The following is a 71,502-nucleotide window of genomic DNA, read 5'->3' on the forward strand; positions in this document are numbered from 1 at the left end:
AGTGCATTTCTTGACAAAAGCAGGTAGCAAGTATAAACTTGCCCGTTGGTATAGAAAATATTTGAAAATTTACCAAATATAAAACCAATCGAACGGCTGAGATTATTCCGCACACACATCATCCACCGTTGACTCAGTCTCACTATTTTTTTTGAAACCATAAATCCTTATAGGGTTTTCGAATAACTTGTCCGCCCTCTTTAACATTTGAATTCCTAACAGACCGTTTTTTTCCTCATTATTTCTTCCAACAAAAACACACCCACTTCTCTCTTTCTCTCTCTAGAATTTCTCTCACTAAATTTCATCACTTAATTTCTAGATCTTCAAATTCGTTCCTGAATTTGTTTTGTTTTTTTTATCGTGTTTGGGATCGATCTGCAAATGTGTTTTGTTCTCATTATTCCATTGGTTTGGTTGAATATTTTGAAGTTGTGTTCGGTAAGTGCAGATTTTCGTATAATGGGTGATTTTTTATTTTTTATTTTGGTTTTTGGGTTTGATTGAATTGAATTTGTCTTTTTCATGGTTGGATTTGTTAATTTACGATTTCTTGGTACTTCGGTAGTTGGGAAGTTTGAATTTTGTTGTTGTTAAAAGATGGTATCTTGAACCCTAATTTGATCAGATTCTTTTGTTTGATCAGTTTATTAGTTTCTTTTTGTTTATCTTGCTTTGGTTGTGTATATTTTACCTAAATTTGTCTGTTTAATTCTTACTGAACCCTTAATCCAGTGATTGGTGGTATCAATGAAAACCTATGTTGGTCGGACGAGTCAAATCACTGTTATACCACTGTGATTTTGCTGATTTTGGTTGTGTATATTTTCCTTAAATTTGTCTGTTTAATTCTTACTAAACCCTCAATCCAGTGATTGGTGGTATCAATGGAAACCTATGTTGGTCGGACTCTTCAAAAATGCTGACGGGTGTGTGTTGGATCCTTCAAGAGTAGTGCATTTTTGGAGGGTCGACATGGGTGGGGGAACATTTTTGGAGAGTCTTGAGCTACATAGATGAAAACTGACTGTAGTTATTAAGGGTTCTTATTTCTTTAATATATCTCAGGCTTTTTAGCACCATTATGTTGTGATTTGCTCTGACCTTATCCTCTCATTTTGTTGTAAGATCAGGTAGGAGAGCCCACATCTTAGGGTGGCATATAATGAATTGGGGAAGACATTCTGGAGAAAATTATCGACCTTTGGGTGTTGGGTTCTGCAGATTTGTCTTTGTGTCAAACAACCATGGAAAGTGATAGAATCAGCACTCCTTCAGATGGCACTAGCAGTAGTTACCAGAGAGTTCGTCCTTTGCATGGGTAATTTTCAAAGCACTGGACTATTGCTTCTTTCGTGTCATATTTTAAGTGCCATTATGTGATTTTGTGCATTTTTGTTTATTGAATTTTTTTCATGCTGTGTTACAGAAACTCTTCAGTCTTTTAGTGGACAGGACATTAAAAGGCTATTAAGATGAAGTTTGAGTTCAGATATAGTCTTTTAATGGACAGAACATTAAAAGGCTATTTAGATGAATTTTAAGTTCAAATGTAGTCTACTCTGGTAAATCTCACTCAAATAGTCTGTGGAATGTTGAACTACTCACTCATCTGGTGCTAATGTTAACAGGAGAACTAGTGGTCCTACGAGACGTTCCACAAAGGGGCAGTGGACTCCTGAAGAAGTAAGTGGGCACTTCCTCGGCCGAGAACAAGTCGAAATTTTATGCATTCAAGTTGCTATTGTTTTAAACATATTTTCGATTCCTTTTTACTTACACACAAACTTTTCTTTTTCTCTGTTGGGAGAGGGTGGTAATCCATTTCTAGAATGGGAACTTTTTCTCAGGTTTGGAATGGTGGTACCTAATTAAAATTTCTTGTCCGTGTCTATGAGGTGTAGGTCCAAGTACAAGTAAAAAAGGGAGTGTAGCATCAAATTATGATGAATCCTCATAAATCAGAATATATTAGAGGATTCATATCGCTGCTTTCAACAAGTTTGGCATTGTGGTATAGTTGATTCGTCCATGCATTTAATAAAAAAGAATCCTACTCTGAGAGGCACTGGTGATGACTACTAGCTGCTACATATTTTGAAACTTTGAATAGATTTAGGGTATTCGTTTCATATTCACAAAAGTATCTGAATTTGTATGATTCCTCTTTCTGGGAATTGTTTCCTCAAAAAGTTAGCCCGGGAATATCCGTTGTTAATAAGTAACATAAATTAATCAATGTAGATAAAAAAATATACTGATATGTATAGTGTGTGATAAAAAAATAGGTATCCTATAGTCTGTATAGTTATCATATTATGTAGGAGCTCAAAAGAGATTATCAACATTGTGTCTTTCAGTTTGTCCAAAAAACTAGTAAGTATAAACATACAAACTTGTGTTTATGTGTTGCAGCTACCGAGCTCTCAAAACATCTTTCATTCTTTTACTTGTATCACATAGGAAGCAGGCAGGCATAGTGATATATTTGGGGATAAGTGTTTTTGTCCACTTACCCATCAACTGTTTATAGCCTCCTTTACTTGTATAAATTTAGCACAAGAATATCTGGTTCCCCCCTTTTCTCCAAGAGGTATATAGCAAATTTCTTTGGATCAATACATATCAATGATACCCAATTTGAATCTGGTGACCTGTGTAATGGTAAAGAATTTAATTTGATGGATATGTCACTATGTAGGAAGAACATCAGAAGTGTTCTATGTGCAAGATGGCTATTGCTAGGGAGTCTATTTAAAGTTTTATTTGCATCAGTTGTTGACTTCAATGTCCTTCTGCAATCCCTGTGTTTTGATTTTCATTTTATACATTTTTACATGTGGTGGAGTTTCATCAATTTCAGTATACACATTTCAACTTTTTTGTTTTATATTGCTAACCACATAAATCCTTTTTTCCTTTCAGGATGATACTCTATGCAAAGCTGTCCAACGTTTTAAGGGGAAAAACTGGAAAAAGATAGGTAAACACACTGCCTCATCCTGTTATTTATTAACCTAATGTGCTTGACATTCGTGGAGCATACTGCTGATCTTTCACCTTTTACACAAGATGCTGTTGGCAATGTTATCTCACCACTTAAACAGGACTATCTCCGCAGTTGGATTGATAAAATATGTTATTTCTAAGTAGATCACACTTGAGGAGACAGTAAACCTAATCTGATGCTTATACAATAACTTGAGTTTTTTGTTGGATGAAGTGATCAACTGGTCATTTTATGGACACATGAAGTAAAAGTTATTTGTCAGTTCCTGTGAACAGAACTGTTTCTCTAATCATCTTACACTCAAACTCTTTTGGTGACGTGTGCATTGGTGCTTCTATTTGTCTTGACCTACTATAATGTGCTAAGCCATAGTTTCAGGACAAAAGACCTCATCTACTTTTATGCTTAGAGCCAACATATACTTTGAACGAAAAAGTTAATCTTAGTTCAAGAAACAAAGGTCCAAACTAGGACACAGTTACTGGTTGTTGAAGATGGAATGAGTAAAAATAATGTAAAAGTCTCTGAAACGTTGGCCCAAAAGCATCTTCTTATCTCAAATTTGGTCAAGCCTGCAGAAATCAACATTTACTTTGGGTTGGAAGTTAATCAAAGCTCTAGAATAAGACCTAGAGGTCCTCCTAGGGAGACAGTTCTGTTTTAGGAATTAGGATATGGTGTGTTTATACTTGTCGAGTTCTTTGAGATTCACCGCAGAAATGTGCTCGAAGGAGCTTTTAAAGAGAATAAGGATTTCATATTGCAAGGGGTAAAGCTTCTCTTTAGACAGACTCCCCCCCCCGGATGGAGGTCTCTCAGTGTTTTCCATTTGACAGTAAGTACTCACTTTTTTGCGCATCTTAATAGCAGCAGCACTAAGTCAGAAAGACATTTGCTCTGGATGAGCTAAACCTTGTCTGTTTGGAGCAACTCTAGCTTGGATTCACCGGCTATTATCTTCTGCATCAACTGTTCATTGCTCACTTGTTAGTCATATATTTTCTGACACCACCATAAATCGTTTGCATTGGGTTAGAGATGTTCTAGTTAAATGACTTTTCCTTCCCAGTGTGTTTAACCTTTCTCCACTATCATTTTCCTTAGAAATATTTTCTGGATTATGATTTTTGAGGCATCCGTCTTTCCATGTTATGATATATATGCTGCCTTTGAATTGTTTTACCTACAACTGCATTTGAAGTTCTACGACACATGCAGTCATTATAGCAGAAATTATTTCTATAATGTCAGCTTATTGCTACTTCTGCATTTGGGAATGTACTGATTTGAGAAGTTTACTCTGTGCAGCGGAATGTTTTAAGGACCGGACTGATGTACAGTGCTTGCACAGGTGGCAGAAGGTTCTTAATCCTGAACTTGTCAAAGGTCCATGGTCTAAAGAGGTAAATACATATGCTTGAATAATACATGGTTATGTGGAACACTCAGCATCCATGTATTTTATATTGCTACTAACTGTTTTACTTCTTGACTTCCAGGAGGATGAAGTCATAGGTGAATTAGTTAAGAAATATGGCCCCAAAAAGTGGTCCACCATTGCTCAACATTTACCAGGACGTATTGGAAAACAATGTAGGGAAAGGTATAAGCAAGTTGATTCTTTTGTTTTCCTAAATGGTATACATGTAATGTATTGCTTTCTTTTTTTTTACTTAAATATGGTTTCAGTTTTCTCCAGATTTCTTTTGTGAATAAAGTTTCGAGAGCTTGTGAGTTTTCAACTTTCTAATTTTTCTCATTCAGTTTAAATGAGAACTCTACACTCCAGATGAGCATTGATTTTCTTTTATACCTACTTAATTGCTGTTTTCCATCTAAACCCTTTTCACTAAGTGCTAGATGCTGTTCATTAACTAATGTTTGGACAAATCCCACTAAAATTTAAGAAATGTATGTCAATGGAATCCTTGCCAGTGGAAGAAGTTTTGTGGTGTCATTTATGTTGAATTTTCTTTTATTTACCATAATTGAAATTAAGTGACAATTTCTCCAAGAATGAAACTCATATTTCCACTTTTATTTGTGAATATGTTACAATAATTTTTAAGAGTGATCTTTTCAGGTGGCACAATCATCTAAATCCTGGAATAAACAAGGAAGCTTGGACTCAAGAGGAGGAGATGACTCTCGTTCATGCCCATCAAATTTATGGGAACAAGTGGGCGGAGTTGACGAAATTTTTACCCGGAAGGTACTTTGAAGCTGTCAGCCACTCTCTTTTATAGAACAAGAGTTCTTTTTGGTTTATTTTTCCCTTTGAGTTGTTACACTGAGAATTCCTTCACTATTTTATATGACATGTAAAGATTTTTTCTATGATTTTTCAGGACAGATAATGCCATTAAAAATCACTGGAATAGTTCTGTCAAAAAGAAGTTGGACACGTTTTTGACATCAGCACCACTTGCTCAGTTCCCTGCTCTGCCTAATGTCAACCATCAGAACCAATCAATCCGTTCTTCGATAAAGTTTCAACAGAGCAGTGAAGATGATAGTGTTCGTAAAGAAGGAACAGAAATGGAGGAAGTTTCAGAATGCAGTCAAGGTTCAAATCTTGCTGGCTGTTCCCAATCTACAAGTGATATGGGCAACACATTTGCACATACAAGAGAGGAGGGTAAATTGCTGGAGGATTCAAATTACAGGAAGGACCCAAGCGCCAGTTCAGCACCGTGTTCTGAATACTATACCCCAGCCTTTGAAGATATTACTTTTTCAATGGAAGAAGTGCCCAGTGAACTTGCCGAATCCAAGCTCCTGGAGCATAACTTCTCACATGACTGGGCAACATCAATGGGAAAAGATTGGCAGTTTAATGCAGATGACATACCTAATGTTTCTCCTCTGGAGTTGATGCAGGATTCTTCAGGTCTCTTCATGCAGTGTCTAACTGGTACTGAGAATCATGACATGGTATCCTTTCCACAGCAAAATGGAATGAAGTTCGAAACGACTAATGATGGGAGCATGGTTGTGGGATTACATCAGCCGAATGAAATGTTTACTTCTGTGGAGGGTTTCAGGATGGTATACCCTGAGGCAGAAATTCCTCAATGCTTTCCTTCGGAAACTGGTATGAATGGTGTAGATGAAACTGCTGGTTCTTTGATTTATCAGATCTCTGAGGGTGGAAATATGTCCATAGAAAATTGCAATCCTCTCTGTTCAGATGTTATGGGAACTTCATCCTGTCAACCATGTTCTGTTCCTTCACAGTTTTCTTCAGAGCAAAGCTCATTCATGTTTGGTATTGCCTCAAATCAGTTTCATAATCCTTCGCATCCAGATCATGAGTCCCAGACAAGTAAATGTGATGGTTTTCCATATCCTATTGAATCTGAGAATCCTTGTGACAACATAATGGATGATCCTCTCCTAAAAGACCAACTGGATCAAACAAAAGATTCTGTACAGCTAGTTTCTGTGAATGATTTTGGCTCAACTTCTTCAAATACTATTCAAACATGTCCGATGGTAAATGGAAATTCAGCTGTAAAAGAAGAGAAGAAGGATGGGGGAGCCTTATGCTATGAGCCGCCTCGTTTTCCGAGCTTGGATGTTCCATTTTTCAGTTGTGATCTTATACAAACTGGTACAGATACACAGCAAGAGTTCAGTCCTCTTGGCATACGTCAGTTGATGATGACTTCTGTGAACTGTCTTACTCCATTTAGGTTGTGGGATTCACCAAAAAGAGATGGTAGTCCAGATGCCGTCTTGAGAAGTGCTGCCAAAACTTTCACAAGTACACCATCTATATTAAAGAAGCGACACCGTGATTTGGTGTCACCAATGTCAGAAAAGAGATGTGGAAAGAAGCTTGAAAGTGATCTCCGTCGAGAATCATTTTCTAATCTGGCTAAGGATTTTTCTCGACTAGATGTTATGTTTGATGACTGTGCAAATGAAAAAGCAATGTCTTCCCTAACTAAGGATCAAACTGTGGAACTTCAAGCTTCATCTGAAGATAAAGAAAACATAAATCCAACTGAAGATGGACGAAAGGAGGAGGACAAGGGATGCAATGGACATTCGAGCTGTGGAACTTCTGGGAGACAGTTAGATGGAGGTGAAGTCCACTATAAAGATCAAGGAACAAGGGAGGGCAAAAGGATTGGAGCCAATGATGCAATTGGAAAGGTGAATCAAGTCATTTTGTTTCCTTTTGGCACCACTTTGTGTTTTCTGAGAGTGGTGGTGGTATCAATATTAGCATTACCATTTAATACTCCCTCCGTCCCATTTTATGTGAGGTAGTTTGACTCGGCAGGGAGTTTAAGAAAGAAAGGAGGAAGACTTTTAAAACTTGTGGTCCAAAATGAATGATAGAAATTTGTGTGACTATAAATCATTTCATTAAGGGTAAAATAGACATTTAAAGTTAAATTGCTACTTAATATAAAAATGTGTCATTCTTCTTGGAACTGACTGAACAGAAAGTAAGTCACGTAAATTGGGATAGAGGGAGTATTAAATATGTGGACTTAAAATTCAATGAAAAATTTTCACAATCAAAAAACTGGAGCTCGATGTTACGAAATTCCTTCCTTTCCATTCAAGATCTTCACTATCTGTATTTCCTTTTTTCCATTGTTTTCTAATGTGCTGGTGCTCTACAGTCTTGCATGATACTGTACCATATTTTATAGTCAATCTAATTTTGGGTTGATGTTTAAAATTCTTGCACAGTTTTAATGTGGTTATGACAGCTGCCTATGCTGATTTACATATGCTTGCAAGACCCATTCAACTTATTCGACAGAGAATCCTTTTATTGGAAATAACTTTTATGCTCTGCTTGTTTCAGATAAAACAGCCTTCTGGAGTTCTAGTTGAACTGAATGCAAGTGATCTGCTCTTTTCTCCTGATCGTTTTGGAGCCAACTCTGACAGAGCTACAAATCTAAGCAATAAAGCTCTAGGAAATCAGTATGCTAGACGGCTCGAAGCTGCATCAAACCAAGGTTCTGTTTCATCTTCATTTGAGACTTCATGTTTCTCTGTTATTTGCTCTCCTCGTATACGTGGAAAGAAGGATGGAAGTAGTTTTGTTATCACTACATCAATGCAATCTGCTCCCACATCAACTGCCTTGGAGAACTCAGCTGAGACTTCAGGAAATGGAGTTGGAGCTGAGACTGTAAGCATGTAAGATAGTTGCTGTTCTTTTTATGTTCTTTTGTTTTGTTTTCCAATAACCTTTCCACAGCATTTCTGTCCTGCAAAATTAACGGCGCATTGACCCTGTTTCTCCGCAGATCTGGAGAAACACCTTATAAAAGGAGTATTGAATCTCCTTCAGCTTGGAAATCTCCATGGATCTTCACCCCTTTCCTGTCAAGCCCGAGACTTGATAATGAGCTTACTTTTGAGGTAAATAGGATTTTGGAGATTACACTATGCATTCTACGATGAGACTAATATCTTTATGTTTACTCTTTTATTCTGTTCAAATTCCGGGCTCTTATTTATGTACTTCGAAACTTCGTAGGATCTTGCACTGTTTATGAGCCCAGGTGACAGAAGCTATGATGCTATTGGATTGATGAAGCAATTGAGTGAGCACACTGCAGGAGCATTTGCAGATGCCCAGGAGGTCTTGGGAGGTGATACTCCAGAGTCAATCCTACGGGGGAGGAACTCCAAAAACCAGAAGGCAGATGAAAATCATTCTCTTTTGTCAGCAAATGCTATGGTATGTCCAATCCCAACGTCAAGATGATTGCAAAAGAATCTTGTCCCCAGTTATGATATTTTTTAAATATCCTATGCTAATTTATATATGTGTTTTCACATGTCATCACTATGCAGTTTCATATGAAAATATACTAACTATGCAGTTTTTCAGAAATTCTAACATCTTTGCCTCTCAATCTTTTTATATTCCTTTTGGAAATGAACTTGAGAGGAACATACTGTTGTTCTTCCTTTTTAGTTTGTTCCGAAAAGAATGACACCTATTCTATAATCTTCTTAACTTTAAACTTCCCATTTTATTCTCAACGACATTCATTTCCATAAGAATGTCTTATGATTATGACCACAAGTCCTAAGGAAATGTTAGGCGTGTGCCAAAAGTCTAGTTTTTTCTTTCTCAGAAGTCTAGTTAATTGTAGACTGAAATTTTTTCACTTTCCTATTATCTGTTTATTTGCAGAGTGAGAGGCGTACACTCGACTTCAGTGAATGTGGATCACCTGGAAAGGGAAAAGAAACTGAAAAATGTTGCTCAAGCAACAACAGCTTTTCAAGTCCTTCTTCCTACCTCTTGAAAGGCTGCAGGTAGCAGCAGCAAGTCCTTTCAGGATGGGTGGAAATTCTTGCTGTAACATATATAAGATTTGATATACTTGTGTGTATTTATTTATTTATTATTTTTGCCTTATACAAATACTTGTCCAATTGTTTGTCAAAAGATATGGATTAGATATTATCATTTCATTAAACATTATTCTGCTTAATCCCATTTGCTAAATAAGAAGTCTATTTTTGTACAAAACCCCCTCTTGAAACTTTTATTTTGCAGGAAGCAATGATACTGCAGCTAGGGGATTGCGTAGCAATAGACTGAAATTGCTTGTACTGACATGTTCCATTTTAGTAATAAGTTTTAAAAATATATGGTTTGGATCATATGGTTGTGTTACATGCCACTATGGTTGACCTTCCTTGAACTCGTCACAGAGTTTTTAACTTAGTTACTTAGGTTCTGGAATTCCATCTCTAGTTGGGTTTTTCATTGAAAAAATGTGGTGTAGGTTCATCTATGCTCCACTTTGTATTAAGCAACCCTTTGCACTGAAACTTGTCCTTTTGCACATACCGTCTAATTATTCTTGATAAATCAAGGGGCAGATGAATAGCAAAATATGCCGCAACACTGTAGAAGCAGCACAAATCTATTTGTTATTAGTAAAACTATCCTTGTGATTTCTTAAGGGATGTGTAAAAGGTAAAAGTAGTAGTCAAATACCCTTCGTGGTGGCCCAATGATTTGGTTTGGGACTTTAATATTGGAGGCTTAAGTTCGAAACCCTTTACCAGCACAAGCAGATGGAGTAATTAGATAAAATCTCTGATTTTGTGCGAAATATACTTATGGTCTTTTTCACTGATTTTTGTTACTGCAAGTATTGTAAAGGTAGAGCTCAACAAATCTAAAAGAAAGGGGAAAATGCATAAGTACCCCCAGCCTATGCCCGAAATTCCAGAGACACACCTAACCTTTACTAAGGTCCTATTACCCCCCCGAACTTAATTTATCTATAATATTCTACCCCTTTTCGGCCTACGTGGCACTATCCTCGAAAAAAATATCAACATGCGCTGGGCCCACAAGACAATGCCACGTAGGCCAAAAAGGGGTAGAATATTACATATAAAATAAGTTCGGGGGGTAATAGGACCTTAGTAAAGGTTAGGTGTGTCTCTGATTTCGGGTATAGACTAGGGGGGTACTTATGCATTTTCCCAAAAGAAAAAACAATCCTTTTTTATGTATAACTACTTTTGGTTCATATGTTTTCCTGTGTTGGTTTTATTTTACTAAAGTTTTTAAATTAGTCTTGATAAATTTTTAACCAGCTACCTATTTTCAGTAATTATGTAATAAAAATTAGTATGATTTTGTAGGGAGATACCTTGCCAAGTTAATTTTAAGAAATGATTTTGTTACTGCGAGTATTATAACTGTAGAACTCAACAAAGTTTAAAAATAATTGCATTTCACTTCGTTTGCCGTATCAATTCTTTTGGTTCTTTTGTTTTCCATTATGTTATTTTCCAACAATTCTTCACTTTTTAAAAAATCAACAATTGATACTAATTTTATATGAAATGGTAAAAGTTATTAATTCTGGACAGTGAATTGAGGTCTTACTCTTAAGGCTTTAGATCTTTGGAAACAGTAAAATAGACATAAGAGTCATGACTATAATGACCTCAAGGGAGTCGTCGTTTGATATGGAGGATGAGATACATAGAGTTATCCCATCGGATTAGTTATCATCCATAGGTCAGCTTCACTGCATAGATATTCAATGTTCCACCTTCACTTCATAGCACGAAATCGAAAAATGTAATAAAAACCCCAACTGAGATGGCACTCAACAATTAACAGTAATTTCCCTAAGAACCAACACCCATCAAAGATTCCAGTGCTGAAGCACTCTCATAAGATGATAAAGAAATGAGATTTGTCTTTATTAAGATATATATTATTATGAATTGCTAGTAACAATTGAAGGTATGCCACTATTTAGCAATTAAGACTAAAGAGGTAACTAAAATAGGTTTTGCTACATTAAGCAAAATCTGTTTATTCTACTCATTACAGATACAGGTTTATTGTAACCTCCAACTTAGGAGGAAACTAGTTATTACAAGGAGGGGGAATTGCAATCGAGTTTTAACTTGAGCAGGAAATACTCAGCCAACTAAAACGATAGCAGCTAACAACCTTGCAGAGAACATGACGGAAAACAGAAGTAGCCAGTAATGAACTCAACGAGCCCGAGTCACAGCAGCATGGATGGCATCTGTCAGGTGTGGAACTGTCCTGGAGCTTAGACCTGCCATGCTAATGCGTCTGCAAAAATAGACACGTGATTCATGTCAAAGGTGAATCTGATAGTCAAGCTTCATAGAGGGGTTACCACAATTATATACAAACTAGTAAGAATCACGCTCTAGAAATGTTCATTAATACCATCATATTTTTCTTAGTGTTCCTGAAAGCTAAGGTAGAAAGTAACTACAAAAAGAACTAAGTGATGACTGATAAGATTTTAACATGTTCCTCTGTACCCTCCGTTCCCACTTTCTGTTTCAACATTCCTTCCAAGGTAGTCACTGTCATTTTACTAGCTAATAAAATCACATTTCAGTTGATGGGGAGACATAATATTGTCTAATATGTGACACAAATAGAACATTGTGACGTAGAAATAACATATTACCCATCTGATGTCATGTAGATGTGGTATTCTTTGGTCATGAAGGCAACTTGTTCTTTGTTAAGTCCTGTGAAAGTGAACATTCCAATCTGCTTGATAATGTGACTCCAGTCACCAGGGGTACCTGCAAATCAAATTGACATGAATATAAATAGATATACTGTTTTTTTTTTAGAATGGAAGAAATAGATATACAGTTCATGCGCTGTTTGACATTTAAATGGATTAAAGAGTGCTTGGCCGGAATTAAGGAATTGACTACGCATATAGACATCATGATTCTAACACCTGATGTGCCGACAGAGAGTTGCAATGTTATCTTTTTTAATATAATGCGGATGGCGTTCAAATCAGAAACCTTGAGAGGAATATAGAAAGAATGAGATCTATCAAAAGACGACTTGATCAATAGTTTTACGTCACCAAAGGCACCACATAAAGATGCACTAGGGGATGGTTTTCTAAGGGTAGAAAATCCATAATTATGGGGTATTAGTTCCATTAGAACGAGCAATATTTGATGCAAGGAGAATACATAAGGACTTGAAGAGAGCACTAAGGAAGATCGAGATGTGTTATGTTTTGGAGAAATGATTGAAATTGTCTAATTCCAGGTTTTGTTTGCTTTTACTTTTTCCTGGTCAACTTTCATTCAGGAGAATCAGCTTAGTACGAGTTGGTCTTTTTCATCAATTATGTCGGGCAAATGAGCTGGACATATTGCAGCAGATTCTATAGGCAGCAGTGTACGACATTCATATGTAGTTTTCATACATAAGGACACCTAACATGAATGATCAAAATGAATAAAAAGAGCAGAGGCTGATGCAATACATATGGATGCATACGTGACTGCTGTCAATGTTACCTTTAGCGCGTAAAGCATCAAATAATTGCTGGCGCATTCTGATGATTCGATCAGCCATCGCTTTCAACTCAAGAGTCCATTCATGGTACAAGTTTCTGCAGGAAATTAGTGATTTATTTTGCAGAACAATGACTAAACCTAATTACTGAACATAAACTGGATTATTATATCATACAGAAACTAGGAAATGCCTTTCTAGTGTCCGAGAACCAATGTTCCTGATGGCTGATATATTACCTGTCTTTGAGGATTGTAGCAACTATTGACGCACCGTGAATTGGTGGACTGGAATACATAGGCCTAATCACCAACTTCAACTGGCTCTCAACTCTGCTAGCTACATCAGCATTTCTGCACACCTGCAGATTTGAGAAAATTCAAAAATATGCAACTGTCAGCAGAGTGTCAGCAGAGTGTCAGCAGAGTGTCAGCAGAGTGTAACTGTGATAAATTACAATACATGATATTACGTGAACTGCCTCCCATAACAGATTAACAGGTTTTCCCTTCATTCTTTTGAAGATGGAACCGGATACACTACAAACTTTTGATATCTCTTAACGGCGAAATTTTTTAGGTTATGTTCTAGGCTGTCAAGTTCATATATTTTGAAGCAAGCTACAAGGGTTAAGCAGTTCAGCAGTTCATAACTACAACTCTAATGTGCCTCCACAGTTCAGCACCAGGAGAAAGGCCAATATAGAAAACAATAAGAAGTATCATTAGAATCAAACATGATTCGAGAAAAAGGAAGACAACACAACCAAAGAACAAATGGACATTCAAATGTTTCAGAATGAGGCACAGGTTATCAGTTTAGACGTACTATGGTTAAAGCTCCGACACGTTCACCATAAAGCCCCATATTCTTTGCATAACTTTGAGCAACAAGTACTTCACCTCCATCTGCCACAAACATGCGAACAGACTGTGCATCTATATCTAGGCTTCCACTAGCAAACCCCTATAATATAAAAGATAGATTATCAAGATTAATCAACATATATCAAACAAAATGTCTCATCTGAAAATGCTCATATAGAAAAAGCCAAAAAGCTCTAGCTACAGTTTGTTGATGATTTTTCTTACCTGATATGCACTATCAAAGAAGGGTAGCAATCCTTTTGATCTCATCAATCTCCTAATTTGCTCCCACTGATCTTTGGTTGGATCCACACCAGTGGGGTTATGTGCACAAGCATGAAGTAGCACTATTGCTCCTGATGGAGCAGATCCAAGGTCTTCCAACAAACCTGTCATGTACGGAAGGAAAATTTCATAAATAAGTCAACGTCACACAGACACAAGAACACAATATTAAAGTTGGTCCCTTAGGTTTGAACATAGTGATTACAAAACATTAGAGCTTAGATGTGTCTTATATTCCATTATCATCAAGTAATACATCTATTTTCCTCCACTCTCTTATTTTCTCACATAGCATTAGAGCCTCTATGATCATGTAGATGCCCAAGGCCTAGCTCAAGGGGCAAAAGGTGGAGGACTTGTGTCTTAGGTCGTAGGTTCAAGCCCCACACCATGCAAAGCGAAGCCCGGTATTTAAGTGGAGAAAGGGTAGAGGGGCGGGTCCATTATCCACCGAGTTTAGAAGGCTGTGATTGGTCCAAAGGGCGGGTTCACAGACGGATTTCTTGGTTATCAAAAAAAAAAAAAAAAAAAAAAAAAAGGTCTCCCAACCATAAGTCATTTTTTTCACAGTTCTACTATTGCCTTGTCCAATGCCCATTCCGAGGGCACCACTTCTCTTTACTGTGACTACAGTCACAACATCAAGCCTCTTTCCTGTGACTGTTTCAATAACCTGTGCCTCTTTTCTACGCAGCACCACGCTTCATTTCAATAATTTTTATGGTAACACAGCCTCTTTTAGATAGATTCCTGGCCTCTATCCTCTGGCCTTTCAGTAGCACCGCCTCGTTTTGGCCAGCATTATTTCTGTTCTTCCTCCTATATTCTGACCATTACGACAGAAAAAATTTTGTTCAACATTTCAGCAACTACATTTTTTTCGACAAGATCCAATGATTTGTTGATCTAACTGGGTACTTTTCTATGTTTTCGGCATAAAAGTTGAGTTTTTTAGATGTGTGTTGCATTATTCCATTATTATCAAGTTACATATTTATCTCTCTTCCCTTATTTTCTCATGGGAAAATAGTTATAAGGAAAAAACACATAGGATGATGGCTTTATAAGTTTGTCAAATTACTGGACACAATTTAAATTGTGTTTTTACTATTTATGCAACCAAATAAGTGAAACACATTCAACCTCAATTTGATTCTTATTTGTGATAATTTGCGATCAAATACCAGAATAAGACTGAAAAACATCCATCTTTCTGGAAGAGATAAATAACAAAGTGAATAGCCATAAATATATATCTACTGCAATAATCTCACGTTACCTCACTGTCTTGTAGAAAGAAGTTCCGTACCTTGAAAATGGAGTCCACGGGTTGCTGGATCATAGTAGCGGTAACTCTTAACTGACAATCCAGCTAAAGTGAAAATTTTTGGGTGGTTTCCCCATGTTGGTTGGGGAATATAAATAGTACGCTGCAGAGAGAATTACATCAAGGTTAACTCGACCTCGATTGTGTATACATTCAAGCAAAGAATTGAAGGAACAAAAATGGAAGATAAGGAATCAAAGCAGTTTTACTTGATGATAATGTTGAGCCAAAAATTCACCTCCAACCCTCAATGAGCCTGTGCCAGACAAGCACTGCACAGTTGTTACTCTGTTCTCTTGAATAGCAGGGCTGCTCCAAGCAAAGAAAGAAAAGATCATAAAATAAAGGTCACTGGTATAAGATGAATTAAACATTTGAAGCATATTAACAACTCTCTTTAACCTTAATGTATATGAAGCAAGTCTAAAGTTTCAGCTGTCCTAAACTTAAAAACATCTGAAAGAGCTTGCTAGACATAAGATAAACCTGTTTGACAGCTCTAGACATTGATCTTACACTTCACCACATGCATTGAAAATGCTAATGCTCTAACCAAATTTTGAAACCACATTTGCAAATAGTTATCGCTTAAATTAGATTACACAATGAAACCACACAGAAAAATTGGGAGTACATCTGATAGCACCAACAACATAGAAGCAAACAATATAGAAGTGAGTGGCAGTTCCAAGAACAAATGACACATGGAAACATGGCGAGATGGGAAGTTGGCTAAAAATGTAATGTGGGCAGATGTTAATAGATACTTCACAAAGATTTACCAAGCAATAAATCAAACACTTGGTAACAAAGCCTTAATATTTCAAGGTACGCAACAACATACACTATTTATCTGCCTGCATATCTTATCTACAATACTAAACAGAGAATGGTAACTCTTGTACCTGTCAGCACCAAGTATCAGCTTAGCACTCAATTTATTGAAGTCTGCCAGCCCAACAATTGGAAGGTACTCTTTTATGCGAGACCTGAAGAAACCTTGAAGGTTAATCACATAGGTTTAAGAAAAAATATGGGTTCAAGTTTCTAGAAACGGAAAGCAAGTACCTATCATTTACTAGTAGCTGTTCTGCTTTTCTAACAACATTCAAAACAAGAGGTTTTCCTTCCTGATATCGCCGCACAAAGGGAGAAAAAAAAAGGAACACATTAGTATTTTTAGCTGATACATTGGAATACAGCAGCACAAGCTAAGGATCCCCGTATTCAATAGACAACCAGAAAAACTCAAGAGATTCTTATGAAATCTGAGAAAGGAGTAGTACTAAGCATCCACAAGTCCTTTGTCAATAATCCTCCTTCCCAACTATTCCTTCAACGAAAAGATATTAAGAAACTTAAATCCAATCAATTTACCCGGAAGCAAATAAAAGAACTAATTGTAGTCTGTGAGTGGAAAATCAACATGTCAACTTGAGAGATCCATTGTATTGAGTACACTCGAAGTAAGGTTGGAGCAATTCCTACCCCCGAGAAATAAAGACTTCCATGACAAATTTGATGATGGACTCTAGTTTGTTAACAATAATATGATGCAATATTCTCTGTGATCTTTAGAACAAAGACATTTGAACCAAGAAGTATCAATTACTACTAGGTATGACAAGTAGACATCACAAAGTGACAAACTTAGTAGATATATAGAAACTGTATGGTCTGCTTTAATTTTGTTTTACTTCTCGGAAAAAAATCAGAACCGTTTAGTGTATTTGGCAATGATATAACAGGAAAATGGAAGCAATTTGAGTTTTATCACTTACTATGACAATATAAAGGTTGTTTTTTCCATATCAATTACTAGTTATGTAATCGAAAAACAGCCGAGTAGGCTATATTAAATTTTATCATTTATGGCAACCCATAATCTTAAAAAGTTATTTCTTAGCAAAGCATCAGTCAAACACTTCAGCATTGGATGAACAATTTAAAACCAAAATAACTCCACAGTCACCAAGACAATCACAAATTAAGAAACTAAAAAAGCAAATCCGTTGTTAATACTAATTTCTCGTGTTTTTGGATTTCAATCATGGAAGAATCTAAATCACGATTGCTTAGCTACTGAAAACAGTACTGCATTTATGACAAAAATGTAACAAAAAAATCAAGAAAATGGATGATCACCTCTGTCCTATATGCACCAACTCCCAAGTTCAACTTCACGGGGCTGGTATCTTTGTTGTATGCAACAGTAACCTAATAACCAAAACATAACAACAAAATATGTCATCAAGACTTCAATCAATCTATTTAAGATCTCAAAAAAGGCAAAGATCACAACAGAAACTAAACTAAAAGTAGACCTCAAAAAAACACACATTTGGAAGATATTAATAACCGGTTTTCTATTTGTCCGCTCATTTTATATGTAAAACAGAATCAGAAAACTTGATCCATGAATTTCATCTCTCCCTCAATAAATTTTAAAAAACCACATAATTTCGAAAATTCAATCATTTCCATTTCCATCTATCGGAAGTGATCGAACTCATAAAAGCTTTATCATCCATTTTGTATAAAATAATATTAATATCTTTTAATAATAAAAATGGTTGTCCTTACAAATTTAAAAAAGCTAAAATTCCTCCAAATTCAGCTCATAATAAGAAAAGTAAACACGAAGACTTAGAGATAGAGAGAGTTACGCCGAGAATAGGATCTTCGGGAGCGCGAACGATGTGAGAGAATACCGACTGTTTTCCATCATATCCTGAGGTAGGAGCACCGACAATGGTGTGGTTGCTGTGACCTTCAACGGCGGTGGAGGACGACGGTTCAAGGTGCCTCGCCAGAACACTCAACCTCCGATCGGCGGAGGGTGACGGTGATTGTTGTGTGTGCATTTTAGTAGTATGGAACTTTTGCTTGCTATAGTACGCCTATCTTTTTAAAGTTTGTTTACTTTGGAGTTTGGACAATGATCCGTAAAATCCTTTATATATATAGTAGTAGAAGGGGAAGGAGGAAAAGCTAGGGTGACGGAGTGGGTGATGGGATCGGTGTTATCTGATGATATGGCAGTTGTAGGGCCCGTACTACTAACTGTCTATTTATTGGCATTATTAGATGGCGATAAGCATTCTAGATGAAGGAAGGACTTTTTTTATATCTATGTGGCACATTTTTCAAGAAATGAAGAATTTTGTTTGATTACGTAACCATTTATTTTTTGCTTTCAAGCAAGGTGTTTGAACTTTGATATATATTGAAAAATTATTTTCAAGGGTCAAGATTGAATATTATGAGAGTGAATTTGGATTTTATTATAACTTGCTCGAGCCTAGACATATATAAAACTTCCTTTTCTGTTTCAATTAATAACAAGATATTTGACTGGCACATAATTTTTAAATTAAAAAACATTTAATTGTGATTGATCAGTAATTATTTTATCAAGGATAAAATATGAAATTACTATTGATCGTTGTACTTGTATAGTGTATCCTAAAGAAGAACAGACTTATATTATAGCCTGAAAGAACTTCTATTGGATCACCGCATGCTTGTTAAAAAAAAGAAGTTAAAAGAGACGTACAATGGCATTCCTCCAACACCTTGTTTGGATGGTTGTTACGATTGTGTTGTATTGTATTATTAATTTAAATACGACGTATGTTTTAATTGTTACATAAAATCTATTGAATCGTAACAATACAATACATTATGAAACAATATATAACGACCCTCCAAACAAAGTGTGATAATAGAAAAAGCTACGGAAGATAGGAATGTACGCAATAAGCAATACATTACTCATCAAAAAGAAGTTTTTCCGTCCAACTGTGACGTTGATCTTTGTATGTAAGTTTTCAATCCAACACAAAATATATTGTGGTATACTAATCAATGACTTACTTTTGGTGATTGGAAGTGGCATATTTATTGTTATATCATTTTTCATGAAACTTACAAGATAATCGAACTGAGTTCTGCAATATCAAGACACTAGCTGAACCCAGAGCTCTAGTTTTGAACTTTTTAACGAAAGGCAACCTTGTACTGTATTAATAGATTACAAAGCGAGAGAAAAAATTGTTTCTAGTCACTAATCAACAAAGCTTGGTAAACACCGGTTCTCAAAACCGAAAAAATCAAAATACATACTCTCATTCAACTTTCTGCATTTTCCTCGGTACAAAAATGAAAGCTCAAAGTAAGTTAAACGCTACTGATACTATAACATAGGAAGGTAGCTTACTCCAGCTTTATCCTGTCAATATCAGTCATAATCCCTTCAAGCTGAAAAAAGAAACGAAGAGCATATGCACGTCGCATGAATATGTGGCAAAATAAAATGAATAAAAACCATGGCTGAAAATGCTTATACAAGAATTACCTTCACAATCTGACGCAAAAAGTAATCACCATACTTCTTCGCTGACTTAGATTCTACTACACGGACCATATCCTGGAATGAAAGACATTGTGAATCACTTTGTCAGAATGTATGACAGTGTTTACTACCTTGGGTTAGAAGAATAAGCACAGTAAATATCAGGCCATATTGGATTCTACATGCATTTACGGCCTTATATTATTTGTACCGAAAGCTACAGGAAAGACTATAACAAATGTGAAATGACACCAGAACCAGCAAAACAATCAATAAGAGATGCCCACACTTGTTCGCATCTCTTGAGAACAAGGATAAAGGTAAATGCTGAAAAACAGTTTACGGTGAGCTACTCAAAATGCATTATCTTGAATATGATTGAAAAAGATTAACGACTATAAAACCCCACGCACATTACCTAGATTATATCAAATAAATAATGTAGTCAGCCACCAATTACCCAATGGAGAAAGGATTAAAGGAACAAGATAACAAGATTTTTACATAATATGTTTCTTACTTCATCAATGTAGAAGTCCACGTCGGCGTTGGAAATTATCTTGCCATCAGAATAGACAGCATGTGTTTTGTGCTTGTATGTCATCAAAACCGCCCTGTGTAACATTGAATTCAGTATATAATCCCACAAATACATAGATCACAGCTGAGAATTTGCATGATAACAAACCACTAAATGCATTAGATATTTGAGACCTTAAATTGGGTTCATCCAAATCCATGTAATTTGCAAGCTTCCCCAGGGAGATTGTTGAATACACTTTCAAATAGGTCCTAACACCGGCCAATAATTGTTGCTGCTTCACTTCATATAGAAACATCTTCAATTGTAGCCTATAGGCATCCTGAAGAAGACAACATAACTAATTTAATAACGATGACAGCTGTGTAAAAGCTGAAGAAAATATGTCATGTGGTGGGAGCATACAAAGCCATCATCTGTGGTGGTTCAAACGTGCAGTCAAGAAATAAGAAATATGGAGCAATAGTACACATAAAATACACAAATCCACTTGTAATGGGGATTGGAGGAGCAAATTGGATGTAATCAAAGTTAACATTTCTGAAAAATATCTCTATATCTTCAAACTAAGCTTGCAGTGGGATAAAAGGCCCCGAAATTAAGTCTAGTTAAAATAGGTACCTGGTTGTAATTTACAAGAGGCTCCTCAAAACTTGGAGCAGAAGGAGTAATGAACTTAGGGCATGCATATGAGAAGAGCTCGTCATAGAGTGCAGATGCCTCCTCATCATATCTCAGCATTCTCGCCATCTTCTCACCATACTTCTCCCTTAATTGAGAATTCACAGTTTCTTCAACAAGTTTCACTTGAGGGCACAATGACAAAGCTATAGCCAACAGGGCATACATCTGCTCATTTTTCTTCAGTATCTGCTCATACTGGGGTGACTTCTGGTGATACTGCTTTGTCTTATAAATATATAGAAGGATTTTGTTGAACTCATGGATAGCCTCTACATACCTGTAAAATAGCGAACCCATTTTCCAGATTAGAGGAAATAAAACTACTCTGCTAAAGCCAAACTAAATACAACTAGAACTTCGAGCACTCGGAGATTCGTCAGGTGGCTCCTTGTTGATTGAAGATTCCCCCCACCCACCCCACCCCCACCAAAGAATGAAATCTAATCATTGTGATCAAGAAAACGAAAAGATCATCCGACCTCCACTGTTATTGCGAATTGACTGTAAACTAAAGCAATATCTTACCTCAACAAAGATTAAGTGGTCAATAATAAGCAACAATCTATGTTCTCCAATTCGAGAAAAATTACATTACCTAACCGTTGAGTTAAAAGTAAAGCACATACTACTTTCTAGGGGTGGCAAAATCAAACCCAACCCGCACATTTATTAACTCAACCCATAAAAAATTGGGTTGATATGTAACCTAAATTGACTCGTGAGAAATCTTGTCAAAATATTTTTTTAAAAAAATATATATATTTTTAATTTGATAGTTTATATATAGCCATAATATAGAAAAAAAATTATTAGGTACTAAAATGTTTTAAAAGAACAAATAAAATAATTAAACTTAGTAAAAATTGGGTTGGGTTGGGTCTTGACCCATTCTATGACCAACTACTTGACCCAACACATTCTGATCCAACCAAATTTGATTGGGTTGGGTCTTGACCCATTACGACCCACCCAAATTTGACCCAACCTGCTCAATTGCCACCTCTATTACTTTCTACTCTCAGACAGTAGTTGCAAAATACTCTTTTGCCTCTACTGTACATTTTCTTCAGCTCCCAATGACAAAAGACAACGGTCCTTCAAAAACTTCAGCTAGTTCATTTAATTTTATTATAACATTACAGACCAGCGATTTTGCGCAAATATGAAAGGAATGCATATTTTAAGATAGCATGTTAGTAAATTCTTGACTAAATAAAAGTACACACAATCATACAGAACTGTGCAGTACATGTGACAGAAATGCAAGAGTTTGGAGAAAATAATGATCAACATACCTCCTCAACATAAGATTAGCAAAACCATAGTGATATATTGTGGTTATGTGGCTCCCAATAACACTGGTGTAAACACCCTGTTGAGTTATGTCAATTGGACGTAAGCACTTCAGGCCAGTATGATAATCACCCAACAGACAATGAACTCTGAGCAAGCCTATCATGCTGAAATAGCCCAAAACCTTCAAGACATTACTTCCACCACTGTAATCATACCCATCAGTAGCAGTAAACTCTTCAAGACCTTCCTTTTCCCTCTCCAAGATTTGGATTATTGTAGATTTCTCCACAAGGGCTTGTAAGAAATTGAGAACACCGTATACATTCCAAGCCTAATAAACATCATTATTAGAGAGATTTTTTAGACAAGTAGATCATAAATGGTTTATTAAATCATAATAAAGAAATACGTTGGTAAAAACAAACATCTTAGAAGTCCAGGTCAGGCTTTGACAGCCAATCCAATCTCTTCACCTAATGACCACTTTGCACTGTAATGATTAACATCCATCAATACCATAACTTTCTCCCATCATTAAAATCAAGTCTTGCCCACAGTGGTGAAACCAGAAATTTTGCTGAGGGTGTTCATTAACTAATATATACCTACGAAAAGTAAGTTGCGACCTATATACTTAGTATAATTTCATATATATACAATGTAATTTTTCGATGAAGGATGTTCAATTGAACACCCATCACTTTACGTGGCGGCTCCACTATTTGCCCATTCATGAATGAAAACCATACGTCAATGTTTGACCTTAGAGACCAGCTACGAGCAGTTCTTACTCAATCACGGCAATGTATGACTATATCTATAGCTAAAAGGAAACTACTACTCAAAAGCAACACGTCAATGCCCTGGATAATAAACTGCAAACAGATAAAAGATGCCACAGACGAATGATTTATAAAAACAAATACCAGATAAAAAATGCTTGAGAACAATGTTGCAGGATTTACAGTAATGTTACAGATTATGCACACACTCATAATACATGTAACCAATAATAATTCAAGTAACGCAGATCACCACACAGTCAATGTTGTAATATTCAAACATTTTTCCTAGTTTTATCTAAAACCAAGTCATCACCAAAGTTAAAAGAGTAATTATGCAAACAATAATGAAAAGCAAGAAAAAGGTTATAAATATCCTTAAAAGTAAAATAGTGGACTAACTGAACAAATTTCAAAAGTATATTATAGATAGCATATTAATAGGTTAAACTATAGGGAAGAAGAAAAGGCATGGTAATTTGTCAGCTATACCTGGTCGAACTGCCTCAGCAATGCAATCTCCTCCGCAGTTTTGCTCTTCATCTTTGCACGGTATTGACAGAATGCCTGGAATTGGTATACAAACTCATCTACCATGTCCCACAACCACTGGTTTGGCAATTGCATGTTAACCACACCATGCAGCACAACCTACACCAATGCACAGTCTACATGTGAAACTCTAGATTCATATTACAAGGCCAATAAATGCACAGCCATTGTTCCACAGTGTCAAACTTAGCATACTAGCTACAAAAATCTATACAGTAAATAAAGTGCATTCTTAAATAAATAAAATACGCTCTTCCTGCAAGACCCACATAGTACTGCCCCAACCTTGTCCATTTTACAAATAAATGCTATTGACCTAAAGTGGCTTCCCAAAAAATGGAGTGTATATATATATATACAATTAGAAGAAACGAGACAAGGAAGAGAGGAGAGATTGATTTATACAGTTCAAACAGTCTTAACAGTTCTCAAAGTACAAACATTCTAACATCACTATGCAAAGAAATTTTTTATATAATACTTGCTCGTAAGATACAAATAATTAAGAACCCCAAGAGCTAATATAGTAACAAACAATCCGTTCTGAATACAATTTTGAAAAATGATTCCTTTAGGCTTATGGAGTATGATTTATAGGCAAAGTAATCACAGGTTTAGTGATAGGGGAACTTATGTCATCATCTCACTCTATTATAGGTTGTAGGTTGTTTTTCTAGCTTAGGTAAAATACAATGTCTGCCAGTACCAACTTTTATATATATATCACAAACATGACTACAAGCTTTACAATATAGCTATATACTTTAACTGAAGTATATCATGCTAGAAAATTGATTCATTGCCAGAAAGCATAATTGAGTCACCAATATCAAAAAATTGTTTGAACTCCAAATATGAATCTACTATTTGCAATCGCATTATAATACCAGGCCTAAATTGTATAGACTTGCTAGGAGTCTTTTTAGTCATTTAGTATATGGTTTTAGTCTATATGGAGACATACATCAATTAAAAATCTAAGAACAAACAATCCCAATAATTGAGAATTGGGGGAACACGGCAAATTGAACAAAATGGATTCATGAAACCGACCCCAATTAGCTTGGAATTGAAGCTTAGTAGTTTTACTGAGCTCATTGAATAACACCAAACAACGCATCAAAAAAGAATAAAAAAGCGACATATTTAAAAACCTGGAAAAGGCTGCAATAATTATCCCACGAATCAATCCGCTGTCTAAGAGTAGGAGAAAGTCTAGCATACAAGTGACGGAACCACATCTCACGGTAAAGCAAGCAGAAGACATGGTCATTATCAACGTAAGGCGCAACGGCATCAACAGAAGGCCAGGGAGTTTCCTTAAACATACGCTCACTCAATGTCTGAAAAGAGGTCTCATACATCTGGTGAATCTCGTAAACATTCTTCTCTCTTATGTGCCTATACAGATGAACCACGAACGATTTTACGGAATCTGGCACGAAATTCGGGTCGTACCCGACTGCATCAGTTTGTTGTGGGTACCCTCCTTCTTCGTACTCGTAGGGAGCTGCCATTGTTGAGCTTCAACGCTGAAAATCGAAAATCAAGGGTTTAGGTTTAGGGCGAAATTGATTAACAGTGGCGAAGAAGGGGTGGTAGCAGAAGGTTTTGGATGTTCTTGACCTAAGGAATTTACTGGAGAAGATGGGCTAATTGGGCTTTAAGCTTTTGGGCTTTTAGAAATATTTGCGGCCTGCTTTTGGGGGGGAATTTAGCAAATAGTCACTTAATTTACGCGTTATCAAACATTAGCACCATTTTAAAAGCTATTAACATTTTATCATATTATATATGGAAAGAATTGTGAGTTCTACCATTACTTATGCGTCCGTTTCCAAGTATGTCATTTTCAGAAATCAAACCTTTGAATAGGAAATTTTCTAAGGACTCAGATATTAACTTAAGTTATGCACTGTTGTTCATTACCAAAATTGGAATTCAAGTCTCAAGGGTAAATTAGAGTAAATTCATATTTTCATGACAAAGTTTGTTTCAAGAATTGGCTAAGCCACACACGATGGTATCAACAATCTTTAATCATTATGCTAAGTTTTGCTTTCTCGAACTGTTTTGAGTGATATACCTCTAAATATTCATCAGCAAGATGCATTTAGCAATTAGGGAATGAAAAATTGGGTTTGCAAAGTAATTCCCTCAAGAATCCAGTATTAGAGCTGTTTATTCCTCCATTTGGATGATGTAATATGGTGACTCGTTTAAATAGGAAAAATTACTAAAACATGATATATTTTTTGTATCACTTTAGCTGTGTTGTATATCATCCAAAAATAGATGCTATACACTAATTTGTGCTCGTTCTAGATTTCAACACTTATATATCAAGTGGTACGAGGACAAGACAACTACAAGGAACTACTCCAAAATTCAGTATCAACAACTAAGCAACACTCATAGGAATACTATGAATGTTAGTCTACTCCAAATCAATTACTGCGAGGTTCCTACATGCTTCTCCTTCCAACTCTACCAGCCTTCCACCACCAAGAAAATCAATGTTCCCTCACACTAACTATACAAAACCTGAAGCTCTACCAAAATGAACCGATGCTGCAGCACTCATGTTCAGTTCAAAAGTATTGCTATGCAAGTGATTGGGTAAGATATCACAAGTTAGACCTTCCACAATATTTCATTCACTGCTCGAGGCATCCAACAGGAGGAAACTTCATATTATTGTCTTAGCCGGCTAGAGTTAGTACGAGATAAAGATGGAACTTCCTGGTAGTTATCAGATTCATCCTCCTCATCCGAGGACAAGAAAGAAGGACCCATCCATGCCTTGAAACTTTCATTCACACGTCTCTCTACATCTGGTGTGACCTCCAGTGGATTTGCTTCAAGCATTTCTACTCCAAGATTGCGCCCACTGAAGTCACTTTCATCAAGAATTACAGCAGCTTTTCTTCTTAGAAAGAAAGCAGTCCCTCCATATAGAATCACCAGCCCCCATGAAGCAATCTCGTAACACCAAAACAAGGGTGCTGAGCAGCTGCTCCCCAAAGTGAGAAGGGTAGAACCAAGAAACAGTGCAAGCAGACCAAATACGATAGCAAAAGCAACATTGAGAATTGATAGACAGCGCACTCCACCTGTTAAACATAATGATGAGTTGTTAGACACACAAGAATAGGAGATAAAATGAATAAATCAATCTTCCCAGCGGAGGCAAAAGACACTAGGTGCTCCATCTATCCAAGCCTTGGTGGATTGGTGGATAGAGTTACCCGGTACATGTGATGATGGGAGGTAGCAAGTATCCCATGGAATTAGACAAAGTACGCACAAGCCGTCCCGAACACTCCAGTTATTTTATTTTTTTTAAAAAGGAAAAGAAACGAGTAAATCAATCCATAATTATTACCCACCAGCACACGTGCAAAAAGGCAGGGAAACAAGAGCACCCTTCCTTCCACGGTAAGCAGTGAAACAGACAAAACTCAGATATCTAACAAATGTATTAAACCGTCTCTGCATACGTAATTCAAAACCTTCTATCACACATGTTAATAATCTTATAAAATTCTCCTTACATAGATAAACGGTAGCTCAAATATCCTAGTTTCTGGGACCTGAATCCTATCCATTAATACTGTTCAAGTTGGTTTTACCTTCAGAATGCATTAAAGAAATGGAATATGTTCTGAAGTTGCCACCTCACATTTTGCAGACCTCATACTCCTTTATCAATATTATTAGCAAGTTCATGGAATACCAATTACTGGGAGATTGTAAATGAATCAACAAGTTCATGATGAAAGCTCAACTCGACTTAGGTTTGTACCTCCCGGGAGTATATGGGCCCACCCCTCTACCTTCCTCCCACATTAAATACACAAGCTCAACTCCTTTATAAAACCTTACACTCCATGTCTCTCAATAATTTACGGGCTGCACTCTGGAAAGCTCAGATCGACTCATTTAGAGTTTAAAAAGACACATTCACCACCCAACAGTTTCCTCCATAGATATAAAAGGTAAGTTATTCCTGACTTAACAGTTTTGATTCCCCAAACTCTTAAGTGATAACTAAGCAAATAACTAGGATATTAAAGAAATAGCCAAATGACCCTCCCACCTATTATTGGATTTCTAACTACACACTTAGACTTAACAGTGGTTCTATTACCCACTTGAACTATTTTAAAATGAAATAAATAACCCCTTAACTGTTGAGTTGCATAGCGAGTGCATTTCACTCTCTCAAAGAGAATGAGTTGACTGTTTTTTCTTTTTATTTTCTTTCTCATCTGCTTTTGCTTTGGCCTTTTTCTTTGTTTTCTCTCTCTTTCTCATTATCTATCTATTTTTCTGATCTGAAATTTGCCATGGTAGGAGTTTGAAGATTTTCCTACTTCCCTCTTTGGAGTCCATCCCCTAATTAACCCTTAATCTAAATCACTTATCAGACTTTTTCTTCTCTTGGTTAGATTTCGTGTCTTCACGGGACAGTGCTTTTAATTCTTTGAAGAAAGACACTTTTTTTACTTTTAAATATAAATTCAATCACTTTATATATTAAAGAGGGTTTACGTTGGATTTGTTTGTTGTAGAAGACTGAGCTTTAATTTGCATTTAATTCATCGACAAGATAGGAAATACTCTGGGGGTAAGTTTAGTTGAAATTTTTTATGGGTATTGAATAATGGCTGCTGAAGAAGACAAAAGTAATATTTTTTGTGCAGCTTTGAGTAGGTGAAGGAGGTGGAAGAGTTAATGGTGAAAGCAGGGGAGGTGATAAAAGGCGGAGGTAGAGGGGAAGCTGGTGATGGTGGTGTAGATTTCTCAGACTGTAGTGGTGGGGAGGTGGAGAGGATGGAGGTGGCGGCGAATTCACATTTCCCTGCAACTGCACTAGGCAATCAAATCTTCAACAAAAATTAAGTCCTCCCAAGCCTCATGTCATCTGTATCGTATTCAAATTCCCCAATATGTACCAAATCAAATTTTTCACAAAGAATTAGGGTTGAAAAATGGTTGAGGATGAAAGGAAGAAGAAGAAGGAGAAAAAAGTAAATGAAAAAAAAGGAGAAATTGGTGAAATGCACATGTCAAGTGTATGTGTTTCTACCACAAGAAACATGACTGGTTATAGCATTTTAAGGGGTTATTTAGTCTGGGGGGTTGATAGGACCACCATAAAGTATAAGTGTGTAGTTGGGGGATCATTTAGCTAATTTCTCAAGATATTATGAACGCACTTTTTGTATTCAAAAGAGTAAATCAGAAAAAGGACACAGACAAGTTGAAGAACAATCCCAAAGTTAAATTATCTCCAGGAATGAACTCAAGCCCAAAATGAACACACTGAGTTGAGCTGACACTCCAGTTTCCTACAGAAATTTAAGCCGGCCTAGTTCAAGCTAGCTCTTCGCTCGCATTGACAATCAAGCTCAGCTCGTATAAATAACCTAGATCTAACTTCCAAGGCACTCCTTAGCTCGACTCATTTTTAGCTTTACCTATAGCGTGTAAGAACATTTATGTCATAAAGATAGTCCTAACAGGTCAAAGTTATGGATTCCTTCTTAGATGATCTAAAATTCTTTTGAAAAGCTCATAGCAAGGTGTACACGTGATATAAAATATTACTCCCTAGTCCCTCCATACCAATTTATGTGGCACCATTTGACTTGGCACAAAGTTTAAGAAAGAAAGACTTTTGAAATTTGTGATTTAAAACAACCCTTAGCTATTTGTGTGGCTATAATCATTTCATTAACGGTAAAAGGAGAATTTTAAAGTTAAGTTGTTTCTAATTATTGAAAGGTGACATTCTTTTTGGGACAAACTAAAATGGAAAGTGTGTCACATAAATTGAGACAAACGGAGTAAATTATTGACCACACACTAGGACTATTGCAAAAATTATTAACCACACACAAGGACTATTGCAAGATTATGTATTGTTTCATTATATTCTGCTCTAATTTCTCAAAAGTATCTATATTCAGCTGTAATTTCGACCACCAAAGACATTCCTCTCGCCTTGTTCCATTCGGAATACTACTTTTTCTATGCACTTCTAGCTTTGCTCAACGTTTAGATTGTAGTAACCAGAACTTTCACTTTAACAAGAGATTCTAAAACTCTTAACATGAAACAAGTATTAGCAAGATCCACCTCATAGAAAAAGACGACGCGAGCTTACTTGGCAACATTTCTGATAGATACAGACAATTGCTTTCCTTAGATATCAGAGGTGTTATTCAAATACCTTGATATTGTCATACTTGAGCAGAAGATTTATTATTTATAAATTACTCCAAATTCACAAAGTGAAGTAAATCAAACATGTCTCCTTTGTAGTCATAGTAATTACTTTAGACGAGAAAAAAAAAGCATCAAGAGCTAATTAGACTTCCATGAATACATGAAAAATGAGCAGTTATAAGTTCCAGTCACGGAAAGAACTGGTTCTTTCATAATTTCAACTTGGTTTGGACAAAATCTAGCTCTACATTTTTCTGGTTGACATCTAAACACTTGTACAGCAAAGGTTTGATAGTTATTACAATATTATTCAATCATGGGAAGTATGGTAAACTTCTCTTCATTATAACATCTTTGAGAGCTCGTCGCTTTTGTACCTTCCAATTTTAAGCAGTTGCAAACTTGCTACAACAGTGGGTTACTTAAGCTTTGATTTGTACTACTGCAGATAACTCCTTATTTCGTATAACAAACTTAAATAACCCTAGTCCGTTAAGGAAGAAAACTGCTGAAAAGGAATCGATGTTTCTTCAACCAAACTCATGAATTTGGGTTTTTTCTTCCTAAAACCAGCTAGAACATAGAAATACATACCACAACACAGATAAAAAGTAGAGAAAACAAACGGACAGAAAAACAATTGAATCTGTTCATCGATGCACAATAACATCAGCGAAAGGACCTAATTTCCGCTGGTATGAGGACCAGCTCAGATAGATTTTGCACATGAAGTTTTAGTACTTAGGGGGCATTTGACCTTGAAGTTTTGGTACTTAGGGGGCATTTGACCTTGAAGTTTTGTACTTTTTTTGGTGATGAACTTCAAAAAACATGTTTGGCCATAAGATTCCGGAATTTTCAAGAATTTGAAAACACCAAAAAACTGGTTTTACTTTTTTCACTCCAAATTACTCTCAAAAATTCAAAAATAAACTCCAATTTGTATTCATGGCCAAACACAACTCCAATTTTCAAATATCATTTTTCACTTTGAAAACAAAAACTTACTTTTTTCAAATACTCACAATTTTCAAGGCCAAACGCTCCCTTAACCTCTTGAGCATTATTTTATCCACAAACATTACAAGCATGAATCATTCCCGACAAGATCGTTTTTACACACCAATAATTTAAAAGCCTTATCCCTGAAAGGAAACATGATATCACCCACATTTATAAATACACAGAACTAGAAAACTTGAAATGTCTAAGTCAGAAACAAATCTGCCGCAGATTCTCCGCCCAAAATAGCTGATATCCAAAACAGTTCTATTTACAAGAGCAGCATCTATTTGCAACCTTCCTACGGGCAAATACAAAATCTAGTATTCACTCAACTAGCGCTATGCTTAAATGCAGTGAAAAGAGGCACAGTTTCATGGGGAAAATAATATAATACAGTTGATGCATAGAGCTTAGAAAGGAAAGGGAAGTAAACGAGGAATCCCTTCGACATCAGATATTTTCTGGAAGGACAGAAAAATTAAATGCCTTTACTTCCCTACCGATTGTTATAACTAGAGTACTACACTTATTGGAGGTAACATGAACCAGAGGAAAACATATAATTCAAGAAATATACCCCTTCTGGAAGCACAATAGTTATTCTCAACAACCTTCAAGCATCCATGTCTCATTGGAGCAGCATACGCGACCATAATACCTGCAAAGTTTGAAGTCACTTCATAAAGCAGAAACAGTGAAAACTGTCATCTTCTACCTCTCTCTTTTCTTTTTTTTCCTGATAAGTCAGTTATAGTTGTAGTTCTTATACAATTAAACAACTAAAACTGGTACCAGCACACTTTGAGCCCAGACACACAATCCTGTTATTTGCACCCCAATTTCAGTTACGATTGGATGCAAAGAAACAACAGAGGAAAGAAGAAGGCAGTAGAATTGCCAATGTATTTTTGTTGTACCCATTACGTGCATGTGTGTAATAAATTCTTAATTCTCATCAATCTCCATCCTTCCCTTCCTAACCGAGATAGGATTCACTTTTGCAGACATTTACAAGATGAGGAGAGTTGAGACCATTTTTATATTTAAAAGGACGGAAAAATATATGACTTCCCTTCATTTCAAAGTGCGAGGAGCGACTCAAATTTGAAAATTCTCCATATCGGAACTCATGCTTGAACAAAAATAGGTTAGTTTTAGCCTCCAAAAACTATGCTCGTCAGGAAAGATTGAGCATATATCCTTTAAAGTTTAAATAGTCTAAAAATAAACCTTTTTCATCTCTAAACTTCATAAACTTGGCCTCCCAAAGAGCCTAGGTCCAGTTAGGTTTTCAGAGACATTGAAATTCCAATACAGCATAGACTACAGAAATATAAGATTTTAATGAACTTTATCAGAGTTAATCAACTGATCAAAAAGAACTTCAATCAGAGTTAACCATCAATTATCTATATTCACATGCAGTCTCAGAGCTACATCCTCATTCATAGCTTCTAAACATTCTTTTTCCATTTCACATACATGTTGCAGTTTATTATAACCAGAGATGTCTTCCTATATAAACATTTTCACACATCGTGAACCTTCAAATCATTTGACAGTCCAGTCTATACTTCTCATTTTCTATACAATATCTAGGGGAACTATCCTCAGAAAAACTAACTGCAACTAATAGGCATAACTCAGGTAGAAGAGACAATAAAACAATAAAATCCCTGACTATCTTATCTGTGTAGCTGTCATGGCATCACTGAAATACACATTCTACTCTTAGAATGTTTAGACAAGGTCAAAACTAGATTGAAGCAAAAATTACTTCTTATTTCCCTAAAAGAGTGAACAGATTTAAAGTTTGTGCTATTATCCAAAGATGCACAACCACATTTACCCTATAATGTTCCGAAGTCCTCATGTGCAATTAGTTAAACTAATAAGGCCGCGGAAATACACATTGTACTCTTCAAATGCAATAACAAAAGTCAAAAAGAAGATTCATTCATTTTACATCTCATTTGACTAAAAAAAACTGATACTGAATACGCATAGAGTACAAGCTAAACAGAGCAATTAGATGCAACGGCGAGGCCAAAAATATGAAACAGGCAATCTCGTTTTCGAATTCAATAACAAACTCAAAATTAGGTTTACTTCTTATCGCCCTAAAAGATGAAGACATATAAACCATGTGCTATCACATTTTCAAACATAAAATATTTCTCACATCTACGCACCTGCAATTAGATACACTGCCGATACCGCAAAAATGAACGTTGAAGGAATGAACACAACCATCCAATAGTAATCCACAATCTCCTGATTCGTTAGGTAAAACGCACCAGGAAAACTATCCGAATCACCAGTAGTACCAGTACCAGTACCACCACCACCACCTTCAGAACCACTAGCAGCTATATTAGTGAAATTAATCGAAAGCGGCTGAATACGATAGTCACCACAGAAAGGCCGGCGGGCAGGATCGACAGGAAACACTATATTCAAGCTGATAATAGTACAGACAATAATAGCAAGTGATATTAGGGTTAAACTGCAGATCACAAACGGCCTTTGAAGACGATTAAATGCCTTGTCTTCCTCACGAAGACACTCGTATTCGTGCTTCGGCATAAACGCTTGCCGGAGTGCATCTCCGATTATCGCCATATTTTTTTTCCTTCAACAACTGTAGAAAGGCATGTATCGTATGTATGAAGAGTTGTGAAGGGGAAGGAGAATTTGGAGAGCTGGTAGGAGGAGAAAATTGTGGAATCAAAATGGGGTTTGAAGGGGGAAATGGAAATGATAGTTGGTGCGGGTGGGTTTGGGGATGATGGATGGTATATTCAAAGTTAGTTTGTTGCTTTTACCAGCTTTCAGATTTAGCACGGTCACGCGTCTCTTCGCTTTTTTTAAACTTTTGTATTTATATCATGATGGCATGAATTTAATTTGTGATCTTATGCGTGAAGGATTGACTATGTTTCCCAAACTAGACATGATTTTTAACTTTGGAAAGTTAGCTAGTAATTGTGATTGATGTAATTATTAAGATATGAATTACATATTGTAATAATTATAATGATTTATTTGTATATTAATTGTCATAATTATAAATTTCAGATTGGGTGTTTTTGAGCAGCGAGGCTTACATTCATTTGCATTAGGTCATCCAAAGTTCCTTACCCTTATGCATGAATTATTGAATAACTCATTTTCCTATCAAGGTTAAGGAGTCAACTAAGCATCTTATCGGTAGAATGGGATATCCGGGTAGAAATAAAGTTCATGTCGACTGCCCTAAAAAAATAGGAGGTGTGGGCCACAAGTTGCACAGAAGCCACCATATCGCACAACAAAAAACATCCAATATAAATATGCACACTTCTCCATGTGAAATATTCATCTTCATAATAGTTTTTGATAGTAGTCATGACTTAAGGATTCTTGAGCGGAACTTTTTTTCAAAAAATTGTGATATTCTCTTAATTGCAGATTCAATAGCACTAATTGTGAATCCAAAAAGAGAAGAACACGTCTTTTCCCATTACTTAAAAAAAGTTAATCACCGGTTCCTCCCTTGTTGTACCGAGGGAAGCTTTCCCACTTCATCTCTTATATATATATATATATATATATATATATATAACGTAGATGATTATTGATTGAAGATTTTCCCCAAAAAGGAATGAATAGGTACCCAAATGAAAAAATTACGATAGAAATAAAGCTTAAAAATAAAGATGCGGAAATGACCTAAAATACCCTCAAACTATAGGAAATGGTACAAAATTACCCTTTATACACCTATTGACCCTGAAATACCCTTGGCTTCTACCTTTAGGTCCTACGTTCCCCTTATTTTCAATGGACTCCAATCTAAATCCAATTAATAAATTAATTAATGATGTGACGCTCATTTATTGGCCAGTCAATAAGTAACTTAAACTAATTTAAAATCCAACTGATTCCCAAATCAAATTCCAATTAAAAATAGTTCAACCTTCACGACCATGGCTTTCCTTGCACCGTCAACTGTCGCCTGACAAAGAAATGAGAACTTTACACTCCGGAGGAAGTAGCTGGTGAATTTATCATCAAAAGCTCTTGAATTATTTGATACATTTTATGTCACGGTATAAAATTATTGTTTATTTTTCGTTGAAGAGTTTATCTTTTAATGATGTTTATTCCTTTTCTTTTTTGTGAATTTCATGTTATGGGGGCCAGTATTGGAGTTCGAGCAGAAAAACAAACAATCCAAAGTTGTTCCCTTTATTCCTCCATGTAATTTTTTCCACAGTCAATCACATGTCTTTAATGTAAAATGTAGACATGGCTTAACATTTTGAGATCAAACCTTTTTATTTTGATGTTGATGTAGATGTTATATGCTTATATTCATAGAATTAAACTTGTCAATGAGAGACTTGATTGTATCTCTAAACTTCCCACCTTTCTTGACCATGATTCAATGACTTCAAAACTTTTAGATAGAAGTGTTTTTTTGACATTTAAACTGATTTTAACATGTGCAGTGATAAAAGAGAAAAATAAACAGAAAGCTTGATTTAGTGTCTTTACACAAAAAAATATAACACATCTTTGAATTCTATAGTAATATTTCTATATCTTTCAAAATGACTATTGATTATAAACTGTATAACACTTTGGTTTGTTTTCACATAATAAAATAAAAGTTTGGATATCAAAAATTGATCTGACTTCATGCTTGCCATAAGAAAATGTATGCAATAATAAGTATTGAACATTGACTTGGAATAGAATATCTGGTTCATTTTCTTTTTTCCGACTCTTCTATACAACTACATCACTTCAAATCTATAGACACTGATGACAGTGAGACAATTACATTTGAAGAATTGAAAGTTGGTCTTACAAAAATGGGTACAAAACTTTCTGAGTCAGAAGTCAAGCAGTTGATGGAAGCAGTATTTTCCTGGCCATTCCTTATTTTATGGTTACTATTCCTTCTCTTTTTAGTTCATATTTTACTTCTGTCATTTTACACTGACACTCAACATTATTTTGGAAATAATTTCCATATGTTGATTCATGGGTTTGACAAAGAGAGTGATCATCCTTTAATTTCTCTGTCCGTCTTTTTGAAGACTTGCGTTCAGGGTTTTTTGTTCACTCTGTTTTCACTTAAAGTTGCCTGGGTGGGCATTTGAGATTGTGAAACTCTATTTTGAGTGGGTTTCTTCAACTGGTACATGTTTGAGTGTACTTATTTTAAAATTTGTTGAAATTTAAGAATGTACGTATCACTTTATGTCAATTTAGAAGTTTAAAATTGAATTGACAAAAATAGTAATTTCTTGAGGTAACATTGTTGTATTTATTCACTCATTTTTTTGTAACCAATGTAAATTACCATTAACAAACAAAAACCAAATACACCTAAAGAGCACTCAATCCCCTAATCACCCTCTAAGAAAGGTATTAAGAGAGTTAAGCCTCATATATAACTCTAATTACACAAATCTCTCCAACAATCAATTATACTTATTCGTCTTTCTAGACCGTTTAACTACCTCAAGTCTATCTACAAATTCCTTCTTAATTTGTGTCACAGACGTATCTGTATTTATAGTGATGCCTTTAAATAATTTTCAGTTCCTTGCTCTCCAAACCTGGTATATCATTGCTCCACACAATGCAGCAATAAGTTCCTTGTGAAACTGTTTCCAATTCTTCCTTCTGAGTCTATTAAGAATATGTTTGACAGTTCCAGCAGGAATAAGTGTCCCAGACCAATGTTGCATTTAAGTTTGGACTCTCACTATCCATTCACTCATTTTATTTAATGAGACAAAGAAAGCCTTAATCTTTTCTTATAAATCATGAATTCATGTTTTTGAAGAATATTTTGCTTGAAAAATTAATTCCAGGTATTGTAGGTGACTCGCACAAAGAGATCATGCGTTCCATAAATTGTGATTGTGATTGTGATTTTATCTCACCAAATGTTATTCAGTTTGATGTCATATTAACTTGATTTCACTGGAAATATGATTTTCATTTACTCAGACAGGTTTCAAGTATATTGCTTCAGTGTTTCATAAAAAAAATATATTGTTTCAGTGTTAATTATATAATTCTAAACAAAGCTCTCTAAACTACTAAATAAATTATGTTTCCTTTTGAAGTAAATCTGTCAATTTAAGAATTTGTTTCACTTTAGCTGGCAAATATCTTATGTTAGCCTCAATTCTAGGAGAAATGACTAATTCTTCTAAGCATTTAAAAAACTAAGCTATTCTCCTTGATTGTAACTATTGCTTTGTAAAGAGATACCCTGCATATGAAAAATGGGGTCCCGATTCTCAAAGTAAAATTGAAATTGGCTTCACGACTATCTCTGTAATTCATAATCTCCTCTGCAAAGAGGAAAAAAGATAACTATTTTGTAAATTCTCTTTGTTCATGATAACGGTTTATCTCGTGCTTTATTTCAATTTAAGACAATCATATCCATTCATAGACTCATCAGACTTTGCTATGAAGATTGAATCTTAAAGGATCATCATTCTTTTAAGTTTTCAGTTTCTTCTTTTGCTGAATTCCATGGTCAACTCCCTATGAAACTCAAGAGAAATCATGTTATTGTCATACTGGTAAGGTTAGTGCATTCTTTATCAAAATTCCTTCACTGATTTATCAATTCTTTCTTATTCTTGTTCAAAATATCTTCTTTTTTATTTTATAGTTCAGAGTCGATATTTGAACTTAAGATTAACTTTTGCATCCAACCAATGGAGGCTCCATATTTGTGATAATGATAAGTTCTTCCATTTTCTTCTAGCTATTTCGTTAGGACTCCAAGGATGATTGAAGCTCAACATCAATCGTCTCTTAAATTCTATCTAGTATTATTTATCTGCTTTAGACTATGTTCATTTGTATCAACAGTTATACAAAGTGTTCTCGACATTGGATATTTAAAATGGTATCCTACTAATAATAAACTGATGAACAATTTATCATTTAAACTCATATGAAATGAAAGGATCTCTAGCTTTTGATTTGTGATCAATTTTAAATACATAATTCATATATAATTTTAAAAGTGTAATGTTTTCAATAGGAAGAACCTAATGGTTAAATCCATGAAATTTAAATGTTGGATCCTCCTCTTCAGCTAGAATGTAAGGGCAATTGCTTAATCAATATTTTTAGTGCATATATAACTCAAACGTGGAGGTTACTCCTTGCTAGGTGGATACAATTTCGGGAATTTTTGTAGGCATTTTCCTGGAATAGTGTCGTATATATGAGATATATGACAAAGAAAGTGAACTTTCAAAACTTTGTATTAGAAGTTCATTGCTTTTCCAAGTGTGATTCCATCTATTCTACTAGTTAGCAGTTAGAAAATGAAAAAGGAGAGGTACCATCAAAGTACTTCATAAATCTTCTGTATATGCCGTTTTAATGTTTATTTTCTGCTGGAAATTTTAGTAAAAAGTCAATTGTTAGTACTATGTCTTGTTGTTGAACAACTTAACTTCTCCTTTGGATTACTGATATAGTAGTTTTACATAGGCATCTTTACTTTTTGTATTAACTTTTTTTGTTTGGATAGTATCTGATCTTCTACGCCCCTGACTTTTAATCCCTGGTGACCTTCCACGTGTGATCTTTGCCCTTTGTTGAAAAACAGTGGCGCTTTGAGGACTATTTGTCCATATTTCAGGCAGGAGAACTTTTGGAAGTGTGTTAATGGAGTCTTTAACTTTTAATCTACTTAATTTTTCATTTTCCAGAGAGTTATGCTTCAATACTTTGAGGGTTCAATCTCTAAAACTCCAGGAAATTTGGTCTCCATTTCTGCAAATTGTTAAAACAACAGTTTTGTAATTTCACATTGTATCATGACTCCTTTACAATGATTGATTTCAACTCCATCACTGGCCTATGAACTGCAAGGGAGGATAATTTTATAAGCTGCATCTAAGATCCTTCAAGATCAGATGAACAATTTATTGGTTATTGTTTGTGTTTGTTTCATTGAATGTATTCTTGAGGGTAAACTTTTGTGCACGCAATTGACATATTTCTACATCAATAAATCTTTAAAGGCTTATAGTTGTGTTGTTGCAACTGCATCATACAAGCTTACTTAATATTAGCTCTTATGTTTTTCATGTGCTTCTATTTTTCTCATTTTTTATTTAATTTCTCCCATCTAGGAAAGTAAACAACAATTTGAACTCATTATTGAGAATCCATGGATGGACGGTCAATAGATATCGTATCATCAACAAATATAGCTACACAAGAGACTTTTTAGCCTAGGACTCGTGAAGCTGCAAATGTCACCAAATAGATCCTAATAATGCAATGACCATATTTTAATTTTTACCCGATATACAGAAATTATCCTGTTAACATGAAGGAATAATCACCCCACATACATATTTAAGAGACAATATTACGGGTTTTAAACTTACTTTTAAAAAATTCTTACTTATAACAGTTTAATTATGGGTTATAACATATCACTATTTATTTATAAATCAATCAAATTTTACTTTATTAAATAATTAATATTTTTATATTTTCATATTATTATTAGATTGTTTAAATAAAGAATACACCATAATTATCTCTTACACAATTATAGGAATTTACATTGATTCATGTTACTTTTTTATAGTTACACGTCGGATTTACATTGAATCATCTTCCTTTTTTACATTGTCATTATCTCTTCCACCATTTTAGGGATAACATTAATATTAGAGAATCAATTGTCATTATCTCTACACCATTTTAGGGATTTTTTTTCAGTTTTCACACGGAAACCCCCCACCCACACCCCCACCTTCCTCTTTTACCCATACACAAACCCCACGTTCCCTTTTTTACAAAGAACTATTTTTTTCTCTCTCACCATCTTCAACGTTTGTCTTCTTCATTCAAAAAGAAAATCATCAAACTTTTCCACATGTATATGATTCAATGATGGGAGGAGATCTACACACGAAGAATGTGGAGAAAGCAATTAATAAACTTGCCACAATTATACCACTATTTTAGCTAGCACATGATTTTATGGTAAAAGGTTGGACCTCTATTCCAATAAACTACTTGCATATGTTGCCAAGCCTCAATCTAAGCCTAAAATGTATTTATAAAGAATGTGCCTCAACAAGATCCAAGCTCAAAGTATGTATTCCTATGATATTGTGTTTTGTTCATAATAAGTAATTCACTTTCCTTCTCAATTTTTTCTTCAATGTTATTTTAGCGATTGTGGACTGTACACATGTCTCTTCGCTAAATATATTAGCAATGGAGTTTTTGATAGGGGTCTTATTCACATTGATGCAAAGTATCACCGTAAAATGTACGCCATAATCATGTGGCAATATGGAAGAAGCAAGAACGTTGATGGCACAATTAGTGAGAGTGGAGTAACTGGAGTGGTTGCTAGCATATTTGGTGGACCTGCATAGCAAAAGAACATGTTTATGATACTACCAATTATCCTACACCAAGACCAAGGAAATGAACTTTGAAATATTTGTTTGCAGTTTAGACTTTTAATTATTACATGTTTTGATTTTGGATGATGTATATTTCTTTAGCTACAACTGTTGACAACAATACATAATATGCATTGATTTACATTATCAAATTTATTCTTTCCAGATTAATACTAGCTGTATACCAATGCCATACATTTTTAATGTTAGTCTTTGTTCTAAAATTTTATACCAAGTGTATACAAATTGGATACAACATTAACTTGTTTTAGATTGTCTAATTTGGTTGAAAATCAATTACATTTTTTTTCATTTTCCAGTGGGATATCTGGTGGATACCAATTGGATTCAACATTAACTTGTTTTAAGTTGTCTAATTTGATTGAAAGCTCAATTACATGTTGGTTTTTCAATTTTCCAATGGGATATCAACTGGATACCAAATGTATACCAATTGGATATTAACTTGTTTTAGGCTAACTAATTTAGTTGAAATCTGATGTAGATCAAAGTGACGCTACTTGAAGGAGGCCTTTCACAAGGAGTCAAACTAAGGACCTTCAAGCATTGCAAGCTTTATGGATGAAGATGGAACCTTTGGAAGGCTCCAACATGGAAGACTTGAAGATATTTAATATATTAAGTGCTCTACCATTTTAATTACCTTGTAATTTTAATGAAGGGCAATTGAGTCTTTCTTCACTATTTTAGTTTTTTTAGTATAAATAGTAGATATTAGGGTTTCATAAGAATTTTTTGGACATGTTATGCCTCTTGTGAGAGTTTGGAAGCCCTATGTTGAACTTCAACATTTTGTCCTAGAATTTGCAAGTAAGGCTATTACTTTCTTGAGGATTCTAATAGATTATGTGCTTTTATTTCTCAATTAAGTGGTGTTTTGGTTAGTTTTAATATTACATCTCTTAATTGCTTGAATTTAATTGTGTCCATCTCTTTTATCTATCTTTTTTTTTATTCCTATTTTATTTTTATCTTCTTGTTTCACATCAAATTGGTATCAGAGCAAGGCCAACGAATTGTTCCTACAATTCTTAATCTTTGAATTGTTTAATTTCTGAAATCTGATAAAAAAAATCTGCCAAAAATAAATCCGAAAAATAATAATTTAGGTGTAGTTGATGAATTTGAGAGTTGGTTGATTTCTTTGAGCTACATATTGTTGTTTTCTAGCTGAAAATCAAAGAAAACATGGCAAAAAAAATGAGAAGCCATTGTTAGGATTTGAAGCTTTGAAGAAGAAACTTGAAAATGGATTTGTTGATTTGTTGTTTGTTTGTAGAAATTGGTTGTCAAAACTTGTTGATGTAGTTGTGAAATAGTGCTTTCCCGAAGTTGAGTCCATTTAATGGAGTATTGAAGGGGATTAGTTCAAAACACAAAAATAAAAAAAATAAAAATTGACCCACTTCTTGGAGAAGAAGAAGAAGAACCAAAAAAAAAATTCCCTACTTTTGTTAGTTAACTCTAGCTAGTTTACTTTGAGTATTAGTTCATACTTAACTTAAGCTAGTTCTTGTTCGTGCCAATTCTTTTTATTTTATTGAATGCTTATTTGTTTCCATATCCTTTCTTGATTTACATAAACTCCACTCCATCTCGAAGAAGTAATACCACTTGTGAATTATTTGACGGTCTTGACTCTCAACCAACCTTGGGTTATTCAAGAGTGGTAAAAGGCAAGAGTGAAGTGATTTCATTGGAGGGTAGCCTTAAAAGCCCTAGCCTCAGAGTAATACACGAGTGTGAGTGGAAAAAAAAAAGGAGTGGTGAGGAACTTTTTCTACTTACTCATTATTTCTTTTTGTAGGTACAATGACTTAATTGAAGGGAGAACCCTCTAGCAAAATGGAAATGATGCTTCAACAACTATTGGAAGACATGAGAGATATGAAGGGAAAATTGGAAGAGGTGGATAGGAGGGTGAGAACTCAAGAAATCGCAAAGCAACCACTTGAGATTTTCAACCCTAGTGGTCAAAATGACGAGGGATCAAGTAAAACTCCTCTTGATGCAACTCCATCACACTTAATTGTGCAAGATACCCTATCTCCTAATGTCACATTACCAACGAAGGCTCACAATCAAGTGACACTTCCAAAAGGGGGGGTCAACAAGCAAATCTTCCACCACAAGTAATTAGACCTCAAATGAGAGCCTAACATAACCTTGAGGAGCATGATTCTTTTGATGATGATAATTGTGGCTATGGAATAGACGATCAACCTCAACAAGAGAGGTTAGGTGGGAGAGGAAGAAGAGGAGGAAATGGAGGTTGACATCGGTTGATGGTAGAGAATACAATCGAAGGAATGATGATGAAGATCGAGGATTCAACAACATCAAGGTTACACTTCCATTTTTCAAAGGAAGTAGTGACCCAAATGAATACCTTGATTGGATAGTGAAGCTTGAAAGACAATATAATCTCAACAATGTGAGCGATGTTAAAAAAATGAATTATGCTACAAGTCACCTTGAGAGTTTTGCTTCTACATGGTGGGAGAAAATTGAAAGGGATGCTTTGGTGAATAGAAATTTTGTTACAAATTGGAATGACATGAAAAGAAGAATGAGAGAAAGATTTGTGGGTCAAAATTATGAACAAGATACACTCAAAAAGTATTACAATCTTCAACAAGGAAACAAAAGTGTGGAAGGGTATTATAAGGAGCTAGAGCATACTAGGCTTCGAGCTAATGTCAATGATGGAGAGATGAATCTTGTGGCAAGATTTATCTCGGGCATGAATAAAGAGATAAGGCAACCATTAGATTTGCACTGTCTTCCTACTTTATATGAAGCTTATCAAATGGCACTCAAGGTGGAGGGACATCAAAGGAAAACAAATCAAGAGTGCAATCTTCTTCTTCTTCATGGGCAAAATATAAAGAAGTTTGGAAATCATCTCCTACTTAGGACAACTCCAAAGAAGCAAAGCAAGACTTCAAGTCCAATTTTGACAAAGCCAAATCAAAGATGGACTACAAGGATTTAGGTAACAAATCTAAACTTGAAACTCCATCTAAAATAAAGTGTTTTAATTGTCAAGGATATGGACATAAAGCAAAATGAATGCCCTAATAGAAGAACTATCATTGCATTGAATGATGGTGGTTATCAAACGGAAGATGAATCTAAGGATGACCATAGAGAGGATGATAGTAGTGATGAATTTATGGTAGAAGGGGATGGAGAAGAAATTAATGATGATGGAAAACTTGTTCTTGTTGTAAGGAGGAGTATGAGTGCTCTAGCGAGGGAAGATCTTGATGAAAGGGAAAACTTGTTTCATAATTGGTGTAGGGTTCAAGAGCAATTATGTTTCTTTATCATTGATAGTGAAAGTTGTGCAAATGTTGCTAGTGTATCTATGATGGAACAATTGAAACTTCAAACAAGAAGGCATCCAAAACCTTATAGGTTGCAATGGCTTAATGCATGTGGTGAACCCAAGGTGACCAAGAAAGTGTTGATAAAGTTCAAGAATGGAAGCTACCATGATGAAGTGCTTTGTGATGTTGTACTTATGTTAGCTTGTCATCTATTGTTGGGAAGGCCATGGGAATATGATGTAGGGGTAAAACATGATGGAAGGTCTAGTAAATATGCATTTGTTAAGGATGGTAAAAAACACATTCTTAACCCTCTTTCTCCTTTTCAAGTGGGAGAGGAATATAGAAAAATGGGAGAGTTGAAAGAAAAAAAAAAGAGGAGAGTAAGGGAGTGAAAAATGATAATTCAAAAGAAGGAAAAAGAGAGGTTGAGAGCTCAAGTGAGAATGAATTATCACAAAAAAAAAATGAGCAAGAAAAACAAAAGGTCAAAGAAAAAGGAAAGATGTGCATGATTTTACAAAATCAAGAGAGCATGAAAGAGCCAAACATTGAGGATGATACTCAAATCATACTTATTAAACCTAAAGGATATTCTTTGCTTTCTAATAGTGAACTAACATCTTTATCTTTGCCAAGTGTTCTTTCTTCTTTGTTGCAAGGTTATGAAGATCTATTTTCGAAAGAAATGCCTAGTGGAATGCCTCCTTTGAGGGGAATAGAACATCAAATTGACTTTGTACCGGGTTCTCAACTACCCAACAAAGCCGCTTATAGGAGCAACCCTTAAGACGCTAAAGAATTGCAAAGACAAGTTGAGGAATTTTGGAAAAAAGATTGATAAGAGAAAATTTAAGTCCATGTGCGGTGCCCGTGATTCTAGTGCCCAAGAAGGACGGTTCATGGAGGATGTGTGTAGATTGTCGTGCCATTAATAGAATTACGGTAAAATATCGACATCCTATTCCAAGACTTGATGATATGCTAGATAAATTGTGTGGTTCTACCTTATTCTCTAAAATAGATTTGCGAAGTGGATACCATCAAATTCGAATGAAATCTAGAGATGAATGGAAAACCACTTTCAAAACTAAATTTGGATTATATGAGTGAATGGTGATGCCTTTTGGGCTAACCAATGCACCAAACACTTTTATGCGACTAATGAATCACATACTTAAATCGTTTATTAATGATTTTGTTGTGGTTTATTTTGATGATATTTTGGTTTATAGCAAGTGCTTGGATGATCATGTGCAACATTTGAGGTTGATTTTTGATGTGTTGAGAAATGAAAAGTTGTATGTGAATTTTAAAAAGTGTTCTTTTTGTGTGGACCATGTTGTTTTCCTTGGTTTTGTTGTAAGCTCAAGTGGAGTTGAGGTGGATGATGAGAATGTAGATGCTATTAGGAGTTGGCCAACCCCTAAGTCCATTAGTGATGTTAGAAGCTTTCATGGGTTGGCAAGTTTTTATAGGAGGTTTGTGAGGAATTTTAGTTCTCTAGCCGCTCCTCTAACCGAGGTCAATAAAAAGGAAAAGCCTTTCATTTGGGGTATAAAACAAGAGGAAGCCTTTAAAATCTTAAAGGAGAAACTTAGTTCCACTCCTTTACTTCAACTTCCCAATTTTGAGAAGATGTTTGAAATTGAGTGTGATGCTAGTGGAGTAGGCATTGGTGCGGTCTTGATGCAAGAAGGGAAACCGATAGCTTACTTTAGTGAGAAGTTTAGAGGAGCTCTTTTGCAATATTCTACCTATGATAAGGAACTCTATGCCCTAGTGAGAGCCTTAGCGAATTGGCAACATTATTTGTGACATAAGGAGTTTGTGAGTAGAACCGATCATGAGGCTTTGAAGCATATTAGGGTTCAAAATAAGCTTAATAGAAGGCATGCCAAATGGATAGAATTTATTGAGTCTTTTCCTTATGTGATTAATTATAAGCAAGGCAAAAAGAATATTGTGGCGGATGCTTTATCTAGAAGATATGCTTTGATGAATACCTTGACTTCTAGATTGATGGGTTTTGAGAGTTTGAAGGAGTTGTATTCTAATGATGATGATTTTGAAAAAGTCTTCGGGGAGTGTCAAGTAAGCTTGAATAGGTGTGTTCAAGTTGTTAAGAAGGGTAATGAAGCTAGAACTCCTAGGTTTGAGTTGAAGGAGGGCTATTTGTTTAGGAATGGAAGGCTTTGTGTACCTATGTCCTCATGGAGAGAGTTGTTAGTGAAAGAGGCACATAATGGAGGCTTGATGGGTCATTTTGGAGTGTCAAAAACCTTAGCTATTCTTAGTGAGCATTTCTTTTGCCCTAAGATGATAAGAGATGTGGAAAGAATTTGTGCTAGGTGTTTGGATTGTAAGCATTCTAAATCTTGTACCCAACCCCATGGGTTGTATACCCCTTTGCCTATTCCTAGTGGCCCTTGGCTAGATATTTCCATGGACTTTGTTGTTGGTCTCCCGAGGACTAAGAAGGGTAAGGATACCATCTTTATTGTTGTGGATAGATTTTCTAAAATGGCTCACTTTATTGCTTGTCATAAAAGTGATGATGCATCTCATGTTTCTACCTTATTTGTTCATAATGTGATGAAATTGCATGGTGTTCCCCAAACAATTGTTAGTGATAGAGATTCAAAGTTTCTAAGTCATTTTTGGAGGTGTTTGTGGGGAAATTTGGGAACTAAGTTACTATTTTCTACTTCTTGTCATCCCCAAATGGATGGTCAAACCGAGGTGGTTAATAGAACCTTAGGTAACATGCTTAGGGCTATGGTTAAAGGGAAGTTAACTTCTTGGGAGAATAAATTGCCATTAATTAAGTTTGCATATAATAGAACTATTCATAGATCTATTGGCATAACCCCTTTTGAGTGTGTTTATGGCTTTAATCCCTTGACTCCATTAGATTTAACTCCTTTACCCAAAGATGTTATTGTGAGTATAGATGCAAAAGCTAAGGCAAAAGCTATGAAGAACATCCATGAGAAAGTAAGAATGCGAATTGAGAAGGCCAACAATGATGCAACCAAAAGAGCCAACAAGGGACGAAAGCGAGTCACCTTTGCACCCGGTGATTAGGTATGGGTTCATTTTAGGAAGGAAAGATTTCCAAGCAAAAGGAAGAACAAACTTATGCCAAGAGGAGATGAACCTTTTCAAGTTCTTGAGAAGATTGGGGATAATGCTTACAAAGTAGACTTACCAAGTGCGTATTTGGTCCATAATGTTTTCAATGTTAGTGATTTATGGTGTGGCGGATTCGAGGACGAATTCTTTTGAAGAACGGTGTAACACCCCGTATCCGAAATGGACCAAAAATGCAGATTTTGAGAAGTTGCAGGTGCAACTTACGGTCACTATCCACGAACCGTAGGTCAGATCACGACCCGTGCTAGTGGTCCGTGATTCACCACTGCAACCCCTCCCCAGCCAAGCTCAGAAAAATCGGCTAAGTCTCGACTCACGGACAGACCCACGGTCCGTAGATCAGACAACGGTCCGTGGTCTATGTTCGTGAATCAAGACCTCCTTTACCCAGCCTCTGACATAAACTATGGTCGACCAGCATGAACCGTCAATCGATCCACGGTCCGTAGGTCTGACCGTAGATGAGGGTCAGCAACCAGTTAGCTGAAAATTGTTGATGGGTCAACTTCAGATGGTCATAACTCTTAGCACAAAATGAATTATGTGTCTCATGACCTATGGTTAGATAGATAATTGAATTATCTTTCCAACTCCACCGAGTTTGCTAAATTTCGACCTCCGAGTAAAAAATTATGCTCATTTTAGTGAAGCCCTGTCGGGCAGACTCGACCTACGGATTCAATCGACGGACCGTCGATTGAATGACGACCCGTCAGTCCATTCCGTCGGTCACTCCGACAACAGTTAATTCAGGGCTCTTTTGGTCTTTTCCTATTTCGTTTAACCCCTAGGATACGTCATTTAGACCTTAAATAATGAGATTTTAGTCAGTTTAAGCCTAGAAACATAACTAGAACTTACCTTAGTCAAAATCCTTAATCAAAACTTAGAAAATTAGAATCAAGAGAGGAGAAAAAGGTCAAGAACCCTAGTTCAAGAACGCAGCAAGGTTCCATCAGTTCCAGCCCCGAAATCGAAAGATTTCTCCGTGGAATTCGTCACCAGGTATGTGGGATTTCACTAGTGGGTTCCTTTCACCCATTGGGTCCCTAGAATTCAGTCAGTTTCTTGATTCTTTTATCATGAATAGACCTAGGGTTTCTAGAATTTCAAAAAATCATCATGAATTAGTTATTTAGATATTCCAAATCAGATTATCATGTTATTACATCGTTTCTCGCATGAATTTCAGAACCCTAGCTATGTATTTCTTTAGTTCTTGAATTACACATGCTAGGTCAGATATCTCAGTTATTCAGTTATACGTGCCTCAGTTATTAATGCATCATTATCAGATTAATTGTTGCATGTTCAGTTTTGAGCTATCCAGTACTTTATAGAACTCAGTCATAATGTGGTAACCACTTAATTCATTGGGAGTAGCATAATACCGAGTTGGACTAGGGTTCAACGTACCCATATAGTCCCAGAACTACGAGCCACGTAGGTGTAAGTCCCCTCTGTGGGCAACATCAGTTTAGTGATCACGCCAGCATGCCTCTATACCTCTGGCAGGGTATATTGGGTCCTCTCGATTGGGCGTAAACATCGGACTCCACATTTAGCTCATGTGGTTTTATGTCGGTTATTAGTAGCTCCCACAGTTCAGTCAGACTTTTTTGCATTGACCATATTTCAGTACAGTCAGTATTCAGTCTCAGCATGTTATAAATTTGGTCATTGCATCAATTAGCTCAGTACTCAGTATTTCCAGTATCTATGTCATGCTCAGATTATTTCATTGCTTTATTGCGTTGTTCAGTTATATGTTATTTCAACTTTACTCTATCCTGCATGCTCAGTACCTTTCAAGTACTGACGCATACGTGCGCTACATCTTCTCGTGATGTAGGTTCAGGTTCTCAGCATCCAGATCACGCTTAGATCGGTTCCCGATCTCCAGTTCGCAGCATCAGTGGTGAGTCCTCATTCTTCGAGGACTAGTGACATGTTTATCTTTATCGCTTTTAGTCTTTAGTTTCAGTTTTGCTAGACCTAGTTGGGGCATGTCCCAACATTTTTAGTCAGTTTAGAGGCTTATTTCAGACATAGTTAGATTCAGCTAAGTATTTTGAGTTTGATATTTCTTTTGTATTAAACTCTCAGATTTGATATATTCAGTTATAATATATGGGTATTCCCCATCTTTTCAGATTTATTTATGAATTAGCTTCCGCATCAGTTTATTATCTTTAGTATGCTCATGATCATGCCAGCAGGGTTAGCTTGGGATCACTTGTGGTCTTAGGTCTCGTGTCCGCGTCTCGGGGGTAGCTTGGGGCGTGACAAAGGGGAGTGTGATGTAGATCAAAGTGACGCTACTTGAAGGAGGCCTTTCACAAGGAGTCAAACTAAGGACCTTCAAGCATTGCAAGCTTTATGGATGAAGATGGAACCTTTGGAAGGCTCCAACATGGAAGACTTGAAGATATTAATATATTAAGTGCTCTACCATTTTAATTACCTTGTAATTTTAATGAAGGGAAATTGAGTCTTTTTCACTATTTTAGTTTTTTTTAGTATAAATAGTAGATATTAGGGTTTCATAAGGTTTTTTTGGACATGTTATGCCTCTTGTGAGAGTTTGGAAGCCCTATGTTGAACTTCAACATTTTGTCCTAGAATTTGCAAGTAAGGTTATTACTTTCTTGAGGATTCTAATAGATTAGGTGCTTTTATTTCTCAATTAAGTAGTGTTTTTGGTTAGTTTCACCATTACATCTCTTAGTTGATTGAATTTAATTGTGTCCATCTCTTTTATCTATCTTTTTTTTATTTCTATTTTATTTTTATCTTTTTGTTTCACATCAAAATCCCAATTACCTGTTGGTTTTTCAAAATTTTTCATGGGATATCAGTTGGATACCAAATATATACCAATTGGATACAAAATTAAATTGTTTTAGGCTGACTAATTTAGTTGAAATCTCGATTACATGTTGTTTTTTCAATTTTTCCAATAGGATATCAATTTCATACCAAATGTATACCAATTGGGTACAAAATTAACTAGTTTTAGGCTGATTAATTTAGTTGAAATCTCAATGAAATGTTGTTTTTTCAAAATTTTCAATGGGATATCAATTTGATATCAATTGTATACCAATTGGGTACAAAATTAACTAGTTTTAGGCTGATTAATTTAGTTGAAATCTCAATTACGTGTTTTTTTTTTCAATTTTTCCAATGGGATATCAGTTAGATACCAAATGTATACAAATTGGATACAACATTAATTAGTTTTAGGTTGGCTATTTCAGTTGAAATCTCAATTATATGTTGTTTTTTCAATTCTACCAATAGGACATCAGTTTAATACCAAATGTATACTAATTTCATACTAAGATTTGACTTAATTAATAGGACATCAGTCGATATTAAATGCATACTAGCATTACCTAGTTTTTTACTATACATTTAAAAACACTTAATATATAAATGATTAATTAGTACACATAATAAATGTTCTGAATATATAAGTCATTAACTTAAAAGACAAAATAGATCAAAACATGAGTTTGTCACAATAAAATAATCAAATCAAAATCAAAATAAATCATGTTTTTATTTCAGCAGTTGTGTCCCTCCCGATGATATGTACTGCATTAACCTTAGACCTTTTGAATTTCAAATCAGCAAACTCTTTCCAGCGTTGAAGTTGTGGTCTCCCTACAATTTTTCTAATCTAGGCGGCAATAGTTTATGCTCCGACACTTTTTGAATTGCATATTTTAAACAATCAACATATTTGCCTGTTCCATCAAGAAATTACCGTGTCAGTCGTACATAATACAAAAGAAAAAATACATGTGTTATATTTGTATACAAACTTAATACAATTCTTCACACATTTCATACATATTTTTACTCATTATTCATACCAATATCATGTCAATAGAATACCAAAATAATTCTAACTTATAAATATTTGTTGTAATTTCTAAAATAAACAATATACCAAATTCATTACATAAGAATGCCAAAAAAAATATTCATTCAAACCAGAAATCATACCATAAAACATCATAGAACGGAATATACTCATTTCATACATATTAGGGCACACTTTTCATACATATATCATCCTAACATTATTACTATTTAATCACATATATCATAGTTTTTTTTCATAGCAGAATAATGTCAACATAATACAAACATAATCTTAATTTTGACAATTAATTATCATTTATTAAGTAATGATTTATACGCAATTCATTCAAATGTAATTTCAAAATCGTGCCAAGAAAGAGTATAAACAGTATACCAATTATAGATAAATTTTATGTAATTTTTTTTCAAGAAATCTAAAATTAAAAAAAAATTCATACCAAAATCTATTCCAGTTTCAAACTTATATAATGTAATCTAAAAAAAAAAAATGTTCATACCAAAAAAGTCACAATCAAATTCTATTATACACAAACAAAAACTGAAAATTTACTTTCTAGCATAATTATTCATACCAATATCATTCCAAACACAGTACCAAATTCATTCCAACCTATACATTTTATTTATATATTCAGAAAAAAAATAGAATCCCATATTATAATTTTAAACTGCATACCGAATCCATCTTATTATTATTATTATTATTATTATTATTATCAAATTGACTAAAAAAATACCAGTTTCATGACAATGTTACAACATATTTCATACCATTAAACACATTTCATACATTTTTTTGTCACAAATTTCATAACTTTACAACGCTAATACTATTAATATTCCATACACTTATACTCTAATTATCCAGATATTAATTCAATATCACACAAATCCATGGTATAAATAGTATAATTCTCTTTATGATTTCTCTTTGTTTTGTATTTTATATAAATTTTTTTATTGTCATAAGTTTATATTTTCTTTTGATTCAAAAGTGTAACTTATGATTTTGTCGAAGGTCATCTAACTTCTAATTAAATATTTTTCACTATGAAATCAATAATATGTGTGGATAATATATATATATATATATATATATATATATATATATATTGACATCTTATCGTTTTTTATTCACACTTCGTGATATAAGCACGGACAAAACTCATCTAGTAAATTATAATGCATGATGACGCCGGACCACTTTCAATGAAGTATCTTTTATCAAACAAATCCCCGCCGTTCGTTAATAAATGTCGGCTGAACATACGGCCATCAACGTAACCAACAATTGTATGACATAGAGGATTTCACCGCCTTTTCCTCCCATTCCGTCCTCTTCCATTCCTTTCCTTTGGAAATCAACGATTTCATTTTACAACGTAGTCAACTACTTTTTTTTTAATTACCACATACTTCTGTCCCTACTAACTCGTTAATTTTTTATTTGATACACTTATTAAAAAAAATACTAATTAATATAGTAAATTTATCATTTTATTATCTCTATTAATTAATAGAATTTCAAAATCAACTTACTCATTAAAGAGGTTTTACATTTTTCAAAAATATTCTCTCTAAATAATTTGAGAATATAATAGATAAAAATATTGTTTTTTCTTGATTTGTCAAAAATAACAAGTAAAAATGAACAAATAAAAACTCAAAATTGAATAAATAAAAAGAAACCGAGATAAATAATATTGACTTTTTGTTGTGCTTGATATTTGAAAAAGACACCAAAAACAATTTTTTTTTTAATACAAACAACTGTAGATTTGCATAATGTATAAGTTTGATCTGTTGGAAGACGGCAAAATATTCGATAATAATAATAAAAAAAGAAGGTAAAAAGAGGATGAAAAAAATAAATATAGGAATAATGTGGTTTTTTTAATCATCAATAAATTAGGCCAAAAAATAGATAGCCGCACAAGAAAAGATACTATAATTACTTACAAATTATTTTATTTTTCAATTACTACAATGATTTCCACATTAATAAGGTAAAAAGTTATACATATATTCTCTACCCATTTATTTTCTTCAAATTTAATAACATCTTTAAAAAAAATGGAGTCTCAAATCATTGCTTTAATAATTTTATAATCGAACCAATTCTATGTTAATTTTTTGATTTTAAATATGCGTTGAAATTAAAATTGTTTTCCTTAAATGGAATAAAAGAAAAAAAATCCAAATAAATTGAAACTGAGCCAGTACAAAATGTAAAAAATAATTTTATGGTAGGGTTTCACACAAGTCATCCCTAGACTTCCTTTAAGTCAAAAAAGGACTGCAAATAAATAATTTTTAATATAGAAAATACTGCATTTGATCTTTTAAAAATGGATAAAAAAAAAAAAAAAGAGAGAAGAAAGTCCAATTGAATTAAAATGGAGGGACTAAAATATTCATATTTGTCAATGAAAAATTAAGCCAAGGAAGAAAAAGAAAAATGTGCGATCGCAGATAAGAGAGAGAAAGAGCGCCGTGTGGTTCTACAAAACTGTTTGATTCATAAGTTCAGGGATTCTCGTGCAGATTGAAAATCTCGCCGGCGAATCTTTCTTTTGATATCACCGGGGAGTTGACTGGTGGTTTTGATCGGAAAAAGCTGGAGATTCTCTGTCGGAGGTGAACAGAAGTAAGAAATATAAGGATGGTGAATTCAATGGTGGAAAGAGCAACGAGCGATATGCTCATAGGTCCTGATTGGGCTATGAATCTCGAGATCTGCGATATTTGCAATCACGATCCCGCGTATGCTTCTCTTTCCTTGCTCTTTTTAATTTATGGTTTTGTGTATGTTAAACTCTCGCAGTTTTTCTCTTTTACTTTTTGGTTTAGGTGACCTGAGAGTGTTCCAATGATTTAGACTGAGTTTAGAACTGGATTTCGAAGTTTGGATGTAGCACTTAAGTAGTTGCTCGTTGAGTAGTTGATGACTTGCGAAGCTTTAGATAAATATATAGGATAGTGGCAATTGTGTTATTTACCAAAAAGGAAAAACTAATAGTACCTCTGTTGAGAATTTCATGAAAAAAACTGTTAATTCGATGAGGTGATTGGTTAGACTAAATCCTGTTTGGTTAGGAAGTCAGGGGAGTGCAAGTGACATTATGCAAAACGGAAGTGAGTGATTCTGTTGTTAGCTCCTCCTAGATAGGAAATCATTTTTGCACTGCGTACCAGTGAGCTTTAGTGTCATGATTGTTAATTGGATGATCTCTTTGGGTTGTCGAAGTCTAATTTAGGTTTGCATTTCATTTTATGTGGGTAAAATATCCTTGTGAGTTCTTAGCTGTTGTCATGATGAGCAAAATGACCTTTCTTAGTCCTGAGTTCATTTTACTTTGTATGTTATGCTATCTAATGCATTGTTTTTCTTAAGAACTCTGATGAGCTACTCCTCCGAATATCAATGATAATTCTGGAGTCTATGGCTTTTCTTTGTCAATTGAGTTTGAAAATAGTGTTGTATAATCTGTTGTGCATATGTACTGTATTGCATCAAATTCATCCTCTCCTTGTGCCAAGGTTGGGTGCAAGGAGATATAGCTGATCCATAAACTGAAACGGTTGGCTTACCACCCCATTGGATTCTTATTATTATTGCTTTGTCTCAAATTGCACTCCTAGTATCCTAAAAGTTTAGTCATTTTTACTTATCAAACCCAAAAAAAGGAATCTTTTTTTACTATGTTTTCTGACAGTGTTGTCAAAGGTGGCGTTTGAGCCCTAAATGTAGCAAACTCTAAGGTGGTGCGTCTGTGAAAATGCCATTGACACATGCATCTTGGCAAAAGCATACGGCAAACCAACCAATGTTTTGTTTGAGAACACCATAAATTTTCGAAGTTACATGAGTTCTGACTTGGAAAAGATGGCAGTGGATAATAAATATAGCCAAAACTAAGCGTGGTATTAATCCTTAAGAGGTGCCAGAAATTAATAAGTTTCTGACCTTGCTGGTTTATGTACCTTTCTACGAGGAATTAATATGTGATTTTTCTCTGAGGATTTAAGACCAATTGCGTTTGGCAATCATCTCTACGTTTGCCCATTTTGTCTTAGGCTCCGAGCTTCATGTCTTCATCAACCAGACGATTGGAATCATGACTGGATCAACATGTTGTTCCTGTGTGATTCCTTCCAATCGTGGAGATGAACAGAAATTGTCTCCATGTTTTTCCCTTTTGCACATTTTTCTATTCTCTGATTTTCAGCTTTTTGATCTAAACTTGGTCTTCCTTCAAACTTTTTGATACATTTATTCCCTTTGTTTCCTTTTGAGTTCATAGACCTCAACAAAATAAGTTAGTTATGCTGTTAGACCTTTACTTAGAGAGGCTACAATTCAAGTAATAGACGTCAGTTCCCAACTAATCAACTCCCTCAAACTTAAACTTTTGTTTATTCTCAAACTAAGAAAAAAATAACATGAACGTTTTACACATTAAGTGCTCAAGTTTCTTATGATTATGGTTGCTATCAACAATTTACTTCAAATCACTCGCATTCTCAACAAGTCCCTTTTTGTACCTTTCCTCAACTAGGTGGACTAACTTAATGAAGAGCATTGGTTTGATCTTAAGTTCACCCATTTAACAGTGAGTGCACCTGACAAACTTACCATCCCAAACAAAATAAAGAATCTTGATTGCATCTGACAGTGCAGCCTGTTCAAATGATTTTAAGTCTGTCTTTAGTTGTATCTGCGGTACACGTGTTCCATGTTTGGACACCCATTTCTGGTTTCCAGGGAGTTTCATCATATGCACAGTTGATAATTTTATCACCCCAATGGAGGATAAATTTTACGTGCATTAAATGGAAATCGGGGTATTGTGGACGAAGGAGGTGAAGATGCTTTGAAAAAGATGACTTTCTGTGTGTCAACTCAAGTGCTGTTACTTAAACTTTTTGTTTTGTTGGTCAAGATAAGAACCCGTGAACGGTATATTTTCTTAGTTCTTCTGGTTAACTGGCAGTGTGATCTTTAGGCCTTTTGTAAATAATTTCTGTAATATTTCTCATATGTGGTTCTTCAGAGTATTGTAATAATATATAGCTTCCCCTTTATCTGAAAAGAAAAACATTAAATAGAAATCCAGTGAACTAGACTGTAATTGCATCATGTAGTAGTGCTCACTAAAATTTCCCTTTTCCTCTTCTTTCTTTCTCTTTGAATTTTCTCTCGTTTTAATGGCTTGCCAATATGGATGTGTGCTTTTACCTTTGGTGGAATATTGTTTAAAGTTATTATTGACATTTATGTTCTTTTTGGGTTTACCAGGCAAGCCAAAGATGTCGTGAAGGGAATAAAAAGACGTCTTGGTAGTAAGAATCCCAAAGTCCAACTTCTTGCTCTGACAGTAAGCTTCTTAAGCCGCCAAAATTGATGCCTTAATACTTCATTCATATGGACTGTTAACTCTCCAACTTTTGTGCTACTTTGTCTTTGTTTCTTTCTTTTATGTAGGCGATGTTCGGGTGTTAAATTTATGCCACCTCTTTCCGTCAACTCTTTCATGTTCATTATTTTTTCTCTCTCTTATTAACTACAGATATGGTCATGTATGCTGTGTGATCATTATTTAAAAAAAACCACATATACATTATCATGGAGTATCCTTGAGGTGGAGTGGTGATATATGGCACTGTGCATCTCAAGCAATCTCTAATCAGCTCTTAGCGTGTAGCTTATCGAACAAAACACAGCTATTAAAGTGATGTCTAGTCTTTCCGGTGACACACAAGGGTGCATTCTTAGCCTGTAGCTTATCGAACAAAACACAGCTATTAGAGTGATGTCTAGTCTTTCTGGTGACACACAAGGGTGCATCCTATGCTTTCTTAATGCTAGGTGCTTTCTTAAACTCGTAGTTGATTAGATAATCTGTTTGAAAATATAGATGTTTAATAAATAGTTCTTACACCCAAAGATGTTCCCTAGTGGTCAATGAAGTGGATAACCCTGAGGCCTCGGTTCAACTTCAGCGGCGGCAAAAATCACTAGATGAATTCTTCTTATCCACCTAAGCCTTAGTGGACAGAGTTACTTGGTACTTGTGCTGGTGGGAGGTAGTAGGTAGCCCATGATATTTGCTAGGTGTACACAATCTGCCCCAAACAGTACCGTATTGAAAAAAGATGTATGGTTCTTGTAAAGAAATTACAAAAGGATGTTAAAGGACAATGCTCATCTACAATTTGAATGGATAAATATATTATTTACATTGTTGTACATTCTGCTTTAGAGTACTCTATCAGTGCTATGGCTTCGTCCTTGTCCTTGGGGATTCTCTTGCTTTATTTGGTGGTTGTTACCTTATAGATGTACCTAGCCGAACTTGCAATGAACTCACACCAGTTAAGAATGCTACAGTGTCCCTCATAGGTTGTGTTAGGGTTTTCCACCCTCTTGTATATGGTAGACTATTTGGAGAGAAAGAAACAAGAGGTGTATGGAAAATACTGCAGAATCAGTACAAAAGATCAAATGGCGTTGTATGAAGACCTTCTGTTTTTGGTGTAATGAGGAGGGTATAGAGGATGCTGGACAGATTTTAAATTTTTTCTCTTCTTTATAAGTTAGGTAGCAGTTTCTTGAGTTGGTCTTTTTTGGGTCACTTATGTAAATCTTTTTGATGGTTGCCAGCATACCCTCATTGCTGAGGAATACAACTTTACTTTATCAAAAAAAAATAAAAATATTCCTGAGTTACTTCACCCATTGCTTTAAGGTTTTGAGGTGAATGTTTAGATTCTTTCGCCTTGTAATAGAGTGAAACTTTGGTGAGCCCGTTTCCACAATTGCTTCCTCTCTAGGCTTTTCCTTTTCTCAACTCAGCTCATGGAGCTTCTCAGGTTTTATACCTCTCTCAATTTAGTCCATCTATCCACTAACATTACTCCTGGTCCACTCATCACCTATTGAGCCTAATCTATCTCCCTCGAGGCCTGCTACTGTTGAACCTATTGAGCCTAGTCTATCTCCCTTGATTCTAGGCCTGCTACTGTTGAATATCCTTTCAAAAAAGGGGGAAAAAAATCCACGTGCAGAAGGTGTTGAAGCTGTACTTGTATCTCATTGGTTGTGTAAGGGTTTCCAATATGATCTCGAGCTACTTGACCCATCTCCTTAAGGCTTTGGGTTGGATGACTATGACCCTGTTTGGGTTGACTTATTTAGGTGCTTTTAAACCAAAATAGCTTTTGAGCAGTTTTATAGTATTTGGCTAAAATAAAAAAGTGCTTATGAACACTTGTTTTTAAGCCAAAATAACCAAAAAAAAGAAGAAGTCAAAAGGCATATGTTAGAATTTCTAACTATGGCTTTTGGCTTATAGTCATAAGCCAAAACCCAAACAGACTCTAAATTCTTTCGCAATAAAAAGTTGAATTATAGTAAAAATGTTTATTCCACAGGGATCAACTTCTTTTACTGAACAAAATAGTTCTGAAACCACTATATGAGAAATCGATTGAAGTTGGTCATTTTCTACAACTAGATGAAGTTTTCTAAGTGAGCCAATATAGTACTTGGAAAGAAAAGTTTCAGCAATAAGGCCCCCAAGGCCTAGCTCGAGTGGCAAAAGGTGGAGGATTTGTGGCTTAGGTTGCAGGTTCAAGCCCCACACCATGCAAAGCAAAGACCGGTATTTAAGTGGAGAAGGGTAGAGGGGCGGGCCCATTATCCACCGAGTTAGAAGGCTGTGATTGGTCCAAAAGGCGGGTCACAGACAACTTTCTCGGTTATAAAAAAAAAAAAAAGTTTCAGCAATAAGAAATAATTGATTGATGAAGATAAGGCTGGGATCTTGGTTTCGCTGGATGTTTGAAACAAAGGTCAAGTAACTTAATTTTCCACATTTATATCATTCTCACTTTGATACAAATTCCCCCCTCAATCACATTCAACTATTACAAGTTATCTAATTAAATGTACTCCTTGCTGTTATGCATCTGGTTGAACTCTCGTGATGCATTAAAATAAAGAAAGCTTTACCATTTGGTTGGGTTTCTAGAATTGTTCAGGACTCCTTTCAGTTATATTTACTACCACCATTAGATTCCTACACTTTTCCCCTTTCTGTTAAGATCTAGTGGGCAACGAAATCATGATTTAGTAGATTCATATGGAAAATCTAGAAGTTCACTTCTCATCAGCTCCTATAAGAGTTGGACAAAATAATTAATGTTTATACAAAAACTGTATCTCAAAGTAGGTATGTCTTGGAATTCAAATAGATACATATTTTCACTCAATCAACTTGTAACCTTTAAGAGTCTTTAGTTGCCTAAATTCCCCTTCATTAGCAGTGTGACCCTGTGAGAAAGACTGAATTTTTTGATGTTATCTTTTAAGATTCTAAAATTCATGAAGGAATACTGATTGATTTACTGTTGCTTTAACATTTTTTTTTATAACTTTGAACTCCAGCCTATCAAATTAATAAGTTGATTGGACATTATAATTGAGTTTCCATTTTTCAGCTGTTGGAAACAATTGTCAAGAATTGTGGGGATATTGTCCATATGCATGTTGCTGAGAAAGATCTCCTTCATGAGATGGTGAAAATTGTAAAAAAGAAGGTGACTTCTTGCTGACTCACAAACTCCCTTATGTCTTCTTTGAACCTTTTTCTTTCTTCACAAAGTTAAGGCATCTTTATGTACTGTTTTGTAACAGCAACCTGACTTGCATGTCAAGGAAAAAGTACTAATTTTGATAGACACGTGGCAAGAAGCATTTGGAGGACCAAGGGCAAGATATCCACAATTTTATGGTGCATACCAGGAGTTGCTTGTAAGTCTTTCTGCTGGTTTTAATTTGTGTATCTGCATGTGACAGCTATTCATGTCTTAAGTAATCAAAACAATTAAGAAAAGAAATTGGGTCAATTGGTGATAGTTCAGTTTTCTAACTTATCATCCAAAATCAGCTACTAATTAGTATAGGGTCCAGTTGCAACATAGCAGTTGTTGGAGGAATGCATATCACCAAGCAATTCAATGGTTACTAATATTCCAATTAAGACGCTTATTGAACCAAACTTCCAGCTTCCACCACACGTATTTTGTTCATTCACAGTTGTCATGTCATGTCATTCCTTTAGCATTTTGTTGCTTCTCAAAAATGGAGTTTTAAACATACTGCTTGACGTTCCAGCGCATTGGAGCTGTATTCCCTCAGAGAGCTGAGAAAGCAGCCCCCGTGTTCACACCCCCCCAAACACATCCGCTGACTTCATACCCACAGAATCTGCGGAATCCTGAATCCGGTCAGGAAGCAGCTGAGTCTTCTGCAGAGGCTGAATATCCAGCCTTGAGGTGAATCTTATATTTCTAACTCTTGAAAGAATTTAGACTTTTAAGTCATTTACTGTGATTTCTCTCTCTTTTTTCTTGTCCTGTTGTGGAGCTGTCAGCAGGTGCAGCTGGTATAATTGATGTACAAAAGCGAAAATGGAGAGCCAGTCTAGGAGAAAACTTCTCCTACTTGTCCTAGCACAACTTTTTTGATGACTAGTTTCTTAGAGCATGCCTTGACATATTTGATGGTTGAGCTCAATGCCTCAACCAAATGTAAATTTAGGCAGGTGATACAAATACACATGTTTAAAGTCAACGGAAAACCATCATTTTGATGACAGTGCAATAAAGAATCGAAGAGAACTTGGGATTAATTTCCTCCATCAGCAATGATACTCTCTTATTGCCCAAAATGTAACGGTGAATAACCTTAGGACTGGTTGCTGGTATATATCTTCCTTTTTGTGCAATATCTGCTTGAACTTCCAAGGATCTTGATCCAAGTTCATTGAGTGTATCCCAATATCTGGTAGAGTTGAAAAGTGGTAGGATCATAGCAGGCACACTGTAGGATCATTAATGGATTTTTAGGATCAGTAGTCCCCTCCTACTTCGCCAATTATACTAGTTTTCTTCATTTTGATGTATTTTATGAGTTGTGACATCTAGATGTTAGGTCACGCAATCCAAGATTAATCTGCTCAGCTGTAAATAGAAATAATAATGTATATATGAAAATCCATTCTCACATCTTCTTTTTATTTCAGCACTTATCTTTGATATATTATATGTCTATGATTGGTGTTGATATCTCTCTTCTGAGATGCATTATCATATCTAGACTTGATGTTACTTGTTTTGACTAATTTGAACTCATTTACGTTTGTCCTTTTAGTGTTAATATATTGTAACTGTTATAACCTGAAGCAAGATGAATGATTTATAGCTGCTGGTGAATGTCATTTAATACCTACACCGCTTATCTTTCGGCTGTTAGGCTTGCTGTGGTAGTTAATTCTCATTTTCTTCTTTTTACGTTGCTAGCTTGACAGAGATCCAGAATGCACGTGGTATCATGGATGTCCTTGCTGAAATGTTGAGTGCATTAGATCCTGAAAACAAAGAGGTAGAGTCTTGCTTATAGAATCTGTTGAGGGCATTATTCAACATTAAGATATTCTTACTTTAATGCAAACTGGGCAGTCTAAAAGTTTCGCAGTCTATTGTTGTCAGCTCACGTAGTTGCTTCGTAGATAAATATTTACCTCTAATTAGAACACTGGGTATTTGGTGTTGAAATTTCCTAAATTTGATTTAGTTCTTTTGTGTCGAAATCTTTATCTGTTATTTTGCTGAGTTAATGCTCTTTGTTCGCTGCGATAATATATTTGCTTGTTGGTTTACAGGGGCTGAAACAAGAGGTGATTGTTGATTTGGTGGAACAATGTCGTACCTACAAACAAAGAGTAGTACACCTTGTAAACTCGACTACGTAAGGCCTTGTTTTACTCAGGCTACTTCTCATTAAGTGCTATTCCTGTAAAATCTTGACAGGTTTATCAAAATTTATTTATTGGGTACTATATTCGTATTGATGAAGTGGAACTGATGAGGAAATTAGTGGCCCACTCTGACATATATTAGAATTTTTCCTTTTTTCCAAAAACTATTTTCAAATCAATATTTGGTTAACAAATTGTTGCTGCTACAATTTTCCAACTCCAACTTGAAGTTGGTTTTCAAGTTTGAGCAAGTGTTGCAAACCAGCTTTTGAAAGTGAGTTTTTTTTTTCTTTCTCAAAATTGCAACATTTCTTCAAATGAAATACCTGTCCAAATGCAACTTCAATTTTCAAATACCCTTTCTGAACTTAACTTCAAATGCTACTTTTTTTTTTTTCAAATATCATCTGATTCATCTCCGAACGCCTACCTAGATTTCTGAATCTATGGGCTCAACAGAAGCTCTAAATAACTAAACCTTCAGAATCAAGTCTGGGAAAATTGTGTTAACTGAACCAAATAAAGCAAAACACACTTGGTTAGGTCAGGATGACCATTCAGATGTTTGGAAAGAGAGATCCCTATCACATTGTGACTTGCAAATATTATATCTCCCTATAGAGTACTACTAGTCCACAGCATCCTCTTAAGAAGGAAATGGTCTCTCTAACAGTGTGTCAGTTTTTTTAACTTAACAGTTTAAACAAACATGGAAACCACACTTGATAGGACATAGATGTTGATATCATAATTAGTTTGACATACATGGTATCGAATTGTCGATAGTCTTTTGGATTCTCGAATTTGACTGTCACGTCACCATAAATCCAACAGGTGGGAGTGGTGGAACAGGTTTTGTAACAATTATTTCACGGCCTCTTGATAAATTGAGTGGTTTAGATTATCAAAGGCAAAGTATAGAAAATGTCCCAAGGTCTGATGGGACTTAAAGCGCAAAAAACCATCAAAGCATGAGGGTTTGTGATGTAAGGCACTAATTTGGAAAACAAAGAAGTGCCTAAGCTAGGCCGTTGATGTGTTCTGTAAATATGTTCTAACAAACACTATTTTTTTAATTAAAATGACTAAATTGTCCTTAAAGCTATTAGCACTAACAATGAACTGATTGTTGCCATCTCTAAGTAGCCTTCTTCTCTCTGCTTTTGTATGTGTTAGTTTTTGAAGATGTTGAGATAGAAGTACGAACATATTCTCTGGTGCCCAAAATCTGCTTGCATTATGGTGTGAGATTGTGTCGTTGTCAATGGCCAGCCTTTTACTGTGAACTTTTTCAGTGATTGAACTTGTGCTTAGGTTTGAATTTCTTGTCAGCTCAATGTAGTTGCACTCTTCTAGTAATAACAACAGCATAGGTGTTCCATTGATGATTTATTAGACATTATTTCTGTAATGATGCTGACCTTGTTAAATGGTAGGATAGAGAACTTTTATTCTTTCATCTGGCCTTTGTAAGTGAAAGTTGGTGTCTCTGCTGAAGTCAGGAGTAGAAGCAGTTGCAGTCTCTTTAGATAGTGGCCGAATGTGAATGATGTCAGCTGAAGGAGCAGAAGATGGAAGTATGTAATCTACTTACATTAAAGATGGAGAAAAAAAATTAAGACCAGGGCTGTACTCCAAATCTATGCTTAGCAGGAGCTTAGGAGCTTCTCAGGACAACAACCTTTTGGATTTTTTTAAATCTGATTCCAACATTTCATGTTTATGTTAATAAATATGTATTTTTGTTGACAATCCTCTCAAAATTGTTCTTGATAAATGATTTATTGGATGGTTCTGATTGAAACGTGGAAGGTTTTAATTATTGTTTCGGTAAGTGAGATGGGTATTCTCATTAACACACACTAGGGCATGTTGCATGATTCTATTTAAAGAGGTGTAGGAACGCGTGTGCTCTGTTGACCTGGACTCTTGAAGTAGTCCAAGGTTGTAGTGATTGTTGCTTGCTTTAGATGGTCTGGAATAGTTTTAATTTTTAGCAGTAAGACTTTTGGTTTTGAATTGGTTAATAGAGCCTTACCCACTGTTTGCATTTGCAGTTTGGGATGCTTTGTCGGGAAACTGAGAGCTGGAGGGGGAATGCTTGCTATTTTTTTCTTCTGAATTTATTGATTAGATTAGATTCCTTTTTATTTATTTATGCGTTCCATAGCTACGGAAATTTTTTTATAGTGGAAGAGGGTAGGTTAATTAGTTGAAACTTGAAGCTTCTAATTTATGTCATGTTTATAAGTCAATTGTCGGGGAGAGAAGTAAAGGCTAACCATTTTTATTGCCATCTGCTGGCCTTATTTTTGCGGTAGAAGTTCTAGTGATTCAGTTAGGACAACAATATTTTATCAAGCAATACAAATATGTTGGACTGGCCATGATATTGGAACTTAAATCGAACCTCTTATTCTTAGTCCGAGTCTTTGCTATGTTTTCTCTCTGCTCTGCCATATTTATTTTGCACCATTTGGTTGTGATTCCTGTGGGATCCTTACATTTACCTGATGCAGGGATGAATCACTGCTCTGCCAAGGGCTGGCGCTGAATGATGAGTTGCAGCGTGTATTGGCCAAGCATGAATCTATTGCTTCCGGAACTTCTGTTCAAGTGGAAAAACCAAAATCTGAACCACCTCAACCTCTTGTAAATGTTGATGCTCCGCTTATTGATACCGGAGACCGCAAACAATCAGACCAAGGGTAAATAGATATTATCTGTATCATTCTCTTATTGACTTCTGTATAACCCCCACCCCCCACCCCCAATTCTTGGTTTCTTTTTGAGCGAGCTCATAGCTTAAATAGTACATGTGGATTTTCTAGATTGAAATGTTAAATTGTTAATTGCCTAAAATGAGTGACCTTAAAATTATGATCAACTAGATTAGGATGTTATCAAGGTTCAAAAGTCCTCTGGTACTGCAAGATTGATGGAAATATGTGACTTCTTTGCGATGCAGAATTTTCCTAGTCAGTGCTAGGTGATTGTACTTTAAATAAGCTACCCCTTCCCCTTCCCCAAAAGAAAAGGGGAATTATGTTAGAAATCCTGGGTATTCTGTTTCATTTTTGAGTCGTCAAATGTGACCATCTTTTTCATATAAATCGCTTGGTGTGTTTTTCAGATCTACATCAAATGCTAGCCTAGGGACACAGTTGCTTCTTCCTGCTCCTCCAGCTAACATTCCATCAACAACAACAAAAGTTGACCCGAAAATTGATCTTCTGAGTGGAGATGACTTCAGCTCACCTACAACTGAGAATGTCCTGGCCCTTGTTCCTGTTGGTGGAGAACCTCAGCCTGCAAGTCCTGTTTCACATCAGAATGCCCTTGCTCTTGTTGACATGTTTTCATCACCCAGCAACTCACAATCTCCATATTCAGCAGGGCAGACCCATGCTTCATCCCCTCAATTTCGACAACAGAGTTTCACTTCTACCCAGTCAGCTTTGTACCCAAATGGAAGTGTCCCCGGAACTACATATACACAAGGCTCTAACACGGCCTGGAACGAACAGATATCACAGCAACAGCAGCAGTCACCTTCTCCAGTTTATGGTGCGTTCCTTTGTCATTCTGCATGCATTCTGGTTTATATCAACAACAACAACAACAAAAAATCTGCACGCATTCTGTTTTACTTTGAAGTTCTATAGAAATGTGTACTCTGTTCGCTATAGGTCGAATTTGTCCTCATTATTATTCTCTATTATCCCAAAAGACCGGGCAACCATTAGATACATTAGTGAAGAGTTAAACAGGGATATGCTGAAGTATAGCGTGTGTTTGAAGTTGGTATGCCTCATGTGTAAAACCAAATTTCTGTACAGGTCTTATGTATTGCCTGAATTTTACGACCTCTTGCTCATTGAGTTTCTGAATTATTACTCACATAGTGCTTGTCTAATTTCTGATTAGGTGGTCAAAGCAGTTCTTTTCCACCACCTCCATGGGAAGCTGAGGCAGCAGAGAACAGCCAAACAGTGGGGAATCCTCATGCTCAATCGATGCAAAATAATCAGTTGTTGCCAGGTAGTCCACATGCCCTACCAATGCACAACAATCAGTTAATGTCTGGTAGTCCAAATGCTTTATCAATGCAAAATACCCAGCTGATGGCAGCTAACAACCAGCAATTGGCTGGTGGTTCACATGTCCATGGTATGTATGCACAACCGATCACTGGTGGACAACCTGCAATGATGAACCAGGCTATGCAAAACAATCAGATGGTAGGCTTCCTTCCTCAACCAATCCAAGGTGGACAATCAATAGGTATGTTTCCACAACAAGTGCCACCTGGGCACATGGCTTATATGTATGCCCAACAACAAATGTATGGCAACCAGATGGCTGGTTATGGCTATGGCTATGCCCAACCACAGAACACACAATTTCTTAATCAGAGAATGTCTGGGCTCTCCGTGAGGGATGATGGTGTCCTAAATAATTCGTCCTATCCAGTTTCAACTCCTTCGTACATACCATCTGGAAAGCCCTCAAAGCCAGAGGATAAACTATTTGGAGATCTTGTTGACATTTCAAAGTTCAAATCACCCAAAACAACTCCTGGCAGAGCTGGGAGCATGTGACAGTGACTGGTTTCTGCACCTTCCTTTTTTTCTTCAATATTATTCTACATCTATTTAGTAATCAAGCTTGTGTTTGTTCTGATTTTTCCCTCAACGCTTAACTTTCACACATTGTTCCTTTTAGTCCATATGCATTTAATGGTTCTTTGTGAGTTTGTGTACATTTCTTGTAGAGAGTAAAACCCCAAGATCACAAAGAAAGTTGAGGAGCTTCCTTTTTTGCCAGCTTGAATATGTATAGAATGTCTTCATTTGTGTTTTTTGTGCAGCTTGGTGCTGTTATAACTTGTCATGCAGTTATTGGTGCTTTTACCTGGAAGTTTTTACAAGTGATATGAAACTTCTGTACTGGTAAGAGCTTTATGGCTCAGTAAGGAAATATTACATCAATGCCTCACCTGAAAGAACTGTAATAGTAAGATAATCCATTGTTTGCTGAGCTACATCGGGGATGTTAAGTTTGACAGTGTCTTTGCTGTTTCATGTTTTGGTATTTGTTTCTATATACTTGATTCCTTTGCTTTAAATAGTACGAAGATATTATACTGCAGTGTGTAAACTGGTTGGTCGACCCTTCATGCTTCTAAAGTGAGATATCAGCAGGTGGTTCTATGATTGTATTAGCCATTCATACTGCCCTTGAGGTGCATTAAGACATCTTAAGGGTGTGTATCTTCTGGTTTGTGGGACTTGAATAACTCATTTGTCGAAAACTTGCTGAGGATAAAGATGATAATGGTTTGCAGGTGCAAAGATGTTCCCCAGATTTTACCCATGCAGGCGTATGTTTTCTTCTCCCGGTTGACTATTGATCAACAATTCAATATTCTACTTTCATGAGTCGAGACTGTAATTTTCCTCTTTCATATATCTAATTAATTTCCTTGAAATGTAAGAATATACAAAATAGGTCGTTGTACATACTTTTTTGTTAATGTTGATATTATTACTGTTATCTATGGGGTAAGTACTCCCGTTACTGAATATTAAAGAGAAAACTGAATACATGAATATAAACAGACCATGTAGTCAACTTTACTAACAAAAGCATTGAACATTTTATATTAACTTGTCTGTGCCAACTGTTTTACCAAGTAACTTGTCTCTGCAAACTGATTATACCGAGTACTATGTGCAAATTGAATGCATATGATTTACCAAGAATTCCATTAGGCATAAAAATTTTTAAAAATGATTACCAAGAATCTCATTAGACATGAGATAGATAAATGCATATAATCTACCAAGAATTCCATTAGGCATAAAAAATTTAAAATTTTTAAAAGATGATTACCAAGAATCTCATTAGGCATGATGAGATAGATAAATTAAAAATAATTCCGTTGCCGGGACTTGAACCCGGGTCTCTCGGGTGAGAGCCGAGTATCCTAACCAACTAGACTACAACGGATGATACATTACTAAGTTGAGATAAAGATATACATCCGGTAAATAACAGTATTTACTCTATCAAAACACGAGTCTAGACTCTTGAGCCCTACTCCTCTTCTTTTGTAAAAGATGTACGCTTTTGATGTTATATCTAAATTTGATATGAATAGTTGTTTATTTTATTAATATCTGAATAATTATAATTTATTTTTATTTAAACATTGATAAATATAAAATATAAATAAAATGATGATTAATGTTATACATACAAACATAGATGGATGCCCCTAAAATGTTACTCATTCAAATGAACCCATAATTTTAATATGTGGATTAGAAATTCATGTAAAGGATTATCGATTTTTTCAATAAATATAAAACTTTGAATACCTTATGTTTAATGTGTAATGAGTTTGATGGTAAACATATAAAGATTGAACTTGTAAAATAAAAATTCTAAATATGCTTCTACCCACAAAGCATGAAAAAAATATTAATAATTCACTTCTTGTTGTATGAAAATATCTAATTAAAGATTGAAATTCATCAATCTCATTTGTTCATCAATTACGGTGTCATTGTCCACCATTAGTAACTCCACTATGTAATAACCATATACAACCATCACTAGACATCATTATCATCACCATCAACCACCCTGATCGTAATAATCATTAATTACTATCGTCAATCACCATTTATTACTATATATCACCAATTAGGTAATCACTATAATCATATCGTCTCTATTAACTATCACTTATAATTGAAACAACTATTAGCCACTATCTGACTATCACCATCTACTATCATTAGCAAATATCATCTCCAATTAGCATCCACAACCACCACCGTTACCATCACCATAATTTCGTATAATTTTTAATTTTTTATTGATATATGATTATTAATTTAATATTTGTTCAACTTCATATTTATAAATTTTTAAACAAACACAAAGTTTTATTCTTTCAAACATTGATAACAAACAATCTTAATCTTTTAGGAGTAGTATTTATATTTTCTCATGTTTGGTTGGTCAGTAAAATTTTTTTTTTTAATATTTGGTTGGTAATTGCAAAATATTTTCCAAAAAATATCTTTTCTTTTTGGCTTGAGACTAGAAAATACTCTTTAGGAAAATAATTTATGATTTGAAAATCAACTCGATAATTGATCACCCTGATGTCTGAACTAGAACAAAACCCCGATGACTATTCCAAAATTCAACACTGAGATTTGACCCAGACTTCCGCCCCGGAATATATTTTTCAAAAACATTTTTTTATTAAAAAAAAAATTGACAATGGGGTGGGGGGGGGGGGGGGGTTGCTGGGAAGGAGGCGGTGTAAAAAACGATTTTTTTCTTTAAAAAAATTGATGGAGATGGCCTAGGTGGGGTGACCGAGGGGGGGGGGAGTAGGGGGTGGTGTAAAAAATGATTTTTTTTTAAAAAAATTGAAATATATTCCAAAAACATTTTCTTTAAAACAAAAAATTTGACGGGGTGGACTGGGTGGGGGCAACAACGGCGGAAGGTGGCGTAAAAAATGTTTTTTTTTTTAAATTTGAAATATTTTTCAAAAATAATTTGTTTTGGAAAAAAATTGACGGTGGTACTAAAATTTCCACGTTAAATACTTTTGTTCGATTTTGGTAGCTACTAAAATTCCCAGGTTAAATACTTTTGTTCGATTTTGATAGCTACTAAAACTCCCACGTTAAATAATTTTGTTCGAATTAGGTAGCTACTAAAATTCGTAGGCTAAATATTTTTGTTCAAATTTGGAAGCTACTAAAATTCGTAGGCTAAACAATTTTGTTCGATTTTGGTAACAATTTTTAATTTATATATATACACGTTTAAGTTAGGCAGGAATTGAATGAATTAAAAGAGAACCCTAGCTACTAAAATACGATCTTCTTCTTGTTCTTCGAATTAACAGAAAATTTTGTTTGTTTTGAGAATATAATGGGAAAAAGTAATGATCATCCAATGGACAAGGAGATGATGAACAATTTGGTGAAGTATGTAATAGGGAAGCCTTTTCCTCGTAAGCATACTGTTATGGATGTCGATGATGTTTACGGAATCAGAGTATTCAGTCCATCACAAATCCTTGAATCTACCAAGGGCACAAAAAACAACACACGATTGTTGATCACTTTTCAGAATAGAGAAAACTGTAAAATATTTGATAGTAAAGAGGCTCCTGGGTTTTGGAAATCTACCCCCAAACTCAAGGGAATTTTTGATGCCAACAAGAGACACATTGGCAACATCAAAATTGGGTGGTACTACTACTACAACGTCGATGATGGTAGAGACAAGTCATCATCCAGATTGAGAAAGAGTGAATGGCAGATTAGAGAATATTATCTCGCACCTACATATCTGCCCCAAAGCAAAGTTGAGAGGAAAAATGTCTTATTAACCATGATGATCAAGACCAAAGCTGCTAATAATAATAATAATGACAAATCTGATGACAAGATGCAGATTGTCCTCGACAAGCAGGAGATTATGCAATCTTTACAATGCCTTCAACTTTAGTGATTGAACAACAGATTAGAGCCAGTTTACTTTTTTGTTTATGTTAAAAAACATTACTCATCTATATTATCAGGTTTAACTGCTGTTTAGTAAGTGTTTTTTTCTTTCTAAATAGTCTGATATAAGTTTTATTCTATTTACAACTTGTGTGTGAAAGTAAGATTTCTTATCTTTTGTGTATCTGGGCTGGTCTAATCTCTCTTTTTTACGCTTTGCATCTGCTTGATGCATATAAAAAATGTTTTATTCTGGTTTCTGAAACTCCTACGCGATTTAGCTAGTTTTAGAATTTGGGAGCTTAACGGTATGTACCAAAAGCTGGTAGGATGACCACTGCTGATACTTTAATATTATCTGTTTTGCTGACTGATTCAAGGAGTTAAGACTATCAGTTGCTTGCAAAATCTGGTTCACCATTGTGTGTGGAGATGAGTTGCCAGTCTAATGGTGAGAGTGAGAAAGTTTCATCGCCTCGTGACAGGAGTATTTTGGTGTATCCACAAGCTTCAGCGAGTGACAGAGTGGTGTGGTGTACCCACAAGCTTTACTTGCAACTGGATGGATGCATGTCAATATGAACAGGGTCTAATGGGTGGTCCTTACATTAATGGTTTCATCCTCTGATGCGAATGTACCAACAAATATGTACACGGGAGTTACCAGAGATTCAGGAGGACATTGAGTCGAGTTGCCAACAACTTCCCCCTACAGTAACTCAGGGGCTGAACATGGAACTCATTCCTTGAACCAGCAGATGGCGACTGCTGGCTTTGCCGGAACACTTGCTCCGTCAACATCTTCAGTAGTTCCTCTTCTATATTTAAGGATTTGTAATGTTCTTGGTGATATTCTTTTAGTTACTTGTTTCTTCAACCTGTCATGTGCAACTTTATCTCTGGTCATGTGCAACGTTACCATTGTCCAAAAAAAATAAAAAATTGACTCTCCTTAGGCCAAAAAAATATAATTTCTCCCTATTCACAATTGTAACTAATGTAATTATGGAAGAGACAAACATACTTTTACTGTTTTGATAAAGGACAAATAGACCTTCTTTTCATTTTCCACAATTTTGATTCCCTACTTATGATTATCTTTTCTTAATATTGTGGGTGAAATAGGTTAATGAAGAATCGTGCTGGCTCTTTATTCTGGTTTCTGAAATTCTTATTTATAAAATGTTTTATTCTGGTTTCTGAAATTCTTAAGCGATTTAGCTAGTTTTCAAGGCCTATTTCTTTCTTGGTAACAAGGTTTGGACTAGATAACTGTTCTCGTTCTACTTTGTTCGACGAATGACAAGAGTACTGTGGTGTACCCACAGGCTTCCACGAGTGACAAGAGTATTGTGGGTGAAATAGGTTAACGAAGAATCTTGCTGGCTCTTTGAAGATCATGAAGGGAGGAAACCTGGGCCGCACTCTCTTGTGTAGCTTTATTCATGGTATCATTATGGATACATTGTGGACTCAGTGATGGTGA

At 35.3% G+C, this 71,502-nt stretch overlaps 6 protein-coding genes and 1 non-coding gene across 10 annotated transcripts in view; 3 read left to right on the forward strand and 4 right to left on the reverse strand.

The window, feature by feature from the left end:
* Nucleotides 1–255: 255 nt before the first annotated feature.
* On the forward strand, nt 256–9,477 carry LOC125838771 (transcription factor MYB3R-1-like). 2 transcript variants are annotated; one of them, XM_049517809.1, is made up of 12 exons: nt 256–441; nt 1,134–1,321; nt 1,632–1,686; nt 2,926–2,983; nt 4,319–4,413; nt 4,510–4,613; nt 5,094–5,222; nt 5,359–7,171; nt 7,839–8,179; nt 8,290–8,404; nt 8,523–8,726; nt 9,189–9,477. In XM_049517809.1, exons 2-12 carry the CDS (start codon nt 1,248–1,250, stop codon nt 9,315–9,317), a joined length of 3,117 nt encoding a protein of 1,038 aa, XP_049373766.1. In that variant the 5' UTR covers nt 256–441; nt 1,134–1,247; the 3' UTR covers nt 9,318–9,477. The 2 variants fall into 2 exon arrangements, with proteins under 2 accessions (XP_049373766.1, XP_049373767.1); XM_049517810.1 differs by having other exon boundaries at nt 348–441; nt 1,129–1,321.
* A 1,748-nt stretch (nt 9,478–11,225) lies between these two features.
* Nucleotides 11,226–18,250, reverse strand: LOC125838780 (aspartate aminotransferase, cytoplasmic). Its single transcript, XM_049517818.1, has 12 exons — nt 17,996–18,250; nt 17,475–17,546; nt 16,398–16,459; nt 16,235–16,318; nt 15,539–15,638; nt 15,312–15,432; nt 13,943–14,106; nt 13,680–13,817; nt 13,091–13,212; nt 12,854–12,948; nt 11,989–12,109; nt 11,226–11,618 (listed from the first exon to the last, which is right to left on the reverse strand). The coding sequence occupies exons 1-12, from the start codon at nt 18,191–18,193 to the stop codon at nt 11,534–11,536; spliced, it is 1,362 nt and encodes a 453-aa protein (XP_049373775.1). The 5' UTR covers nt 18,194–18,250; the 3' UTR covers nt 11,226–11,533.
* A 1,084-nt stretch (nt 18,251–19,334) lies between these two features.
* On the reverse strand, nt 19,335–25,167 carry LOC125838776 (uncharacterized). Its single transcript, XM_049517815.1, has 8 exons — nt 24,693–25,167; nt 23,479–23,637; nt 22,204–22,535; nt 20,846–21,185; nt 20,398–20,546; nt 20,204–20,297; nt 19,687–19,758; nt 19,335–19,589 (listed from the first exon to the last, which is right to left on the reverse strand). The coding sequence occupies exons 1-8, from the start codon at nt 25,053–25,055 to the stop codon at nt 19,545–19,547; spliced, it is 1,554 nt and encodes a 517-aa protein (XP_049373772.1). The 5' UTR covers nt 25,056–25,167; the 3' UTR covers nt 19,335–19,544.
* Nucleotides 25,168–25,863: 696 nt separating this feature from the next.
* LOC125838770 (uncharacterized) lies at nt 25,864–33,499 on the reverse strand. Its single transcript, XM_049517808.1, has 3 exons — nt 32,970–33,499; nt 31,355–31,435; nt 25,864–26,651 (listed from the first exon to the last, which is right to left on the reverse strand). Exons 1-3 carry the CDS (start codon nt 33,397–33,399, stop codon nt 26,233–26,235), a joined length of 930 nt encoding a protein of 309 aa, XP_049373765.1. The 5' UTR covers nt 33,400–33,499; the 3' UTR covers nt 25,864–26,232.
* Nucleotides 33,500–53,044: 19,545 nt separating this feature from the next.
* Nucleotides 53,045–71,502, forward strand: part of LOC125838848 (TOM1-like protein 9) — a 68,596-nt gene continuing 50,138 nt past the window's right edge. For 2 of the 3 annotated variants that reach the window (XM_049517880.1, XM_049517879.1), the window contains exons 1-10: nt 53,045–53,413; nt 55,950–56,028; nt 59,153–59,251; nt 59,349–59,465; nt 59,829–59,989; nt 61,016–61,097; nt 61,378–61,463; nt 63,993–64,181; nt 64,607–65,040; nt 65,401–66,093. In XM_049517880.1, coding sequence (XP_049373837.1) covers nt 53,313–53,413; nt 55,950–56,028; nt 59,153–59,251; nt 59,349–59,465; nt 59,829–59,989; nt 61,016–61,097; nt 61,378–61,463; nt 63,993–64,181; nt 64,607–65,040; nt 65,401–66,074 — 2,022 coding nt within the window. In that variant the 5' untranslated portion in view covers nt 53,045–53,312 and the 3' untranslated portion in view covers nt 66,075–66,093. Of the gene's footprint in view, nt 53,414–55,949; nt 56,029–59,152; nt 59,252–59,348; nt 59,466–59,828; nt 59,990–61,015; nt 61,098–61,377; nt 61,464–63,992; nt 64,182–64,606; nt 65,041–65,400; nt 66,332–71,502 lie in introns of those variants that run through there. The other variant, XM_049517878.1, reaches the window with a different exon arrangement.
* TRNAE-CUC (transfer RNA glutamic acid (anticodon CUC)) lies at nt 67,413–67,485 on the reverse strand. The gene has a single exon. It is a non-coding gene; the product is annotated as a tRNA-Glu (tRNA).
* Nucleotides 69,439–70,020, forward strand: LOC125838657 (uncharacterized). Its single transcript, XM_049517702.1, has one exon. The coding sequence runs from the start codon at nt 69,439–69,441 to the stop codon at nt 70,018–70,020; it is 582 nt and encodes a 193-aa protein (XP_049373659.1).

The sequence above is a fragment of the Solanum verrucosum genome, unplaced genomic scaffold (assembly GCF_900185275.1).
Source record: "Solanum verrucosum unplaced genomic scaffold, falcon-dt-bn FXZP01000182.1, whole genome shotgun sequence".
NCBI lineage: Eukaryota > Viridiplantae > Streptophyta > Magnoliopsida > Solanales > Solanaceae > Solanum > Solanum verrucosum.

Coding starts and splice junctions, on each gene's coding strand:
- LOC125838771 (XM_049517809.1), top strand. CDS start 1,248: ATGGAAAGTGATAGAATCAGCACTCCTTCAGATGGCACTAGCAGTAGT. Junction 5,223..5,358: donor ACGAAATTTTTACCCGGAAG/GTACTTTGAAGC, acceptor ATGATTTTTCAG/GACAGATAATGCCATTAAAA. Junction 8,405..8,522: donor ATAATGAGCTTACTTTTGAG/GTAAATAGGATT, acceptor GAAACTTCGTAG/GATCTTGCACTGTTTATGAG.
- LOC125838780 (XM_049517818.1), bottom strand. CDS start 18,193: ATGCACACACAACAATCACCGTCACCCTCCGCCGATCGGAGGTTGAGT. Junction 17,547..17,995: donor CCGAAGATCCTATTCTCGGC/GTAACTCTCTCT, acceptor TTTGGTTATTAG/GTTACTGTTGCATACAACAA. Junction 13,818..13,942: donor TCTTTGATAGTGCATATCAG/GTAAGAAAAATC, acceptor TTTATATTATAG/GGGTTTGCTAGTGGAAGCCT.
- LOC125838776 (XM_049517815.1), bottom strand. CDS start 25,055: ATGGCAGCTCCCTACGAGTACGAAGAAGGAGGGTACCCACAACAAACT. Junction 23,638..24,692: donor ATTATTGCAGCCTTTTCCAG/GTTTTTAAATAT, acceptor GCATTGGTGTAG/GTTGTGCTGCATGGTGTGGT. Junction 19,590..19,686: donor TTTTGCGTCAGATTGTGAAG/GTAATTCTTGTA, acceptor TTCTTTTTTCAG/CTTGAAGGGATTATGACTGA.
- LOC125838770 (XM_049517808.1), bottom strand. CDS start 33,399: ATGGCGATAATCGGAGATGCACTCCGGCAAGCGTTTATGCCGAAGCAC. Junction 31,436..32,969: donor GGCAGTGTATCTAATTGCAG/GTGCGTAGATGT, acceptor CAAACTTTGCAG/GTATTATGGTCGCGTATGCT. Junction 26,652..31,354: donor CTATTGTGCTTCCAGAAGGG/GTATATTTCTTG, acceptor TATGTTTAACAG/GTGGAGTGCGCTGTCTATCA.
- LOC125838657 (XM_049517702.1), top strand. CDS start 69,439: ATGGGAAAAAGTAATGATCATCCAATGGACAAGGAGATGATGAACAAT.